This window comes from Dendropsophus ebraccatus, chromosome 10, assembly GCF_027789765.1.
Source record: "Dendropsophus ebraccatus isolate aDenEbr1 chromosome 10, aDenEbr1.pat, whole genome shotgun sequence".
In the NCBI taxonomy this organism is placed as follows: domain Eukaryota; kingdom Metazoa; phylum Chordata; class Amphibia; order Anura; family Hylidae; genus Dendropsophus; species Dendropsophus ebraccatus.
Window position 1 is genome coordinate 8,243,239 of NC_091463.1, and position 72,089 is coordinate 8,315,327.

Sequence of the window (72,089 nt, forward strand, 5' to 3'; positions counted from 1 at the left end):
GTATATACTGACAGCAGCTCCCTGTGTACTCACTGTATATACTGATAGCAGCTCCCTGTGTACTCACTGTATATACTGATAGCAGCTCCTGTGTACCTCATAGAGCTAAAATCTGCCTCCCCTCCTCCAGGCTGTGCTGCCCTGCTCTGTGGTGTTTCTATCCATAAGATGGCAGACATGGAGGAGCATGTGACTATGCTTCGTCCCCAAAAAGTTTTAATGTATCTAAAAGCCATCAAATAAAATAAGAGATATATAAGTTGCCTATCGCTCTAATCTTACTGACTTGAGGAACATGGATAACATGTCAGTTTTAGCATAGAGCAAATGGCATAAACACGACCCCCCCCCCCCCAACCCCCTGGAAATTCGGAAACTATGATTCGCCCCCCCCCCCCCCATTTCACTGCGCAAATATTTTTTTTCCCGCTAATGCAGCCTATTTTATGCAAAAATTCATTCTGTCATTGCAAAGTACAATTTGTTATGCAAAAATAAGGGCTCCTGTGGGTCTGTAGGTGAAAAAGTGCAAGTGCTATGGGCCTATAAACACCAGGAGGAAAAAAACCAAAGCGCTAAAACGAAATATAGCCTGGTCATCGAAGGGTTAACCTCTGTGGCAGTTTTGCCTCATGAAGAGAGAGAGTTGCTTATGATGTCACAGGTTACTATATTTACCACTTAGTATACATACAGCAGAGCACTCGTTCCTATATATCTGGCCTCACTCCCTGCATACGCCCTGCATACACCCCCGCAATATCGCTCAGTTTATTTTGGAAGGAAAGCACTTTGTTTAGCGTTGGCCATTCGTCTCGCGTTGTATCCTCTGGACGTTATCTCCCATCTGTTCCGGTAGGTCGGTATGTCTGGTGGACTATATATAACCTGTGATGGACGGATGACGCCACGGCCTTATCAACACGGGAAAGTTAATTGTTATTTAGTTTGAAGGTTTAAGATTTAATCAGGAAACTCTATAGACCAACGAAACCATGTGACTGTTAACTGGTTCCTGACCAGTATCATCTGAAAGAAAGAGATATTGCTGATACAGTGGATAATTTAATCCCTGGCGGTCTAGACTATGTTCACACACAGCATTTAATGCAGGTTTAATTAGCGTTAATTAGCGAAAACTTATGGATAAAATATTGGGGGGGGGGGGGGGGTGTTTCCACAATTTCATCAAAATTGTGGCATAAATATTGATATTTTAAAGCAAAAGTAAATAGCATTAAATACCTATGTATCATATCCTTTCCAGTCTAATAGGTAAGTATGTCCTATCATATTCTTTGCAGTCCTTATAGGTAAGTATGTCCCATCATATCCTTACAAGTCTAATAGGCAAGTATGTCCCAATGGGGTGTCCCACCACAGGTGTTGCTATTAGCTGCACCCTTCGTAAAAGCCTGTACTTTTTGGAGGAAGTGGTAATGTAGTAGTATTAAAGTTTCACCACAAGATGTCACGATCATAAGTATGTGTATACCATATTGTACAGCTGTAGTATTGAAAGGGTTATTGTTTGTTTATATGTCACATGGATCTGTAAACCAATGAGAGTACTTTCCTCTTCTATCCTATCATTTCTCTCTTTACTTCTCACATATGCACTCTTCACCCATTCACAGCACAGCTTATAGGGCCTGTAGATAGGAAGTCACATGGGTAGAGAAAGTGTAAGGTCTTTTGTCGCTAGACTCCGTAGAGACAACATGCAACCAATAGTTTCTTCTCCAGTAACTCCACTCAACACTATGCAGTGTTAAACCCTTCACTAGAGAGGACAAGTCAGAGATCCTCTCAACCCATGCCGTGGACAAGGAGAGTCACAGTGCTGGACAGTATCCATAAGAAAAAGTAAAGGAACTCATCCAGATAGAGAAAAGTTGCTAGCAGCGCAGGTGTAAAGGAAACCCTCAGCATTCTGCTCATCCCAGGTAACAAGGTCTGGGGCTTGTGCCACCCACTAGGACGGGTCCCCCGACACTGGTAGGGCAATAGGTGGTGCAAGGACCAAAAGAGTGAAAACACGGGCACAAGTACTCTCTCTCTCTCCTCAAGTATTCTTCTATTTCTACCTCCGACATCCCGGCAGAGCGCAGTACTACTTGGGTTGGGTCTTTCACGACATCATCCTCTCTACTCTTCTGATTCTTCTTTATTCTTCTTAGCACACAACCCAGTCAGCACGACTCTCTATACCAGGGGTGGGGAACCTCTGGCCCGCCGGCCGCATCCGGCCTCTGAGACTTCCGGATGCAGCCCTCGGCCCGCAGCTCCCCTGTGATGCGCGCCGCTCTGGAGGAGGAAGGAGCCGACGCACACAGCATCCTCCTGTGTCTGTGACAGCTGGCGGACACAGGAGGATGCTGTCTGTGCCTGCTCCTTCCCCAGCAGAGCGGCGCGTGTCTTCTGTCTCCTGCAGGCCACGCGCGATGACGTCATTTCATCGCGCGCCGCCTGCAGGGGAAGACCGCCACAGAGGACCTGGGACAGAAGAGGACCTGGACAGCGTGGGAGCGGAGGTAAGGTGAGTGGGATGTTTATTTTTTTTTATTTGGGGGTTAAATAGGCTACCAGGGACATGCCTGATGGGGGTTAACTAGGCTACCAGGGACATGCCTGATGGGGGTTAACTAGGCTACCAGGGACATGCCTGATGGGGGTTAACTAGGCTACCAGGGACATGCCTGATGGGGGTTAACTAGGCTACCAGGGACATGCCTGATGGGGGTTAACTAGGCTACCAGGGACATGCCTGATGGGGGTTAACTAGGCCACCAGGGACATGCCTGATGGGGGTTAACTAGGCCACCAGGGACATGCCTGATGGGGGTTAACTAGGCTACCAGGGACATGACTGATGGGGGGTTAACTAATCCACCAGGGATATGACTGATGGGGGTTAACTAGGCTACCAGGGACATGACTTGGGGGTTAACTAGACTACAAGGGACATCACTAGGGGTTACCTACAATAGCAGGGGCATCGATGGGGGTTAACTACAATAGCAGGGGCACTAGGGGAACAATACTTTGCCTTGCCCTGGGTGCTTCAAACCCCCGCTACTAACTGCCGCGCACGGTATGCGGCCCTCGAATGATTTTATTAATGCCCGACCGGCCCTTGACATGGAAAAGGTTCCCCACCCCTGCTCTATACTCTGAATACAGATTTGGATCCTAAGCTATCAAGTGTTTTATCAAGTATAAAGTGTTCTATCAATGCAAAGCTGTATGATCTGCTGCATACAAGTATCTTCAGAGTAAAACAGATTTTATTTATGATAAAGAGACTTTGTGATTCCTTGTCAAGCACCAACACAGTACACACACACTCCTTGGGTTATCTCCCTTTTCTGTGCGTAGCAGTGCCGATTGTCCGGATGGGTCACTACTCCACTTCGGACCACCATGAAGACATCCCAAGGGACTCCGCAACAACCCTGCAGGTCACTGTCCACAGGGGAACAAGGTACAACTGGCCCTTTAAACTAAAAGCAGGTGTGCCACCATACCTGTGTGCCCAACAGACACTGGCGTCACAACATAATAACGTCTCGGCCAACCCCCACAGAAGTGGCGTCACACTTCACCACCTTGCAAGTGACCGGCCGCACCTCCTCCACACCACTGGAGGAGTACACCACACCATCATATTCTTACCAGTCTAATAGGTAAGTATGTCCCATCATATTCTCACAAGTCTAATAGGTAAGTATGTCCCCAGTGATCCAGTGGTTAGTATAATTCCTGATGGTCTAGTGCACACATGGGGAACCTTCGGCCCTCCAGTTGTTGCAAAGCTACCATTCCCATCATACCTGGACAGCCAAAGCTTTAGCTCCAGGCATGATGGGAATTGCAGTTTTGCAACAGCTGGAGGGCCAGGGTCTAGTGGGTTATAGAGCATAATTACTAGTCTAACAGTAACAGCACGATAACGATCGAATTCGAACGATAATCGTACGTGTAAACGCAGCGAACGATCAAGTGACGAGCGAGAAATCGTTCATTTTCCTCATTGAACATGTTCTCAAATCGTCGTTGGTCGTTCGCAAAAAATTCGCAGATCGTTCTATGTAAACAGTCGTTCACCGATTTTACCTATGTACGAGATAGGCTTAAGCGATCGCAAAACGATTTTTCCGTACGATATATCGTTCCGTCTAAACGCTGATCGTTTAAAAAAAAAAAATCGTTACTTCGAAAGCGTTCATCATACGATCGGGCGAATTATCGCTCTGTGTAAACGCAGCATTAAAGGTATCACACTCACGTACTAGGTAGGGTGTGACCAGGGAAGGAATGAGGAAAGACACAGGGCACCCAAGCCTGGTCCCACCAGCTGACCCTGCCTCAACAGTCCTAGGTGACAAGCACGGAGATGGTCTCTTCCTGAAGTTACTATAACAACACAGAACAAAGACAAGACGGACTCACATATGGGGGGTGGTCAGTGGGCCGGTGGTCAAAACCAGACGAACAGTGAAGCACAAAATCAGGATGCAATAGAATAGTCAGGTCAGGTGTAACAATACAGGGAATATCAAAACAAGGAGCGCTAGGTATCCTTAAAGGGGTACTCTTGCAAAAATCTTTTTTTTTTTCTTTTTTTTTTCAAATCAAGTGGTTTCAGAAATGTAGAATACACCACTTCCTGCAGGACATACAGCAGCTGATAAGTACTGGAAGACTTGAGACTTTTTAATAGAAGTAAATGACAAATCTATATAACTTTCTGAAACCAGTTGATTTGAAAGAAAATTATTTTTTTGTCAGAGTACCCCTTTATGATAAGACTTCTAGCCAGCATGGAGTACAGGGCTGTGAGACACAGTATAGGCAGAGACCCGGTACAGGATGTGATCTGACTGGCCGCCTGACCCCGTCCAACGCTGGAGCGCAGATACGGAAGGACCTTACACATCCTTTATATACACTAAAACCTCATATCTCAATATTGCATTTTTTTCCTCTGCATTTCTGGATGAACAGGTCTGAATCGGTGTCACATATAAATAGAATCAGCTCCCAGGCTGGAACCTACAGAATATAATATTACAGACTGATTTAGGTGATGTTAAAGGAGTACTCCGGCGAAAAAAAAAATTATTTCAAATAAACTGGTGGCAGAAAGTTATATATATCTGTAAAATGACTTCTAGTTAAAAATCTCTAGTAATTATCAGCTTCTGTATGTCCTGCAGGAAGTGGTGTATTCTCTCCAGTGTGACACAGTGCTCTCTGCTGCCACCTCTGTCCATGTCAGGAACTGTCCAAAGCAGCAGCAAATCCCCATAGGAAACCTCTTCTGACACGGACAGAGGTGGCAGCAGAGAGCACTGTGTCAGACTGGAGAGAATACACCACTTCCCACAGGACATACAGCAGCTGATATGTACTGGAAGATTGGACATTTTTAAACAGAGGTAAATTACAAATCTATATAACTTTCTAGAATCAGCTGATTAGAATTTTTTTGGCTGGAGTTCCCCTTTCAATTAATGAATCATGCAAGTGGTTGGTATCAATTATCCGATAGGTAAGGGTCCATTTACACAGAAAGATTATCTGACAGATTATCTGCCAAAGATTTGAAGCCAAAGCCAGGAATGGATTTGAAAAGAGGAGAAATCTCAGGCTTTCCTTTATGACCAGTTCTCTGTTTATAGTCTGTTCCTGGCTTTGGCTTCACATCTTTGGCAGATAATCTTTCTGTGTAAATGGACCCTACCCTGCGGCTCTTTAACTCCAAAAACTCCAACCCCAACGAGCCAACCCTCGTAGCCAAAGGCCGTTTGTAGACCCTAGCAACACTCTTGGTTATGGTACTTAGCCTGAAGCAAGGGTCGTGCCTTAAAGGGGGTGAAGATAAACAAGTAGAACAAGAAATCAGTAAAGGTTTCAGTTGCCGGATGACACATGTGGATTCCATAGAGACTTTAAAAAAAAAAAACAATAATAAAAATTCCTGATTCTACGTTCCTTTATTCCCTGTTTATTGCTATCTTCCCTTCTCACAGTTCCTATACACTTAGATTGTATTCCCACGTTCTGTGTTCCTCACGAAAAACGGACGTGGAATGCCTGTAACGGACTCCCCCCGCCTGGGCAGCATCTGTAATAAGATGCTGGGAGCGGGGGAACTGTACTCATATGCGCCGCGTTGTAATGACAGAGCCGCGCGGCTGATTCATTACAGCGCAGAGCATATCTGTACAGTTCCCCCGCTCCCAGCATCTTATCACAGATTCTGCCCGGGCGGGGGGGGGGGGGGTATCGGGGGGAGTCCGTTACAGGCATTCCACGTCTGTTTTTCGCGAGGAACACAGAATGTGGGAATACAACCATATAATAATCTGCATATACTGCTGGAATATCCATTATATATATATATATATATGTACACTGGTGTCTTGAATTAGGAGCATAATTTGTTCCGGGACGGCGCTTGTCATCCAAATAAGCTCTTAAACCAAAGCAAATTTTCTCATAAGAAATCACTGATATGCAGACAATTGGTTCCACACCCTGAATATAATGATTTATTATTCTGAATAACATGTAAAATAGATTAAACAAAAATTCAGAAACAGCAGAATCTGTGATATTATAAGTTACTGTACAGTAATGGAGAGGATGGGAAACACAAGGGCGGACAGAGACTGCAGGGAGCATGAAGGAATGATCAGGGCAGATGTGGGCACATACATGCAGCGCTCTCTGTCCGGGGAGAGAGGGGTTACAGCTATGGAGAGATTACCTCCACAGTCCTGTCCTCTGATGTGAGCCCCAGCCTGAAGTGGATCTGCTATGATTTGGAAGGTGAGGGAGACTTCCTGGGTCAGAGTACAGTGCTGTAGACCCCACTATGCAGACCATGCCCCTCCCCCACTCCCCCTCCCACCCAGTACAGGGAGCTCTTACACCAAAGCAATGCTCTTACACCAAGTCAAAATTTTGAAAAACTGTGAGCTCTTCAACCAAAACGCTCTTAAGCCAAGTAACTCTGAAACCAAGATACAACTGTGTGTGTATATATATATATATATATATATATATATATATATATATACACATACATATATACACATATACACACACACACCCCGGGGGAGATTTATCTTTATCAAACATGGTGTAAAGTGAAACTGTCTGAGTTGCCCCTAGCAACCAATCAGATTCCACCTTTGGAGATGGGAAACCTTCCAAGGAAAGCCCTGGGGGCAGATTTATCACTGACTACAGTAGGAATGTCTAGTGTTGCAGAAAACAACCAATCACTGCGCAACTTTAAAATATTCATGAGCTCCGGTGAAGTGAAAGCTGAGCTGTGATTGGTTGCTATGTGTTGTTGGTGGCAACTCTGGTGTAAGGTTGCTTGTTGAATCTCCTTTGTGCTCAGGTGAGCCGGGCTGTGTACATCCACGTCCAGGGAGCGACGGCCATCGGATATTATCGGATATAGGGTTACAGCTGTGCGAGGAGCAGCACGGGATCTGGAGCCGTAATAACTGCGGCACAATGTTATTCTTGGCTTTAGTAAAGGGATTTATCAGAGCTTGTGTATAACGTATCCCGGAGGAAACCCATCTGTATACACAGGACCCAGCGGAATAACAGGTAATAGAGGGAGCGTACAGCGTAATACAGGGAGAGAGGCGGTATACAGAGGGAGAGAGGCGGTATATAGATAGAGGCAGTATACAGAGGGAGAGAGGCGGTATACAGAGGGAGAGAGGCGGTATATAGATAGAGGCGGTATACAGAGGGAGAGAGGCGGTATATAGATAGAGGCAGTATACAGAGGGAGAGAGGCGGTATATAGATAGAGGCAGTATACAGAGGGAGAGAGGCAGTATACAGAGGGAGAGAGGCAGTATACAGAGGCGGTATATAGAGGGAGAGAGGCGGTATATAGAGGGAGAGAGGCGGTATATAGAGGGAGAGAGGCGGTATATAGATAGAGGCAGTGTACAGAGGCGGTATAAAGATAGAGGCAATATACAAATGGAGAGAGGCAGTATACAGAGGGAGAGAGGCGGTATATAGATAGAGGCAGTATATAGAGGGAGAGAGGCAGTATACAGAGGGAGAGAGGCGGTATATAGATAGAGGCAGTGTACAGAGGCGGTATATAGATAGAGGCAATATACAAATGGAGAGAGGCAGTATACAGAGGGAGAGAGGCGGTATATAGATAGAGGCAGTATATAGAGGGAGAGAGGCAGTATACAGAGGGAGAGAGGCGGTATATAGATAAAGGCAATATACAAATGGAGAGAGGCGGTATAGAGGGAGAGAGGCAGTATATAGATAGAGGCAGTATACAGAGGGAGAGAGGCAGTATACAGTGTAATAGAGGGGTAGGGGCTGTATATGGCGGTAAAGAGGCAGTATACCGTGTAATACAGTATATAGTGTAATAAGAGGGAGAGAGCTGTATATAGATTGATTTGCCATTAAATTACGGCCATCTACTCAATTTCAGCAGTGTGTGAACATAGCCTTTCTGTGTTTTCAATCCATTCCTGGTAGTATACGGGAGGTAAAAGAGGGATAGAGGCAGTATACAGAGGTATAGATACAGTATACGGTGGGATAGAGGCAGTATACAGAGGTATAGATACAGTATACGGTGGGATAGAGGCAGTATACAGAGGTATAGAGGCAGTATACAGGGTAATGAGGCAGTATACAGAGGTATAGATACAGTATACGGTGGGATAGAGGCAGTATACAGAGGTATAGATACAGTATACGGTGGGATAGAGGCAGTATACAGAGGTATAGATACAGTATACGGTGGGATAGAGGCAGTATACAGAGGGATAGAGGCAGTATACAGGGTAATGAGGCTTACTCATCATCCAGCAGGTGCAGCGTTACTTTCCATATGAAACAGGAGACACAGGCAGCACCACGCCTGACCAGTGTATGAGTGCATGCTCCCAGGACGCAGCAGCAGATCCCTGAGCCTCTCCGCTCCGCAGCATGCAGCCAGAGAAGCGTAAGTACCTCTATATAGCATGGGGGAGTGTGGGGGGTCCACAGATGGAGCCGAGTCACTGGCCACAACTCCTGCTGATATCATTGACTATTTTTAGGATTGCAGCTAGGACTGATAGTAAATCCGCCATATGCTACAAATGCAAAATCCTCACCGTGCAAAGACTACGAGTGGCTTCAGCTCTGCTAAACCTGTATAAAACAAACCCCAGAGCGCTAAAAAAACCAACAGCAGATCCCCTTGGAGATATGTGTGCTCTGTCATGCCTGTTTCGACAAGCTCCTGGGGGGTGGAGGGGGTTTACGAGATGTATCATCGGCCCAGGAACTTTCCCGTCGTTCAGATATAAGGAATAGATCACATAGGAGACCCCTGATGGCGGCTGCTAGCTGTATATTCCCGGCTATCTTTTTTATTTATTAATTGATTATTTAATTCATTTAAAAAAAACAAAAACTATTCAGTGTTTATAAATATGCAACAACAAAACAAAAAAAATAAATAAACAAAAGGACCCGTATAGGAATGGCCCCCTATAGAGATGGACCCGTATAGGAATGGCCCCCTATAGAGATGGACCCATATAGGAATGGCCCCCTAAAAAGATGGACCCATATTGGAATGGCCCCCAATAGAGTTGGACCCCTAGTATATTAATTCTTTTTTAAAGCATCCCTGCTTCCAGAGCGCTGTATAAGTTATAAGGTGTAACGTACAGAACACTACAAAAAAAACCATACACATTACATGAATAAAGTTAATGGCAGACAGGCACATAGGAAGCGAGGACCCTGCCCGGCAGGGCTCTACAAGGTGAGGGGGTGGGGGCAGCCAGTCATTGTAGTTTTCTCCTGAAGATGGTCGAGAGCCGGCAGTGAATAGTATATAAATATACACATATACGCTATGCTCACACACAGGATTTCCGTCAGTCTTTCTTCAACCAAGTCCAGGAGTGGAACTGATAGAATTATAATGGAAAGATCTGCACCGCTTCTGGGTTTTCAACCCCCTCCGGGTTTTGGTTGAAAATAAAAATACTGAACAAAATCCTGTGTGTGAACATGGCCATAAATGCACACACCTAAATATAAAAGGAAATCCAGCCAAAGACGTGAATACGTCTACAGGCAACCGGTACAGTCAGGATGTAATTCAAATAATATTGCTTAAAAGAAATATAATCGCTACTCTTATGTCTACATAATATCCGATGTCTAGTATACATACAATATATCTATTAGAAACCAAAAACAAATACCAAAAGACAGGGAGATATATATATATACCACAGATATATTTATATATAGTGCTACATTGTTGTTGTGTGCTTTTTTTTTTTTTTTTTTTTTTTTTTACTCCTGTTGGATTTTTCGGGGGCCACAAGGTGGTGGAAATAGTTTATTACAGTGAATTTGCAAATACCATTAAACCTGAAACCGTCACTGTGCAGGAGTAACGTATTCCGTGGAGAGTATAACGTACGTGGAGTCCTATGGAGGTGTCACAATTATTACTGTATGAAACGTAGTCACTTCTAGGTCCTAAAGGGGCCGGAAACCATTGACCAGTAGCCGGTTGTGCCTGATTTGTGTTCATTTGCCGTCGTCGTGTTGAAGTCTATGGGGGCTTTCACCTGTGTCGTTTTTGAAGCCTAAACTAGAAGTGGATGGAAGTAATTTGAGGTGGAGTCTTCCCTGTATTGTCACTCCGCTTTAGCTTCCATAGTAACATAAAAGACCACCTGGTCCGGCCAGCCCCCCTCAGGCTATGCTCACACACAGGGAAATTATACCAAAAGACGGACAGAATTGTCAGTAAAATAAAACAGGTGAGAAAAAAACCCCATTAAAAATAATGAGAACGTTCAGGATATTTCCCGCGGATGTTTTTTTTTTACTGTGTGGGAAGTGCTAGGTCTGACTGCATCTCCACCGCCTCGGGGGACTGACGGTTGCATTAGTATTGTACATTATCTACTGACCTCTCACCCCAGAGATGGCGGCTCTATAGATAGTAATAGACAATACTAATGCAGTAGTAACAAAACAGAAAAAAAAATCTGCAGATTTCGTGGCCACACCCCAAACAAAAACACAAAAACACTGGTCACATGGCAGGCTTCCGATGAAGCAATCAGGAAGAACAAGAGAAACCTGTAGGATGCTTTTCGGCAGCATAAACTATGTAGAAACGCGACAATATCTAGAATTTTTTTTTTTCTTCCTGGAAATACACTGCATAGTGTAGGAAACAAAAGGTTATTCAAGTCCCTAAAGCTTTATCTGTAATATCACAGATCTCTATAGCCCTTGGTGCACTACACGGCCCTGCTGATTCCTCTAGAACAGGGGGTCAAACTTGCAGCCCTCCAGCTGTTGCAAACGTCCAATGCCCATCATGCCCGGACAGCCAAAGATTTGACTCCTGAGTGATTACAGGGATTTCCTTAGTGGTCTGGTTGGTTTACTACTAAAGGGGTTGTCCAATGAAAATCTTTTATTTCAAATCAACTGGTGTCAGAAAAGTTATATAGTTTTGTAATTTACTTCTATGTAAAAATCTCCAGTCTTCCCGTACATATTAGCTGCTGCATGTCCTGCAGGAAGTGGTGTATTCTTTCTAGTCTGCCACTCTGCTGCCAACTTTTTTGGGGTAGTCTCATCTCAGATAACCTAGTTCAACTTACACGACTTGTCAAGTTATAATTTTTGCAAATACAATCATTTAGAAAACGTGTCTCCTTCTCCTGATAGGCTGCTCTTTTCCTCCTACTGTTAACATCCTGTTCTCTAGGTTACCGACCACCACTATAAAAGCAGTGGTCTGGCTGATGTGTATATATACAGTGGTGCCTTGGATTAGGAGCATAATTCGTTCCGGGACGGCACTTGTGATCCAAATCCATTCTTAAACCTAAGCAAATTTTCAATAAGAAATCACTGATATGCAGACAATTGGTTCCACACCCCAAAAATAAGGATTTTTTTTTTAATTCTGAATAACATGTAAAACCGATGAAACAAACATTTAGAAACAGCTGAATCTGTCACATTATAGCAGTATAGCAATCAGCATGTGGTGTATAATGTATAGTAACTGTATAACCCTGATAACACAGCAGCTGGATATGTGATATATAAGTTACTGTACAGTATAGCAGCATGTGGTATATAATGTATAGTAACTGTATAACCCTGATAACACAGCAGCAGCTGGATATGTGATATATAAGTTACTGTACAGTATAGCAATCAGCATGTGGTGAATAATGTATAGTAACTGTATAACCCTGATAACACAGCAGCTGGATATGTGATATATAAGTTACTGTACAGTATAGCAGCATGTGGTATATAATGTATAGTAACTGTATAACCCTGATAACACAGCAACAGCTGGATATGTGATATATAAGTTACTGTACAGTATAGCAATCAGCATGTGGTGCATAATGTATAGTAACTGTATAACCCTGATAACACAGCAGCTGGATATGTGATATATAAGTTACTGTACAGTATAGCAATCAGCATGTGGTGTATAATGTATAGTAACTGTATAACCCTGATAACACAGCAGCTGGATATGTGATATATAAGTTACTGTACAGTATAGCAGCATGTGGTGTATAATGTATAGTAACTGTATAACCCTGATAACACAGCAGCTGGATATGTGATATAAGTTACTGTACAGTATAGCAGCATGTGGTGTATAATGTATAGTAACTGTATAACCCTGATAACACAGCAGCTGGATATGTGATATAAGTTACTGTACAGTATAGCAGCATGTGGTGTATAATGTATAGTAACTGTATAACCCTGATAACACAGCAGCTGGATATGTGATATATAAGTTACTGTACAGTATAGCAATCAGCATGTGGTATATAATGTATAGTAACTGTATAACCCTGATAACACAGCAGCTGGATATGTGATATATAAGTTACTGTACAGTATAGCAGCATGTGGTGTATAATGTATAGTAACTGTATAACCCTGATAACACAGCAGCTGGATATGTGATATATAAGTTACTGTACAGTATAGCAATCAGCATGTGGTGTATAATGTATAGTAACTGTATAACCCTGATAACACAGCAGCTGGATATGTGATATAAGTTACTGTACAGTATAGCAGCATGTGGTATATACCGTATTTTTCGCTTTATAGGACGCACCTTTTGATAAGACGCACCCCTGATTTTAGGGGAGAAAAATAGAAAAAAAAATATTTTGCTCATTGTCACAGTTTGGAGATAGCATATAGTGCCCACATAGTAGCCAATCCCCCATAAAGTGCCCCACATAGTAGCCAGTGCCCCCCATAGTAGCCAGTGCCCCCCATAGTAGCCAGTGCCCCTCATAGTAGCCAGTGCCCCTCATAGTAGCCAATCCCCCCATAGTAGCCAATCCCCCCATAGTAGCCAGTGACCCCCATAGTAGCCAATCCCCCCATAGTAGCCAGTGCCCCTCATAGTAGCCAGTGCCCCTCATAGTAGCCAGTGCCCCTCATAGTAGCCAATCCCCCCATAGTAGCCAGTGACCCCCATAGTAGCCAGTGACCCCCATAGTAGCCAGTGACCCCCATAGTAGCCAGTGACCCCCATAGTAGCCAGTGCCCCCCTTAGTACCCTGTGCCCCCCATAGTAGCCAGTGACCCCCATAGTAGACAGTGCCCCCATAGTAGCCAGTGACCCCCTTAGTACCCTGTGCCCCCCATAGCAGCCATTTCCCCCCTAAAACAACAAACCAGTAACTCACCTGTCCGGCGGCCCCAGCAGCTCCTGTCTCCCGTCGGCCGCGCGCACTTCCGACATCCTCCGGGCACAGGCAGCGGGGTACAGAGACGCTGCCTGTGCCGGAAGTGTCCTGCAACCTCTATCATGAATGATAGAGGCTGCAGAACACATCCAGGACACAGGCAGTCTCTGTACCCCGCTGCCTGTGCCCGGAGGATGTCGGAAGTGCGCGCGGCCGACGGGAGACAGGAGCTGCTGGGGCCGCCGGACAGGTGAGTTCCGGGACCACCTCCGCCCGCTCGCTCAGCTGACAGCCGATCAGGAGCCCAGGAAAGTGCTGCTCATTGCACTTTCCCGGGCTTCTGATCAGCTCAGCTGAGCGGCGATGGAGGGGCAGGCTGGGCGTCTTCGCTTTATAAGACGCACTTAGATTTTCCTCCCACTTTGGGAGGAAAAAAAGTGCGTCTTATAAAGCGAAAAATACGGTAATGTATAGTAACTGTAAAACCCTAATAAGACTGCAGCTGGATATGTGATACATACGTTACTGTACAGTATAGCAGAATGTGGTATACAATGTATAGTAACTGTATAACCCTGATAACACAGCAGCAGCTGGATATGTTATATATAAGTTACTGTACAGTATAGCAGCATGTGGTGTATAATGTATAGTAACTGTATAACCCTGATAACACTGCAGCAGCTGGATATGTGATATATGTTACTGTACAGTATAGCAGCATGTGGTGTATAATGTATAGTAACTGTATAACACTGATAACACAGCAGCTGGATATGTGATATATAAGTTACTGTACAGTATAGCAGCATGTGGTGTATAATGTATAGTAACTGTATAACCCTGATAACACAGTAGCAGCTGGATATGTTATATATAAGTTACTGTACAGTATAGCAGCATGTGGTGTATAATGTATAGTAACTGTATAACCCTGATAACACAGCAGCTGGATATGTGATATATAAGTTACTGTACAGTATAGCAGCATGTGGTATATAATGTATAGTAACTGTATAACCCTGATAACACAGCAGCTGGATATGTGATATATAAGTTACTGTACAGTATAGCAATCAGCATGTGGTGTATAATGTATAGTAACTGTATAACCCTGATAACACATCAGCAGCTGGATATGTGATATATAAGATACTGTACAGTATAGCAGCATGTGGTATATAATGTATAGTAACTGTATAACCCTGATAATAGAGCAGCAGCTGGATATGTGATATATAAGTTACTATACAGTATAGCAGCATGTGGTGTATAATGTATAGTAACTGTATAAGCCTGATAACACAGCAGCTGGATATGTGATATATAAGTTACTGTACAGTATAGCAGCATGTGGTGTATAATGTATAGTAACTGTATAACCCTAATAACACTGCAGCTGGATATGTGATACATAAGTTACTGTACAGTATAGCAGCATGTGGTGTATAATGTATAGTAACTGTATAACCCTGATAACACAGCAGCTTGTAGATACAGGATGGAGCTGCAGATCCCCATTATTCAGTAGTGTAGTACAACAGGCTAGAATAGAGAAGCAGGGCTGTGCAGGAGGACAGTGACAGAAACCTTACACTTCGCCATTCACACTGCTGTATATAAGGGGCCTATTCCACGGGAGCGATAATCGGCCGAATCGACCCGATTCGGACGATTATCGCTCGGTGGAATAGAGAAAATGATCAGCCGATGATCGTGTCATCGGCTGATAGTTTGTTTCACTGTTCTCCCTGAGTTCAGTGATTGTTGTGTTTTGTAGTTTGTTTAGGGCCAGACCTAAAATCATCAGTCCCCCATCGCGCATCGCTACGGTGGAATAGCGGTGCACGGCGGGCGACCGACGATTTGAGCAGCACCATACATTACCTGTCCGGGCTTCTCCTCCGCTCCATCTTCCTCCCCGGGTCCTGAGGCGCAGCAGTAGCAGCTCCGGAGCAGCCTGACTGAGCTGTCAGACGCTCAGCCAATCACTGGCTGGGACCACCGCGGGACAGCCACTGTCTGACAGCTCAGTCAGGCCGCATCGAAGCTGATGCTACGACACGGGACCCGCGGAGGAAGACGGAGCGCAGGAGAAACCCGGACAGGTAATGTGGGCTGCAAGGACATCGTTAATGACATGCTTAACGATCGTCGGGGCTGTGGAATAGGCCCAGTAAACGAGCGCCGATCTAGCAGATCGGTGCTCGTTTACATCGTTGCTTGGTCCGTGGAATAGGGCCCTTAGCGCAGGCGCATTATAGCAGTAGCGTGTATAGCTGAGTGTAAGCGCAGGCACATTATAGCAGAAGTGCGTATAGCTGAGTGTAAGTGCAGGTACATTCTGAACAAGTGCTAAAGAGAAAATGAAGCCGCGGCAACTCACCAGTCTGCAGAAAAACTTTTCTTCTTTATTGTAGGTACATAATAGTACAAGAAGACATCACAGAGGGGGGGGGGGATGGTGGGAGGACGGTCACACAGGCATGTGTAAGGTAGCGACAATCGTTTCGTGTGAGCTAGTCACACTTCATCTGGCTAACATGATGAAGTGTGACTAGCTCACACGAAAGATCATCGCTACCTTACACATGCCTGTGTGACCGTCCTCCCACCATCCCCCCCCCCCCCCCCCCCCCCCGTGATGTTTTCTTGTACTAATATGTACCTACAATAAAGAAGAAACGTTTTTCTGCAGACTGGTGAGTTGCCGCGGCTTCATTTTCTCTTTAGTACTTGTTCAGATTGTTTTGCTTTGCTTAGCTGCCACATGTGCACCACCCACTGCTGATTGCTCACACAGCTGACTATCTCTGGACTTTTTACTGGTGCAAAGCAAAGTAAGTGCCGACTGCCTGTTTTTCTTTTTTATAGCAGCAGTGTGTATAGCTGAGTGTGAGTGCAGGCACAGTATAGCAGCAGTGTGTATAGCTGAGTGTGAGTGCAGGCACAGTATAGCAGCAGTGTGTATAGCTGAGTGTATGTGCAGGTACATTATAGCAGCAGTGTGTATAACTGAGTGTGAGTGCAGGCACATTATAGCAGCAGTGCGTATAGCTGAGTGTGAGTGCAGGCACATTATAGCAGCAGTGTGTATAGCTGAGTGTGAGTGCAGGCACAGTATAGCAGCAGTGTGTATAGCTGAGTGTGAGTGCAGGCACATTATAGCAGCAGTGCGTATAGCTGAGTGTGAGTGCAGGCACATTATAGCAGGAATTGAGAGGATGGGAAACACAATGACTGACAGAGACTGCAGAGTGGAATGAGCAGGGCAGATGTGGGCACAGTATAGCAGCACTCTGTCTAGCAGAGAGGGGTTACAGCTATGGAGAGATTACCTCCACAGTCCTGTCCCCAGATGTAAGCCCCAGCCTGAAGTGGATCTGCTATGATTTGGAAGGTTAGGGAGACTTCCTGGGTCAGAGTACAGGGCTGTAGACCCCACTATGCAGACCATGCCCCTCCCCCACTCCCCTTCCCACCCAGTACAGGGAGCTCTTACACCAAAGCAATGCTCTTACACCAAGTTACAATTTTGAAAAACTGTGAGCTCTTTATCTATCTATCTATCTCCTATCTATCTATCTATCTATCTATCTATCTATCTATCTATCTATCTATCTATCCCAACCAGACCACTGCTTTTAGAGCAAAGTGGTGGTCGGTAACCTAGACAATGAGCTGTCAACAATAGGAGGGAGAGAGCAGCATATCAGGAGGAGGTGACATGTTTGCTAAATGAATATATTTGCAAAAATGTTGAATGTGAGGATTCCTGGGAAATAAACTATTTTGGTGGAGATGGAAATGCCCCTGTCACGTAACCAGGAATCTAGTGGGTTATAAAATATCCTTACTGGTCTGATAGGTAATGGTGTCCCTGGTGAGCCAATGGGTAATCTAACTTCCAGTAAGCTGGTGGGTTATATGATACCATCACTAGTGTAATGGGTATGTCCCTGGTGATCCTATAGTTAAAAGAAAGCGTACCTATTGTTTCCAAAGCCTGTCTGGTATTGTTAGATTAACCCTTGAGAGTGGTGGTTAGTGATGTCACTGCTGTTATTGAGCCTCTTCTATGGTGCACAGTGAATTCTTTTTCTGTATATTTCAGGGGTAGGACCAGAGCTGTTCTATCTATCTATCTATCTATCTGTAGTGCACGCACAGGAATCCCTCTCTTACATCTCTGGCCAATACAGCACTGCACTTACTCCTCTCTGCTATGCCACAAAATGGTGCTGGTAAAAGTGCACTAGATCAACAGGCTGCCCTGTACTGAGCGAGTTACAGCCCGCTACTATAGATGACATGTGGAGGCAGAAGGGGGGTTATCAATACACTAGGTTTGTAAGGTGCTATGTGAGCAGAAAGAGAAAAACAGTTAAGATGAGAAGGAAGCTTTGATTGACCTTTCATGGACAGCAGAGCGGCAACACTGCAAGAAAGGGGTTACACTAAGCACTAACCAGCTAGGATAACTTTTCATGTAAACTTCTGCTCATTCTGGGAATAGGAGTCAAGTGGGCGGTCCTACGACTGCCCACTCTTTATGCACATTAATAACTGTACTGGATAACTGAAGAAGACCGCCCACTTGACTAAATAAGCCAGAAAAAGCAGAGATTTCCATGAATAAATGACAAGTGATGCTGGAACTCTGCTCCTCCTCCAGCCTGAGAGGGTGATGTGTGCCATAGGGATCCATCCACCAGTGACAGCTGTACCCCACTCTCTCCACATGGTGCACGGTATAACAGATTTGCTTGGAGTGTCCCTTTAAGGTTATATTAATGTTTATATATAAGCACCTTTATGTTTGTGAGTCACTCATTGTTTGTTATAATAGCCTGAACTCGCAGCGACCTGCGCTATTCTTCTACAATCCAAGATGGAGATCACGTTACACATAAATTATATAACCGCTCAGTGTAAAGCCAGAGGGATACCAGGCCCTGTTTAGACTCGCTTTCCCCAGACGCTCACATTCCAGTTAGAGAGTCGCCTACCTGACGTTCATCCTCGGCTTCGCCTTTGTTATTGTGATCTTGAATTACAGGAAATGTTCTTCTCCATTCACCTCTAAATCACGTTCAGAATTCTGCAGGTTTTCTGTTACTGGAGAGCCGTACATTGTAGAAAATGTGGAAAATATATACACGCATAAAAATATATATATATACAAAAAATATACACTCTAAATTTACATAAAAAATATATATATACATAGATTAAAAATAATGCATGCAATGGTATCCCAGAATGTTGGATTTTTGCTCTGTACTTCCTATCAAAAATATACATATATAAATAGCTAAAAAAATACATAAATAAAAAAAATATAAAATATATACACAGCGGTGCCTTGGATTAGGAGCATAATTCGTTCTGGGACGGCGCTTGTAATCCAAATCCACTCTTATACCAAAGCAAATTTTCCCATAAGAAATCATAGAAATGCAGACAATTGGTTCCACACCCCAAATATAATGATTTATTATTCTGAATAAGATGTAAAACAGATGAAACATTCAGAAACAGCAGAATCTGTGATATTATAAGTTACTGTACAGTAATGGAGAGGATGGGAAACACAAGGGCGGACAGAGACTGCAGGGAGCAGGAAGGAATGAGCAGGACAGATGTGGGCACATACATGCAGCACTCTCTGTCCGGGGAGAGAGGGGTTACAGCTATGGAGAGATTACCCCCCCCCCCCCACAGTCCTGTCCCCTGATGTAATCCCCAGCCTGAAGTGGATCTGCTATGATTTGGAAGGTGAAGGAGACTTCCTGGGTCAGAGTACAGGGCTGTAGACCCCGCTATACAGACCATGCCCCTCCTCCACTCCCCCTCCCACCCAGTACAGGGAGCTCTTACACCAAAGCAATGCTTTTACACCAAGTCACTATTTTGAAAAACTGTGAGCTCTTAAACCAAAACGCTCTTAATCCAAGTTACTCTTAAACCAAGGTACCACTGTATATAAACATATACATGAATACAAAAATAGCAACATAAATACATGAAATACATGAGAGAAAAAAATATATATAAATATATAAGACATGTCCCTATAGGGCACAGGGCGCTGACAATAAAGTTACATTTCTTATCTTGATCCTCAGTGCCATTTTGGGGAAATCTGCAGGTTATTTCATATGTTAATAAGGTGTCATGGTGCACTGGGGGCGGGGCTATCACCCCCAGTACACCAGTCCACCCCAGGCTGGCCTGCCCCTCCTGGGGGGGGGGGGGGGAATTGTTGCACTGAGGGTGATAGCCCCGCCCCCAGTGCACAATAATACCTTATAATGGTGCATTTACACGAAACAATAATTGGCCTGATCGTACGATTAACGATGTCGGAGTAACGATTTTTTTTCTGAACGATCAGCGTTTATACGTATATATCGTACGGAAAATTCGTTTTGCGATCGCTTAAGCCTATCTCACACATTGGTTAAATCGGCGAACGACTGTTCACACGTAACGATCTGCGAATTTTTTGCGAACAATTTAATAAAAAGAAGAAAGATCAAAATGAACGATTTCTCGTCCGTCGTTTGATCGTTCGCTGCGTTTACACGTACGATTATCATTCGAATTCGATCGTTATCGCGCACCTTTAGCATATACAATAACCTGCAAACTTCCCAAAAATATCACTGAGGATCAAGGTGAGAAACTTCCCTTCAACTTCAGCTCCCCGTGCTCTATAGGACATATCAGCAGGTTACATGCTTCATCCTCAGCTCCCCGTGCTCTATATGTCATATCAGCAGGTTACATGCTTCATCCTCAGCTCCCCGTGCTCTATAGGACATATCAGAAGGTTACATGCTTCATCCTCAGCTCCCCGTGCTCTATAGGATATATCAGCAGGTTACATGCTTCATCCTCAGCTCCCCGTGCTCTATAGGACATATCAGCAGGATACATGCTTCATCCTCAGATCCCCGTGCTGTATAGGACATATCAGCAGGTTACATGCTTCATCTTCAGCTCCCCGTGCTCTATAGGACATATCAGCAGGTTACATGCTTCATCCTCAGCCCCCCTCTCTATAGGACATATCAGCAGGATACATGCTTCATCCTCAGCTCCCCGTGCTCTATACGTCATATCAGCAGGTTACATGCTTTATCCTCAGCTCCCCCCCCTATAGGACATATCAGCAGGATACATACTTCATCCTCAGCCCCCCGTGCTCTATAGGACATATCAGCAGGTTACATGCTTTATCCTCAGCTCCCCCCCCCTCTATAGGACATATCAGCAGGTTACATGCTTCATCCTCAGCTCCCCGTGCTCTATAGGACATATCAGCAGGTTACATGCTTCATCCTCAGCTCCCCGTGCTCTATAGGAGATATCAGCAGGTTACATGCTTCATCCTCAGCTCCCCGTGCTCTATAGGACATATCAGCAGGATATATGCTTCATCCTCAGCTCCCCGTGCTCTATACGTCATATCAGCAGGTTACATGCTTTATCCTCAGCTCCCCCCCCTATAGGACATATCAGCAGGATACATACTTCATCCTCAGCCCCCCGTGCTCTATAGGACATATCAGCAGGTTACATGCTTCATCCTCAGCTCCCCGTGCTCTATAGGACATATCAGCAGGTTACATGCTTCATCCTCAGCTCCCCTCTCTATAGGACATATCAGCAGGTTACATGCTTTATCCTCAGCTCCCCCCCCCCCTCTATAGGACATATCAGCAGGTTACATGCTTCATCCTCAGCCCCCCCCGTCTATAGGACATATCAGCAGGTTACATGCTTCATCCTCAGCCCCCCCCCTCTATAGGACATATCAGCAGGTTACATGCTTCATCCTCAGCTCCCCTCTCTATAGGACATATCAGCAGGTTACATGCTTTATCCTCAGCTCCCCCCCCCCTCTATAGGACATATCAGCAGGTTACATGCTTCATCCTCAGCCCCCCCCGTCTATAGGACATATCAGCAGGTTACATGCTTCATCCTCAGCTCCCCGTGCTCTATAGGACATATCAGCAGGTTACATGCTTCATCCTCAGCTCCCCCCCCCTATAGGACATATCAGCAGGTTACATGCTTCATCCTCAGCTCCCCCCCCTCTATAGGACATATCAGCAGGTTACATGCTTCATCCTCAGCTCCCCTCTCTATAGGACATATCAGCAGGTTACATGCTTCATCCTCAGCTCCCCCCCCCCCCCTCTATAGGACATATCAGCAGGTTACATGCTTCATCCTCAGCTCCCCCCCCTCTATAGGACATATCAGCAGGTTACATGCTTCATCCTCAGCTCCCCCCCCCTATAGGACATATCAGCAGGTTACATGCTTCATCCTCAGCTCCCCCCCCCCCCTATAGGACATATCAGCAGGTTACATGCTTCATCCTCAGCTCCCCCCCCCCCCTATAGGACATATCAGCAGGATAGATGCTTTACCGATAGACAGTAACAATCGTTATCCGTGTTTTCCGGCAGTATAAATGATGGTTTCTAGTGAAAGCTCCGACATTGATCACCGCGATGGGCGCTCGATTACAGATGGGATCGGGTCCCTAATATCAAGACTCCAAAGTTAATGGCTTGGGCAGAGGGTGGTGGGAACAGCCACTGCTCACTGTCACCCTCTGGTCTCCTGTTGGCTCAAACATACATCTAAATAGAAACAGATTGGCTGAGTGCACTAGGGTGCTTATAGCGGGTGTAAGAGGCTTAAAGGGGTTGTGTGCAAGCGTGGTGAATTGTATACTGGCTCACATACATCATACCACCTGCTGAGCCAGAGTTGTCCTGACCCGGCACTGACTGCCTAAGGGCCCTATTACACCGGACGATTATCGTGCAAAAAATTGTTATATTGTTCAAATTTAAACGATAATCGTTCTGTATAATAGCACATTGTCCATTGTTTTGCTGAGATCAAAAGGAATAAACGATCGCAATAACGATCGTATCTAACGACCTGTTTAATATGGTGAATGATTTCAGGTTAATGATAAACAATCTAGTTTGCGATAGTTTATCGTTAGTCGTTTATCGTTAAAAATCTCTTCGTGTAATAGGATCCTAAGCGATGTCACAGGGTTGGGAACTACAGGAAGCTGGTGTGGGACCATGAGCAGTGGTGCATGGGGACGAATAAGTATCCTTTGTTCCCCCCACCCCCTGCCCTCTGTTTTTTTGTGGGTTTTTTTTGCCCTGAGTACCCCTTTTAAAGGAATTATCCAGCAAAAATCCCTTTCTTTCAAATCCTCTGGTTTCAGAAAGTCATATAGATTTGTGATTTACTTCTATTTAAAAATCTCTAGTCTTCCAGTACTTATCAGCTGCTGTATGTGCTGCAGGAAGTGGTGTATTCTCTCCAGTCTGACACAGTGCTCTCTGCTGCCACCTCTGTCCATGTCAGGAACTGTCCAGAGCAGCAGCAAATCCCCATAGAAAACCTCTCCTGCTCTAGACAGTTCCTGACATGGACAGAGGTGGCAGCAGAGAGCACTGTGTCAGACTGGAGAGACTACACCACTTCCTGTAGGACATACAGCAGCTGATAAGTACTGGAAGACTGGACATTTTTAATAGAAGCAAATTACAAATCTATATAACTTTCTGCTACCAGTTGATTTGAAAAACTTTTTTTTATTCACTGGAGTACCCCTTTAAGGCGTTCTGTACGGTGGATATGACTGTGTAAATGAAGAGCAGTTTATGTGCTTGCAGGTCTCGTCCCCGACTCCCATCATCCTCTCCTGTCTTTTTGTTTCCTTCCAGAAGAAAAGAGCATCGGGGGGAAGTATTTTTACATTCTCATCTATTTGATGATCCTGATTGTGGTGTCTTTTTGCTGGTGAGTTTATAAGATCTCTCGAAGCCGAGCTATGATTGGTGCCCTGAGTATGAAGGGGCGGAGCATGAGTCAGGAATAAAAATCAATCGGTTATGCTCCGCCCCTTCATACTCATATCGACTATTCTACTATTTCTCACTGCTTTAAGCTATCTCAGACTGTAGGACAGGGGAACTCACAGGTTATTACTCTCTGGTATCAGCCATGTCAGGCTGGGGGGGGAGGTGACTGTAGGACAGGTATATACAATCTATTACTCTCTGGTATCAGCCATGTCAGGCTGGGGGGGGGGACGGGACTGTAGGACAGGTATATACAATCTATTACTCTCTGGTATCAGCCATGTCAGGCTGGGGGGGGGGGGGGTGGAGGTGACTGTAGGACAGGTATATACAATCTGTTACTCTCTGGTATCAGCCATGTCAGGCTGGGGGGGGTGGAGGTGACTGTAGGACAGGTATATACAATCTGTTACTCTCTGGTATCAGCCATGTCAGGCTGGGGAGGTGACTGTAGGACAGGTATATACAATCTATTACTCTCTGGTATCAGCCATGTCAGGCTGGGGGGGGGGACGGGACTGTAGGACAGGTATATACAATCTATTACTCTCTGGTATCAGCCATGTCAGGCTGGGGGGGTGACTGTAGGACAGGTATATACAATCTATTACTCTCTGGTATCAGCCATGTCAGGCTGGGGGGGGTGGAGGTGACTGTAGGACAGGTATATACAATCTGTTACTCTCTGGTATCAGCCATGTCAGGCTGGGGAGGTGACTGTAGGACAGGTATATACAATCTATTACTCTCTGGTATCAGCCATGTCAGGCTGGGGGGGGGGGACGGGACTGTAGGACAGGTATATACAATCTATTACTCTCTGGTATCAGCCATGTCAGGCTGGGGGGGGGTGACTGTAGGACAGGTATATACAATCTATTACTCTCTGGTATCAGCCATGTCAGGCTGGGGGGGGGGGGGACTGTAGGACAGGTATATACAATCTATTACTCTTTGGTATCAGCCATGTCAGGCTGGGGGGGGTGACGGGACTGTAGGACAGGTATATACAATCTATTACTCTCTGGTATCAGCCATGTCAGGCTGGGGGGGGGGGGTGTAGGACAGGTATATACAATCTATTACTCTCTGGTATCAGCCATGTCAGGCTGGGGGGGGGTGACTGTAGGACAGGTATATACAATCTATTACTCTCTGGTATCAGCCATGTCAGGCTGGGGGGGGGGGGGACTGTAGGACAGGTATATACAATCTATTACTCTTTGGTATCAGCCATGTCAGGCTGGGGGGGGTGACGGGACTGTAGGACAGGTATATACAATCTATTACTCTCTGGTATCAGCCATGTCAGGCTGGGAGGTGACTGTAGGACAGGTATATACAATCTATTACTCTCTGGTATCAGCCATGTCAGGCTGGGAGGTGACTGTAGGACAGGTATATACAATCTATTACTCTCTGGTATCAGCCATGTCAGTCATAAGATTTTTGTTTCAGGTTTAACATGAAAGACGAGAAGTTTTATTCTGATCTCCCCATTATGTGCTATCCGCAGTGAGTATCTGGCAGCAAAGGTATAATTCTATATTGAACTATGAAAAACATATATGTCTCCTCTAACTCCCCTCAGACCCCTCTTACATGTTCAGCTCCATCTTTAATCTTTTTTTTTTCCCCCACACAGGATTAAAACCAGAACCATCATCAACACCACAAAGCTGAATCTCCAACCAGACGTTTCACTACAAAAGTAAGAGAAAAAAAAAGACAGCGTACTGTTATATTAAAAGTGCTCTGGGGAAATTCGTTTTTTTCCCCCAATCAACCGGTGTCAGAAAGTTATATAGTTATATTTTTATTTTGCTTCATCACATTTGAAATTTCTCTCCAGTCTGACACAGTGCTCCCTGCTGCCACCTCTGTCCATGTCAGGAACTGTCCAGAGCAGGAGAGGTTTTCTATGGGGATTTGCTGCTGCTCTGGACAGTTCCTGACATGGACAGAGGTGGCAGCAGAGAGCACTGTGTCAGACTGGAAAGAATACACCACTTCCTGCAGGGCATACAGCAGCTGATATGTACTGGAAAACTGGAGATTTTTACATAGAAGTACCCCTTTATTGTAAGCATTGTCCCCTATAACAGCGTCAGTGTTCATCCACTTCCTTACCCTTTTGGAGTAGTATAAATGTACATGTAGTCACCTCCTCCAGTGATCTTTCAGGGCAGTTGCTGTTCTCTCAGGAATTTGGACTATTTCCTGTATTTCAGAAGCTATTACACATCTAGGGGAGAACGTCCTGTTCATTAGTCAAATTCTTTGTTGCATATGAATTCTTTTATTCTTCTTTCCTAATTTTCCTAGAATGCTGTATGAAAAGCCCAACGTACTGAAGCCTCCGTAAGTTTTATTTATTGTACTTCTCCATCACTACATTCTGTATGATACTCCAGAGCTGCACTCACTATTATGCTGATGGGGTCACTGTGTACATACATTACCGATCCTGAGTTACATCCTGTATTATACTCCAGAGCAGCGCTCACTATTCTGCTGGTGAGGTCACTATGTACATACATTATATTACTGATCCTGAGATACATCCTATATTATACCCCAGAGCTGCACTCACTATTCTGCTGTAGAGGTCACTGTGTACACACATTACTGATCCTGAGCTACATCCTGTATTATACTCCAGAGCTGCAGTCACTATTCTACCTGCCTCTAAAGCAAATACAGACCAAAGAGGAGACCCCCTATATACAGTAAATACAGACCCTGGCATATCAACTCCCAAAATGAAGATGGACCCCAGAAATAATTACAGACCCCATATTGGGCCCCTTAAATAACTGTATAAAGTTGTTCCTGTGTAGTGCTTGCGGGGTTAGATATTCTGAAGTGTAATGGGACGTCTCAGGAGTTTCCCTAGCGGAGCCATTGTGTGTAGACCAAGTCAATGAGCTGATTCCTTTAAATACTTAATAAGCACTTGAGAGAACGTCTTCCACAAAGGGTCCATTCAGCAAGTGCTTCACCCCGATGAAGATATATATATATATATATATATATATATATATATATATATATATATATATATTTTCACCAAAAAAGAAGAATGCTGAACTTGCGTAGCAAGAAAATTTTATCTTTTATTAAGTACATATATTTAAAACAATTCATAAAAAGAGAGAAAACCTAACATTAAAAAGAACGGTGGCTATCCCGGAGGTGGTTTTTAATTTATTTTGCTCATACTATTTGCTGCAATCCCTGACCCACAACACAAGTCGTCTTACAGATGGATAAAGTGCAATACACAATAAATAATGCTAAAAAACGTTATATTACAATGCCAAAGTGCTAGTGCATATAATTCATTAAGTTAGCGTATGTCGTAACATTAATCCTATAGTCCACCTATTTGTTATTGTTATTTCCCCACAAATTCTGGGGATCCAGCAAGTAAACTACCTTAGAGGTCCGTTTGTTATGTAACTCCTCCGGGACGCCACCACCACTCCTGAAGGTGGAGGACAAGACTGAGGTAGAACAGGAAGTCACATGATACTCCTGGCCAAAGCTCGACGGCCATTGGAGGAACCATGGTTACAGGGCATGGTCACGTGATCCTCAGCCTTTGCATACCACTGCACAGAGTTAAACACATATACAATATACATAGGGACTACATAGTCACAGTTGCAGTGCAAATAGTTTCCAGAACAGGCATGGCTGCAATAGCAAAAATAAACTGACAGTGAGAAACAGACAGAGTGTTCTGGGACACTGCATATATATATATATAATATTAATATCGGAGGGCTGGGATGAGGGGTGGACAGTTTGGGCATGTCATGGCTGGCTGCAGCCTGACCCCCGCTCTATCATGGGTGTGACATGTCAGTAAAGCATACTCCACAAAGTATCCCACCGTAATAAAGGCTGTGGTGTCTATCAACGGGGAAGATGGAGAGGGGGGATAACAGGTTCAGCCCACTCAGGTGGAGAATAAGTCCCCATTCACACCACACTTCTACCCTCCATCAGGATTATAGGTTAGAAGGGTTCCGTAACAGTGATACTCTCAGGACTCCGTATTCCATCATCATCCTGATGATGTAACTGTCCGTATATGGACAATTACCATATATGGAAAGTTGCCTTATAAGGACAGCTACCATATATGGACAGTTGCATCATTGGAGCTTCCCAGGAAAGCCATTCATTCTTTTTCTCCTCCTCCTCCTCCTCCTCCTCCTCTCTAAGGATCCTATTACATGGAGTGATTTTTAATGATTAACGACTAATGATAAACGATCGCAAACGAGATTGTTTATCGATAACCTGAAATCGTTCACCATATTACACAGAGCGATTGTCGTTAGTTCTGATCGTTACTATGATTGTGATTGTTACTATGATCGTTTACTCCATCTGATCCCAGCAAAACAATGGGCAATGTGCTATTACACTGAACGATTAGTGAAAAAATGCGGAACTTGAGTGAACGAATGCAGAATTACAGCGAACAATAAGCGATAATTTTAGGTTCAGATCTAAATCAACGATGAACGATTTTTTAATCGTTGCCTGCAATTACACAGAACAATTATCGTTTAAATTCGAACGATATAACGATTTTTTTGCACTATAATTGTCCTGTATAATAAGGCTCTAAGGTTATGTTCACACTTAGCAAATGGGGCGGAAAATGTTTATTTTCCTGCTATTTCTGATACCATTCCAAATAGCCGGACTATTCTTGGGATCTTTGTTCATTGTCTATGCTCACCCCCATTTTCAGTAGCCACTGCTTTGTGTAGCACGATGTTATGCCCAAGCATTCATATCTGGCTTGTTTTTTGCGGGGATCAGTTATAATTCTCAGTTGGTTTATTGACGTCCATTTTCCAGTGTAAAAAAACCCCTCAATCCTGTCAATGTATTTATTGTTTTTTCACTAATAAGAGCAGGGCCTTTTGTATACAAAGAATGGGGTCTGGGGATGGTCACTGGGTCAGTGCCCATGGGGCTCGCTGTAAAGCATGTCACTAAATGCCGTTAAAAGCAGCTCAGAAAAAGATGGCCGCCCCCATTATAATGTACAAAAATAAAATAATAGAAAATTACATCTGGAAAAGAGAAACGGATTGGAGACAAAGGACACGTTTGTGTGTTTAGATCTAATCAGTCAAAAAAATCTGGGCAAGAAGTTCACTTTAAAGTCTTGAAGTCAGATCTAATCCAGCCGAATTGTTTGCATGGCTTCTGTGACCTGTAAATAATTCAAGAACAAGCAGATTGTACTGCAGATACAGCACAGGAAATGGGCCAGGGCCGCCTTTCAAAAAATGGCCTTAAAGTGGACCTGTCCTTTCAAAAAACTTTTGACATGTAATAGAGAAATCATAGAGGAGTGCCAATAGTTGTGATGGCTGTTCAGACCTGTACCGTTCAGGAGAATCACTGTGGAGAGGACCGCAGCTGCAGCACGTCCTCTTTCTGCTCTATAGAGCTCCATTATAAGTCTGACTTTTTTTTTTTTTTTTTTTTCTTCTAACATAGAGCAGGGAGAGGACGTGCTGCAGGATGTTCCTGTCCCAGCTCGTTCTCCTGAATGGTACGGGTCCAATCAAAACTTTTAACACGTCTCTGTGACATGTCAAAAGTTTTTTGAACCAGGTACACTTTAAGACCAGGTTCACACCACGTAAAAACAACAGCTGTATTTCAGAACAGCGGACGTTGTTATGAAAAATGGCTGTTTTTATATAATGTGAACCTGGCCCGAGGCTATGTTTCCTATTTTTGCTCATTATTTTGGTCGGTATCGTTCAACCAAAACCAGGAGTGGATTGAAAACAGAGACTATGCTCACACACTGCTGAAATCGGGTGGATGGCCGTCATTTCATGGCAAATAACGGTGGTCGTTTTAAAATAACGGCCATTAAATGGCGACTATCCACTAAATTTCAACAGTGTGTGATTTCAATCCACTCCTGGTTGAAAAATCCTGAGCTTCTCGACAGACGATATTCCAGGTTCCTCCCCATCGTGACCTTTTGAGTCAATAACTGTTTACAATAGCACAGCAAGCCTATACATCTCCTTATTGAGAGACCCCTCACCCTGCCTTTGTCTATAGACCTCTATAGGCCTCCTGCTCTGTCTATAGACAGATCCACATAGCGTATACTGTCTGGGCACTTCTAATAACATTTGTCTTAGGTGAGGTCTTTTCTCTATCACTGGAGCAGAACAATAAAAGTAATGGCGGTGCTACATACCTGGCATGCCTGACACTAACAGTGCCTGACAGACTCACTGACGGTTAGCAGCACTGCGCAGTTTTCTCCTGGACTTATACTCCCTACTACTTTCTCGAAAGTTCCAGAACGATCCATCTTACACTGTGCTCGTATGTGAGACTTTTCCTCAGGCCAGATTGAACCATTTTTGGTGGGTTCTTCGTGCCCCTAAAGATGTCCATACTCTTTGTACTAAAGTTGACGGAACCTGTGGACACTGGGTTTGGTCGATTCCTAAGGTGCTTATTACAGATGAGCACAATTCGAGCATGCTGATCGTTGGCCATTTAAATATCGGTGGCTGAAGAAGATGGATGCAGCCCTAGAGAGTCTTAGAAAACATAGATCCATAGGCCACAGGCTGTATCCAACTTCCTCAGCCACTGATATTCAAGTGGTGAACAATCAAACTCAAGCATTCTTGAGTTGCGCTCATCTCTAGTGCCTACACACCTTCAAAAACTGAACAACAGTTATCTTCCCCTGCTCTGGCAACAGCTTATCTCTCTGAGAACAAAGGGGATGGCTAGTGAAAATCCATCACACCCGTCCCCTATCTCCACCAATATCATCTGTTAGTGGAGACTCTGGAGGCCCCAAGTGCACCTTATACTGGTGGGTTTGACTGATTTTTCTGACTTAGGGTATGAGGAAAACATGCGGAGGACTTGTGGTGGATTCCGCCGCTCGTCCCCTGGCGCTCCTACTTCACTGTGCGCCTGTGCCATAGACTCCATTCTGTGGCCAGGCCGATTCTGCCATCCACCTGAAGAATGAAGCAGAAAGTCCTCCGCGTGTTTTCCTCAGTGTGCACATACCCTTAGGCTATGTTCACATTTTATAAGAGACTGGCCGGGTCACGGAACGGTCGGTCTCTGCTAAGATCATCCCGGCCGGATGATCTTTAGGGCCGTAGCGTTCTGATGCGGGCACATCAGCGCGCGCCTGCATCAGAACTCCCCATAGGACACAATGAAGTAAGCGGCCGGAGCCGCTCACTTCATTGTGTGAACTGACAGGGTTTCACTGAATTGCGGCCGCAGAAAACTGACATGTGAATTCTTTGCAGCCCGGCATGGGATCCCGGCCGGAGCGTATACGATGTGTATACGCTCCAGCCGGGATCCCATAGAGGAATAGGCAATGTTCCTCGCTGCATAAAGTACGGCCGTTGCTGCCGATGGCAACAACGGCCGTACTTTTACGTAGTGTGAACATAGTGTATGGTACCCTTCTCCCCTCAAAATTTGAATATGCAAAAAAGGGGTCCGTGGAACCTCAGTTACGAGTCTCAAAACACGGGAATAGCCAGATATCCCTCTCTCCACTAGGAGGCACCCTTGGCAATGGGCTTCCTTCTCTGGAGAGAGGGATATCTGGCTATTCCCGTGTTTTGAGACTCGTAACTGAGGTTCCACGGACCCCTTTTTTGCATACTCAAATTTTGTAGGGGACAATCAATAGAGACTCGTAATTGAGTACTCCATTGGAATTTTTCACTGTTCTCCCTTAGTTCAGTGATTGTTGTGTTTTGTTGGTCTATTTATCATTGCCCCAGTAGCCAGAATCCTGCTCCACACTGACGAGGGGCAAATACCCCGAAACTGCAGTCTGTGGATGGATGCCTAGCCTTGGTAACCCTTGTCTTATGTCGTTATACTCGCCACAGAGTTAGACTTTGACTTACAGGGGCCACCCTGGTGTTTCCCTATTTAGGTCCCAAAGCTCGCAACAGAGTGAGGACCTGAGGGACTACGTATCAGCAGGGCCGTATTTACCACTAGGCACCTGTGGTCCGATGCCTAGGGCAGCACCTTGCAGGGGGGCAGCACCAGGGAGCAGGGGGACGGAAAAAAATAATTTTTATGTTTTTATTTTTTTAGTTTCCCTCCTCCCGTTCAGACTTGCCAGTAAACCTTTTCCAGGGGGGTGGGGGGTATGGTGGTATTGGTCAGGTCTGGTATCGCCAATAGGTGCGTGAAGATGGGGCGTCTTCAGGTTTAGTGCCTAGGGCAGCAGCAGCTGTTAATACAGCCCTGCGTATCAGGGTGGTTTGGTGCTCTCCCCACTAGGAGGCACCCTTGGCACTGGGCTTCCTTCTCTGGAGAGAGGGATATCTGGCTATTCCCGTGTTTTGAGACTCGTAACTGAGGCTCCACGGACCCCTTTTTTGCATATTCATATTTTGTAGGGGACAATCAATGGAGACTCGTAAATGAGTACTCCATTGGAATTGGAGTTCAGTGATTGTTGTGTTTTGTTGGCCTTCTCCACTCCCCACTGACAGATGATGTCCCTCCCTATTGTTCTCTGGAGTGGCGCCAGTGTACATAGGAAACACTTGGACGTTCAGCCAAATGTTCGTAAGTATTCCGAGATATGCGATGGCCAAACAAATGTCCAGCCAATGGATACTGATAGTGTATGGCCAGCGTTACCTCAGGTCCTAGTACACCAACCCAGGAAGACCCATCCGTACACCAACCCCAAATCCTATTACCCTCCTGTCCACATACATTGGGGGGGTCCGTACACCAACCCCAAATCCTATTACCCTCCTGTCCACATACATTGGGGGGGGATTGGCAAATGACCATCAGACCTTTATAGCAATGTAGGTCGTCTAGAAACTGACATTCCTATTCAGTCCTGATATGTGGAACAACAACTGACTGGCTCCACACCAATTCACATCCATTGGTCGATTTCCTTGCTATGTTTGGGTATGACCATGTGTCCAGTACCTTCTCTCCACCCCAGTCCCACACTTTTTCCCACCATGCCGGGACTCCATCTAAACCATGACCTTCTCCTTCTGGTGTTACAATAGCCTACCTGTATAGTGTGATTCATGGAGGGACACAGCCCTTTCCTTCCTGTTATTGTGTGATAATCCTTCAATAAAAATGGTGTTACCGAGGATCGTGACATCTGGGACTTATGGGGAGTTATGTTTTATAGAAGGTTTTTTTCTCCTCCTATATGATGCACATTCACCATCACTAGTTGTACAGCGCCTTCTGCTTTATTCCAACACAGCTGCATCCATGTATTTCATTTCTGGAACTGGGTTATGTTATCATCAGCCTGACCCATAGAAAATCACAGTGTTTAATGTGACTCCTTCCATTACCTAAATACAAGGAGTATACAACTATATAGGCAAAAATAAATCCTCAAAAAGACAGTTCATATATATATATTTTTTTTTTTCAAATCAACTGGTGCCAGAGATGTGTAATTTACTTCTTCTATTTAAAAATCTCTAGTCTTCCAGTGCTTATCAGCTGCTGTATGTCCTGCAGGAAGTGGTGTATTTTCTCCAGTCTGACACAGTGCTCTCTGCTGCCACCTCTGTCCATGTCAGGAACTGTCCAGAGCAGGAGAGGTTTTCTATGGGGATTTGCTGCTGCTCTGGACAGTTCCTGACATGGACAGAGGTGGCAGCAGAGAGCACTGTGTCAGACTGGAGAGAATTAGATATGAGCGAACCTCCAACATGCTCGAGTCGATCCGAACCCGAACTTTCGGCATTTGATTAGCGGTGGCTGCTGAAGTTGGATAAAGCCCTAAGGCTATGTGGAAATCATGAATATAGTCATTGGCTGTATCCATGTTTTCCAGACAACCTTAGAGCTTTATCCAAGTTCAGCAGCCCCAGCTAATCAAATACCGAATGTTCGGGTTCGGATCGACTCAAATCCGAACCCGGTTCGCTAATCTCTAGAGAGAATACATCACTTCCTGCAGGACATACAGCAGCTGATAAGTACTGGAAGACTGGAGATTTTTAATAGAAGTAAATTACACATCTCTGGCACCAGTTGATTTGAAAGATATATGTATATATTATTTTGCTGAACTACCCCTTTAATACAATGGATTAGAAGTAGGTAGATAACTGGACTGGCATCAGCACCACCAGGTAATCCCGGGGACATGCCATGAGCAGGAGGACTTGTGATGGTTATGGGAGGCCGGCCACACATGCTCCATGCTTGTCACCTCCAGGCTTATCTACAAACCAGTATGACTGGGTTAGTCATGTTCCCACGTGCACCTGAAGCGGCCGTGCCCGTGCCCTATAGTTATGGATTTTACGGGCAGCAGAGCTGGCATTCGCGCATCCCACGTGCATTGTGGTTTGGGAACGATATGAACACAGCCTGAAAGTTTACATTGCCATAGGAAACCCATCAACAAGCTAATAAATATAACTGAAGGATGACAGACCCATCACAGCAGCTTGCTGACAGTTTCCATGTATTGGCTCCTTTTCTCTACAGCTACAAAATACCCACTTACTGTTTGTTTTTATATATTTTTAAGGAGAACTGATGTCCTGGTGATGACCCCTTGGTTTGCGCCAATTGTATGGGAAGGCATCTACAATATCGACATACTCAACGCTCAGTTTCACCTGAGACATGTCCGCATCGGCCTCACTCTGTTCGCCATCAAAAAGTAAGTTTTTGGAATAATACGTCTTTCCGGTATTCGGTGGTATTCTCCTCCTCTCTGAGAAGACCACCTCCTTATCCAGACCCCATTCTGTGGGGTGGGTTTTTCAGTCTGTACAGCCAGTCAGCGGCTGATCCCGCTATGGCTGCTGACTGGTTGTACAGGCCTATCACGTCCCAGGTCCCCTCTCTTACCAGAAAGTGATCCAGGGACTAGAACTGCGGGATACCGGCATCAGCACTGGAGCAGGGGAGGTGAGAGCTTTGCTGTGTAGATTGGGATAAGATGAGCAGAGTCATCTCAATGTACACCTGAAAGGTTTATAGGACTGTTACAATGATGTCCATCAAGATAGGAAAGTCCCCTTAAAGGGGTACTCCAGCAAATTAGTTTTTCTTTTGGATCAACTGGCGTCAGTAAGTTATGTAGATTTCTATTTTACTTCTATTTAAAAAAACTAACAAAAAAAACAGTCTTTCAGTACTTATCAGCTGCTGTATGTCCTGCAGGAAGTGGTGCATTCTCTCCAGTCTGACACAGTGCTTTCTACTGCCACCTCTGTCCATGTCAGGAACTGTCTAGAGCAGGAGAGGTTTTCTATGGGGATTTGCTGCTGCTCTGGACAGTTCCTGACATAGACAGAGGTGGCAGCAGAGAGCACTGTGTCAGACTGGAGAGAATACACCACTTCCTGCAGGACATACAGCAGCCGAAAACAGGAGATTTAAAAAAAATAAATAAATAAATAATATATAATTATATATATATATATATATATATATATATATATATATATATATATATATATATATATATATGTAAATTAGAAATCTATATAACTTTCTGAGGCCAGTTGATCTGCAGGCGTACCCCTTTAATTTGCTCAGCCCCTTTAATCCATTACTTCCTGTAATAATCTAGGACCTTTGTCTATGAATAATCCTCCACTTATTTCAGCCGCCATGAAACACAAACACAGAATACAGGAAGGATATGTGTTCCTCATTCTTGGCTGCCCTCGAGAACGGAATACACCCCCCATTGTATTGTACAGTCTAATAAACATTACAAAAATAATCCCCTTTAAGTAGTTTTTAGATGTGACCAGAAATAGGACAAACCCAAAGCCGAATAAAAGAGGGAGGTATTTACAAAGTCAACATTAAGTAAATGGTAAAAAAGGTCTCACACCCAGATTCAAGAGCAGTTACTCAATAAAGAGACTCGTCCTGATTGTTATCATCCGTTTCAGGTACACAGTCTTCCTGCAGACGATACTGAAAACTGCCGAAAATTTCTTCATGAAGGGACATAAGGTGAACTACTACATCTTCACAGACCGCCCCAAAGAAATCCCCAACGTCACCCTGGCCGAGGGCAGAAAAGTGGTGATCTTAGAAGTGCCCAGCTACAAAAGGTGGCAGGACGTGTCCATGAGGCGCATGGAGATGATCCGGGACTATTGTCCCAAAAGATTTTTTGATGAGGTGGATTACTTGGTGTGTACAGATGTGGACATGAAGTTCAGCGATGACGTCGGGGTGGAGAGCCTCGGTGACGTTTTTGGGGCCTTGCATCCTGGGTTCTATGGAGCGGGCCGCGATGGCTTCACATATGAGCGAAGGAAAGAGTCTACTGCCTACATCCCTGACGATGAAGGAGATTTCTATTACGCGGGGGGATATTTTGGCGGCACAGTAGAAGAAGTCTACAAGTTGACCAATTTTTGCCACACGGCGATGATGAAGGACAAGGAGAACGGTATCGAGGCCGTGTGGCACGATGAGAGTTACCTCAACAAATATTTTGTGTATCACAAGCCCACCAAAATTCTGTCTCCCGAATACCTCTGGGTCAGTGCGTACGGGGGGCCGTCGTATCTTAAAAGGAAAAGATTTATCGCACTCGAAAAAAATCACAACGCAATCCGAAACAAGCGAGCTTTACGGCGAGTCAGGCGACAACTTCAGACAGTTGTATAGAAGCAGTTTTCAAAAAATTGTAAAATCAGAAATGCTAACTTATTGACTGCTAGGGGCCAGCGATTTGGTTCTTCATATTTCATTATCTGTGTTTGTAAAGTTGAAAGTTTTCGTGGCAAAGAAGGTTACCGAAAAATCTAGGTTTTTTTTTTTTTATTTATTTATGTTAGTACTACTGTGAGAAGGCTTGGTATCCTTCCAGTAATCTGCTGCTCTAAGGACTGTAGTCGCCTCTCTGATGATCTCCATATAGGATGTCCATAGGTTCTAATTGGTCATATGATCGGACAACCCCTTTAAATGAGGCATTGAACATGCTCAGATCCTGTGACCGGCTATACGTGGTCATACGCCTTTTCTGCCAGTTGAACAGTCATTCTTCCGACAGTCATCTCTCATGCAGACAACTCTAGCACTGGCTTATCCCTCCAAGTTCAAAAGGGTTGAGCAGTTAAAATCCATCCTGCCCGGGGCTTTGTTCAACAGACAATGTGAGTGGAGATGTGGTGGATTCAGACAAGTATGGAACCTTAAGAAGGATCTACAAGCCTAGTGTCAGAGCTCCTATATACAGTGCTCGACAGAGAGTGCTCACATTCTGATAGAGAGGACACCCTCCCAATATACATATTAGCATGATCCAGTATAGTGCCAGGCAGTGCCAAACTAAGATTACCCCTAATACACAATGCCAGACAGAAATCATTCCTTATAAACAGTGCCTGATAGCATTCCAATGAACTATGCCACCCATCCATAGTGCCAGACAGAGATTATCCGCCCATCCACTGTGCCGGACAGAGATCCCACAGCCATACACGGTGCCGGACAGAGACCATCCGCCCATACACTGTGCCGGACAGAGATCATCTGCCCATACACGGTGCCGGACAGAGATCATCCGCCCATACACTGTGCCGGACAGAGATCATCTGCCCATACACTGGGCCGGACAGAGATCATCCGCCCATACACTGCGCCGGACACAGATCATTCGCCCATACACTGTGCCGGACAGAGATCATCTGCCCATACACTGTGCCGGACACAGATCATTCGCCCATACACTGTGCCGGACAGAGATCATCCGCCCATACACTGTGCCGGACAGAGATCATCTGCCCATACACTGTGCCGGACACAGATCATTCGCCCATACACTGTGCCGGACAGAGATCATCTGCCCATACACTGTGCCGGACAGATATCATCTGCCCATACACTGTGCCGGACACAGATCATTCGCCCATACACTGTGCCGGACAGAGATCATCTGCCCATACACTGTGCCGGACAGATATCATCCGCCCATTCACGGTGCCGGACACAGATCATTCGCCCATACACTGTGCCGGACAGAGATCCCACAGCCATACACGGTACCAGACAGAGATCCCACAGCCATACAGGGTGCCAGACAGAGATCATCCGCCCATACACTGTGCCAGACAGAGATCATCCGCCCATACACGGTGCCAGACAGAGATCATCCGCCCATACACTGTGCCGGACAGAGATCCCACAGCCATACACGGTGCCAGACAGAGATCATCTGCCCATACACTGTGCCGGACAGAGATCATCCGCCCATACACGGTGCCAGACAGAAATCATCCGCCCATACACGGTACCGGACAGAGATCATCCGCCCATACACTGTGCCGGACAGAGATCATCCGCCCATACACTGCCGGACAGAGATCATCCGCCCATACACTGTGCCGGACAGAGATCCCACAGCCATACACGGTGCCAGACAGAGATCATCCGCCCATACACTGTGCCGGACAGAGATCATCCGCCCATACACAGTGCCGGACAGAGATCATCCGCCCATACACTGTGCCGGACAGAGATCATCTGCCCATACACTGTGCCGGACAGATATCATCCGCCCATTCACGGCGCCGGACACAGATCATTCGCCCATACACTGTGCCGGACAGAGATCATCCGCCCATACATAGTGCTGGACAGAGATCCCACAGCCATACAGGGTGCTAGACAGAGATCATCCGCCCATACACTGTGCCGGACAGATATCATCTGCCCTTACACTGTGCCGGACACAGATCATCCGCCCATACACAGTGCCGGACAGAGATCATCCGCCCATACACTGTGCCGGACAGAGATCATCTGCCCATACACTGTGCCGGACAGACATCATCCGCCCATTCACGGTGCCGGACAGAGATCATCCGCCCATACATAGTGCTGGACAGAGATCCCACAGCCATACAGGGTGCTAGACAGAGATCATCCGCCCATACACTGTGCCGGAAAGATATCATCTGCCCTTACACTGTGCCGGACACAGATCATTCGCCCATATACTGTGCCGGACAGAGATCATCTGCCCATACACTGTGCTGGACAGATATCATCCTCCCATTCACGGTGCCGGACACAGATCATTCGCCCATACACTGTGCCGGACAGAGATCATCCGCCCATACATAGTGCTGGACAGAGATCCCACAGCCATACAGGGTGCTAGACAGAGATCATCCGCCCATACACTGTGCCAGACAGAGATCCCACAGCCATACAGGGTGCTAGACAGAGATCATCCGCCCATACACTGTGCCAGACAGAGATCATCCGCCCATACACGGTGCCAGACAGAGATCATCCGCCCATACACTGTGCCGGACAGAGATCCCACAGCCATACACGGTGCCAGACAGAGATCATCTGCCCATACACTGTGCCGGAAAGAGATCATCCGCCCATACACGGTGCCAGACAGAGATCATCCGCCCATACACGGTACCGGACAGAGATCATCCGCCCATACACGGTACCGGACAGAGATCATCCGCCCATACACGGTGCCGGACAGAGATCCCACAGCCATACACGGTGCCGGACAGAGATCATCCGCCATACACTGTGCCGGACAGAGATCCCACAGCCATACACGGTGCCGGACAAAGATCATCCGCCCATACACTGTGCCGGACAGAGATCATCTGCCCATACACTGTGCCGGACAGAGATCATCCGCCCATTCACGGTGCCGGACAAAGATCATCCGCCCATACACTGTGCCGGACAGAGATCATCTGCCCATACACTGTGCCGGACAGAGATCATCCGCCCATACACGGTACCGGACAGAGATCATCTGCCCATACACTGTGCCGGACAGATATCATCCGCCCATTCACGGTGCCGGCCACAGATCATTCGCCCATACACTGTGCCGGACAGAGATCATCCGCCCATACATAGTGCTGGACAGAGATCCCACAGCCATACAGGGTACTAGACAGAGATCATCCGCCCATACACTGTGCCAGACAGAGATCATCCGCCCATACACGGTGCCAGACAGAGATCATCCGCCCATACACTGTGACGGACAGAGATCCCACAGCCATACACGGTGCCAGACAGAGATCATCCGCCCATACACGGTGCCGGACAGAGATCATCCGCCCATACACTGTGCCGGACAGAGATCCCACAGCCATACACGGTGCCGGACAGAGATCATCCGCCATACACTGTGCCGGACAGAGATCCCACAGCCATACACGGTGCCGGACAAAGATCATCCGCCCATACACTGTGCCGGACAGAGATCATCTTCCCATACACTGTGCCGGATAGATATCATCCGCCCATTCACGGTGCCGGACACAGATCATTTGCTTATACACTGTGCCGGACAGAGATCATCTGCCCATACACTGTGCCGGACAGAGATCATCCGCCCATACACGGTGCCAGACAGAGATCATCCACCCATACACGGTACCGGACAGAGATCATCCGCCCATACACGGTACCGGACAGAGATCATCCGCCCATACACGGTACCGGACAGAGATCATCCGCCCATACACTGTGCCGGACAGAGATCATCTGCCCATACACTGTGCCGGACAGATATCATCCGCCCATTCACGGTGCCGGACACAGATCATTCGCCCATACACTGTGCCGGACAGAGATCCCACAGCCATACACGGTGCCAGACAGAGATCATCTGCCCATACACTGTGCCGGACAGAGATCATCCGCCCATACACGGTGCCAGACAGAGATCATCCGCCCATACACGGTACCGGACAGAGATCATCCGCCCATACACGGTACCGGACAGAGATCATCCGCCCATACACGGTACCGGACAGAGATCATCCGCCCATACACGGTGCCGGACAGAGATCATCCACCCATACACGGTACCGGACAGAGATCATCCGCCCATACACGGTACCGGACAGAGATCATCCGCCTATACACGGTACCGGACAGAGATCATCCGCCCATACACGGTGTCGGACAGAGATCATCCACCCATACACTGTGCCGGACAGAGATCCCACAGCCATACACGGTGCCGGACAGAGATCATCCGCCATACAGTGTGCCGGACAGAGATCCCACAGCCATACACGGTGCCGGACAAAGATCATCCGCCCATACACTGTGCCGGACAGAGATCATCTGCCCATACACTGTGCCGGACAGATATCATCCGCCCATTCACGGTGCCGGACACAGATCATTCGCCGATACACTGTGCCGGACAGAGATCATCCGCCCATACACGGTACCGGACAGAGATCATCCGCCCATACACGGTACCGGACAGAGATCATCCGCCCATACACGGTGCCGGACAGAGATCATCCACCCATACACTGTGCCGGACAGAGATCCCACAGCCATACACGGTGCCGGACAGAGATCATCCGCCATACACTGTGCCGGACAGAGATCCCACAGCCATACACGGTGTCGGACAAAGATCATCCGCCCATACACGGTGCCGGACAGAGATCATGTACCCATACACTGTGCCGGACAGATATCATCCGCCCATTCACGGTGCCGGACACAGATCATTCGCCCATACACGGTGCCGGACAGAGATCATCCGCCCATACACTGTGCCGGACAGAGATCATCTGCCCATACACGGTGCCGGACAGAGATCATCCGCCATACACTGTGCCGGACAGAGATCATCCGCCCATACACTGTGCCGGACAGAGATCATCCGCCCATACACGTGCCAGACAGAGATCATCCGCCCATACACTGTGCCGGACAGAGATCATCCGCCCATACACTGTGCCGGACAGAGATCATCCGCCCATACACTGTGCCGGACAGAGATCATCCGCCCATACACTGTGCCGGACAGAGATCATCCGCCCATACACTGTGCCGGACAGAGATCATCCGCCCATACACTGTGCCGGACAGAGATCATCCGCCCATACACTGCCGGACAGAGATCATCCGCCCATACACTGTGCCGGACAGAGATCATCCGCCCATACACTGTGCCGGACAGAGATCTAGGTCTATAGTGATGCATTATGTTAAATAAAACCTATTTGGCTCACTAATATCCACTCACCAATCCCCCATGTGCTGCTTAGTTTGGGAACCCGTTGCCCTTGGTTATGGCCCACCCGGCATCCGTCGCCTTGTGTCGCTCATGCTCAGTTCAGTGCCGGCCTCCTGATCTGTCCTATTAGTACCGGCAGTAGGTTTTCACTTCACATGCGGCAAGGGGGATTGTGGGAAACTGTCTGCACTGTCGCCTGGCAACCACTGGGTCACAGGTCAGAGAGAAAACCTGGAAGTGATCAGATGCATAGGAAAGAGCATGGTGCAGGGATGTAAGCTACTTTACTAATAACACATTTCTTCTCCTGTACATATATGTATTTGGTCCACATCTGATTCTTCCTTCTTTGCCCCTTTAAGTCCGACTTAAACTGGACAATCATGTTGGGACGTATGTGCTGCCACGGCACATGCAATGACAGGATGGGTGGCGGGCGCTCTCTATGGCCCTCCAGGCACTGGGCACTTTACAGTAATGGTAGAATAGTTTCATAGAGTTTGCGTATTGTTTTATGTTGTATTTTGTGGTGAAATATGAGACGCTCTGCAGGGCGGAGATGTCCCGACCAATGACGTTCCATGTAAATTGCTGGGTCTGTCTCACCAGAACACTGTTACACGCATTTGCTTCTCGATTTACTATGTTCCTAAATATAACATGGGGTAATTCTTGTTCCTTTCTGTCTGTTATGTATACACGGCGATGTAAAAGGGGCGCTCAGGTACAATAATATAATAAATATCCGAGCTGATATAAGCAGAGCTCTGATTATATCTAAAAAAGAACAGCAGGCTTAAAAAAATTAAAGGGAATCTTTCGCCGCCTGACCACCACTGGATCGATATTAATAAAAGGATTCATAATATACCTCTGGTGCCTGTGTCTTTCTTATTTATTTTTTTAAATTTTTTAAAATAAAAAAAACACCTTTATTTGGGCTGTAGTGTCAAAGAGGCGGAGCCTATCATATCTTGGGCCCTAGCACTGCTACACCTCGCTGTTCTGTATGCCCTTCCCTTACATAATCAACGTCATATACTATACATACAGCACAATGAGGTGTAGTCGTGCTAGGGGCGAGGGAACAATTGACTCCGCCTCTTTGGCACTATTCACAAAAAAAATATGCAAATAAAAACTCAAGCAGCAGATTTATGTTCTGAATCTTTCCATTAATATCTATCCAACGGTGCCACTCGCTTGATAAGCAGTTTTCATTGATGGAGATGAGCACAAGTTGGATCCGTCTGCGTTTGAATACTGGTTGCTGGCAAAGTTTGATTTAGCCCCAAGTGCAGTGTCCTGGAACCAATTTGTCATTACTGGGCTCTAGTATCTTCCATTCTGCACAGCCACCACTGAGTGTTATCTTTGCCCAACGCATTGAAAGTAATAGGGATTAAAGGAGAAGTCTGGCGATTTCTAAAATATGGCAGGGGCGGGGGGAAATGAGTACAAGATAGAACTTACCTCTCCACATTATCCCCCCGAGTTGTGATGACGTTAGGTCTTGGGGAGGGAGGCCTGTCCCAGCTGATGGACTGGCCGCTCGGGCAAAGAGTGACTGAATCGGCCAGTCCATCAGCCAGGTTGTGACGTGCCAGTGCCGGAGATCCCGGAGCCCAGCGGGGGTTCCAAGGCCGGTCCCATCCCTCATCGCAGACATAGGGAGAGGTAAGTTCCTACTTGTAATCAATTTCCCCCTGCCAGCTGCCGCATTTTAGAGATTGCCGGACTTCTTTAATACACTGGTTATACTGTATGATGTTTTACATGTACAAGAGTGTGACTGCCTGTCAAGTTGCCAATCCCCAGCCTATCACAACCTGATTCTAAAAAGTTCTCACCAATGGGATGTTGGGATGTCACCCCACAGTTCCTCCACCTGTGGGGGATTGACCCAGTTTTAGCCCTTATTTAGAGGGTTGTGTTTAGTCAGAGTAGTGCCGTGTGTATCCTGATGGCGTTCCTCACTAGACTGCACCAGAGAGAGTTCACCTCAGGGCCTGGCCCTGTGGCCAGGCCACTGCTTACTCCTGCCAGAGACTCTTCCTTTTTTTACAAATGTCTTCCTACAGCAGGGACGGGGAACTTTTGCAACAGCTGGAGGGCCGAAAGTTCCCCATCCCTGGCCTACAGCATTATGCCATGTTACCACTCTAAGGGGCAACTACCTGTCTATGACCGGGGTGACCAAGTGATATCTGCCCGAATTATTGCTCAGTGTAATGGGGCCCTTACAGATAATGGTTCCTGGGAAAAGATATATAAATGGTCTCTCCTCTAAGGGGAAGAAAACCTCTCATTCTAGCGTTATCTATAGGTAGCTGCCCTGTAAATTACCATCAGCCACATTAAAGCACTTTGACTCTGCATATTAGTCAAACACTTTCTCCCAGAGAGGAGGTCATTTGCATCTGTTATTGACTAACAAAGTGGCTGCGTTACAAGACTGCTATATGGGATTGTGGGGGAAGGGACCTCAGGAGGTCCATGGCGTGATCAGTGCTAAGAAGACCATTGTCCTGGTTAGTTCTATCTACTTGGTTATTAGATGGTACCGACCTGTTCAAAGCGTTATCATTAGACTGCGGGGAGCCGCCAGAATCCCACCCAATAAGCCCACGTACGGTAAGTATGACGACCTAATAATAAACACACCTTTTGTGTTGGGCGGAGGTTGGCCACAGCTTTAATTATTTTGTATATGAATAACTTCTTTATTATAAGGAGAGAAATATCTGTAACAAACAGGAGGCGTCCAACAAGGGCTATACCAGCCACTGACCTCCGGAGGGCACCACCGACTTCAGCTCCTCCAATTGAAGATTAAAGGAGGAGTCCGGATGTTTTTAAAATCTTTTAAGAACTTACCTCTCCAAGTGCCTATAGTGAGCGGTGGGACCGGCCTCAGGACCCCTACCGGAAGCCATTTTCCCCCAAATTGTGATGACGTCACAATGCCTGTCCCGGCTAATGGACTGGACACTCAGCCAATCAGTGACTGGATCGGAGTCCTGCCCCAGTCACTGACAGGCTGAGCAGCCAGTCCATCAGCCGGGTCATGATGTGTCAGCTCTGGAGATCCCGAAGCCTGTCTGGGGTCCTGAGACAAGTCCCATCACTCAACTTGGGCACGGGGAGAGGTAGGTTCATATTCCTGATCAAATCTACCCCCCCTGCCGGCTGGCAGATTTGAAAAACAGTCGAACTTCTCCTTTAATACACCACCCACCAGCTGTGACTTGTTTTGTGGTATCTACAACGAGATCACATGTAAGACAATGCCAACAGGAACATAAACATTGTAAAACTGTCAGGACACGGCACGGCCCTATTACATGAAAAGATAATGTGTCGAATCGCTCTATGTAATAAAGACAGCGATCAGCCAATGAGAAAGATCATAAAAATTATCAGCTGCTGGTCGTGCATCGCTATGTATAATAGCGATGCACGGCCATAGGTGATGCTAGGGTTAAAAAGAAAAAAAAAAGGTTTATACTTACCTTTCCAGGCTCCGCTGGGGTCCTGCTACCTTGCTTCTGTGTTCTCTGCTCACTGCAATCTCCTACAGCTTTTCTGAACTCATCTCTGAAGTGACAGGCCGCTCAGACAGTCTCTGGCTGTTGAGTTGGAATCAGAAGTCCCCAAAGTGGCTGCAGGGAACACAGGAACAAGGCTGGAGGTCACCAGGGGAGCCTGAACAGGTAAGTACATCTCTTTATTATTTTTACACCAAAGCAAGGGCTGCACAGACATCGCTTACAATCAGTGATTGATTTCCACACATTCTATGCGCAACGGCTGCTGCTCCCCCAACGGCCGTGCAGACTGACATGTCGTTGTTCCCGCTTTGTCCACACAATGTATGCCCCATCTGACGGCAGTACATGGCATGGACAGCAATGGTTATTTGGATTGCATGCACACCCAAATGTGCCCACAAAACAAATAAAATGATGCAATGAGGTATATCGTCCGCAGGAACATGGCAAACAGCTGCTGTTGTTTATACACTGTGTGAACATAGCTTTATAGTGGTCTGCACTTCATTACTTTATATTGATAAGCGCTATGCAATTTTCTACGTATCTACTTATGCAGTCCTAAGGGTTGGTTCACATTGAGGAATCCACGCAGAGGAGTTCCGTTGCTTGCCACTGCTCACGGCTGCACGCATCAGGTTTACTCTTTGGACGGACAGCGGAATCTGTCCGACCATAGAATGGAGTCTATGGCACGGCGGAGAAGTGCACAGCAGTGAGCGGGGACAAATGACGGGATCCACCGGTACGTCTCTGCGCGGATTCCTCAGTCTGAACATACCCTGGTAACGCGCACAGCTTTATTTTTGGGAACACTGTCAGTGCAGTTTTTGTGCCAAAACCAGAAGTGGATCCAACAGAAAAGAGACGTACTGGTCCTCCCTTTATATTTTCCATCCCTTTTGAATCCACTTCTGGTTTTTGCAGGAAAACTTCCGTGTGTGATTTCAGCCTAATACTTAGTATCCATAAGCAGTATAACCCGATGACATATCACCTATCTACATACAGAAATGCTGGACAACAACACTAAATATAATAAACTTTATTGAATCAGTCAAATATAACACACGATAAAATACACAATGAATTAAATGCAACAAGAAGGACTGAACAGACCACCTGAGGGGGGAAACCAAGATGTCTATATATTTATAGTACAATACTGAGATAGAAAGATATAGATATATATATATATATATATATATATATACACAGTGGTGCCTTGGATTATGAGTTCCGGGTACAGTAATATAAGTTACTGTACAGTATAGCAGCATGTGGTGTATAATGTATAGTAACTGTATAACCCTGATAACACAGCAGCTGGATATGTGATATATAAGTTACTGTACAGTATAGCAGCATGTGGTGTATAATGTATAGTAACTGTATAACCCTGATAACACAGCAGCTGGATATGTGATATATAAGTTACTGTACAGTATAGCAATCAGCATGTGGTGTATAATGTATAGTAACTGTATAACCCTGGTAACACAGCAGCTGGATATGTGATATATAAGTTACTGTACAGTATAGCAGCATGTGGTGTATAATGTATAGTAACTGTATAACCCTGATAACACAGCAGCTGGATATGTGATATATAAGTTACTGTACAGTATAGCAGCATGTGGTGTATAATGTATAGTAACTGTATAACCCTGATAACACAGCAGCTGGATATGTGATATATAAGTTACTGTACAGTATAGCAATCAGCATGTGGTGTATAATGTATAGTAACTGTATAACCCTGGAAACACAGCAGCTGGATATGTGATATATAAGTTACTGTACAGTATAGCAGCATGTGGTGTATAATGTATAGTAACTGTATAACCCTGATAACACAGCAGCTGGATATGTGATATATAAGTTACTGTACAGTATAGCAATCAGCATGTGGTGTATAATGTATAGTAACTGTATAACCCTGGTAACACAGCAGCTGGATATGTGATATATAAGTTACTGTACAGTATAGCAGCATGTGGTGTATAATGTATAGTAACTGTATAACCCTGATAACACAGCAGCTGGATATGTTATATATAAGTTACTGTACAGTATAGCAGCATGTGGTATATAATGTATAGTAACTGTATAACCCTGATAACACAGCAGCAGTTTGTAGATATAGGACGGAACTAAAGATCCCCAAATTGCAGTAGTTTAGTTCAACAGGCTAGAATAGAGAATGCTGTCAGAGGTCTATGTGGTCACATGACAGCAATGGGGGAGGGCTGTGTGTTCAGCATGGACCAATCAGGAAGTGATAATCACAGAGCTGTGCTGGAGGACAGCGACAGAAACTTTATATACAGCAGTGTGTATAGCTGAGTGTAAGTGCAGCCACATTAGAGCGGCAGTATGTATAGCTGAGTGTAAGTGCAAGCATATTATAGCAGCAGTGTGTAAAGCTGAGTGTAAGTGCAGGCAGATTATGGCAGCAGTGTGTATAGCTGAGTGTGAGTGCAGGGACATTATATCAGTGGAGTGTATAGCTGAGTGTAAGTGCAGGCACATTAAAGCAGGAATAGAGAGGATGGGAAACACAAGGGCTGAAAGAGACTGCAGGGAGTATGAAGAAATGAGCAGGGCAGATGTGGGCACATAAATGTAGTGCTCTCTGTCCAGGATAAAAAGCGGTTACAGATTACCTCCACAGTCCTGTCCCCTGATGTAAGCCCCAGCCTGAAGTGGATCTGCTATGATTTGGAAGGTGAGGGAGACTTCCTGGGTCAGAGTACAGGGCTGTAGACCCCGCTATGCAGACCATGCCCCTCCCCCACTCCCCCTCCCATCCAGTACAGGGAGCTCTTACACCAAAGCAATGCTCTTACACCAAGTTACAATTTTGAAAAACTGTGAGCTCTTCTTGCAAAACGCTCTCAATCCAAGTTACTCTTATACCAAGGTACCACTGTATATATAAAAAATAATCATACAAATATGTAAACAATTATATAAATATTCACACACCTATATACTGGGCACTGGGCTGATCCTCGACTAGTATATATACTGTACTGACACAGAAAATGGAATAATATATTATGCAACCACGCTATTCCTGCCGCCACATGCCCTAATGTTCCAGTCCTAGGTAGACATGAATATAATATATGGTATACAGTATATCAGTACCCAGATGTTATCATACCCATACAGTCAACAACATAGTTAACTCATAGTTACTGCTCCACCCCAGCTCACACCCCATGCCTGTTTCACGTGCTGCATATGAATTCCTTGGGCATTTTATCTTGTGTTATATTTGATTGATTCAATAAGGTTTATTACATTTTGTATTTTTGTCCAGCATTTCTTATGTAGGTAGGTGATATGGCAATGTGCTATGGGTCAGATCAGCACTAGTAGAGTCTGCCTTAGGCTATTGTTCACACACAGTATTTTGTTCAGTATTTTGCAACCAAAACCATCTTTTGTGCAGGCTTGAAAATGTATCGTAATCGTCCGCAGATCTTTCTGTTTAAACAGGAGATGCAGAGTTGATACCAGACCACATATAAATATGAATATATCCGTGCTGTCAGTCTCTAGGTCACACAAGCAATGTATCCAGTACATAGCGTGCTGCTGTGTGATCCGGCATCCCACTCTCCTGTCCTGATATGTGAGTGGACCCTTAGTCTGATAGGGAGAAGCAGTGTGTGTATTATGGCAAAGAGCGATGTTGCTACAAAATACAAAAACCTCATTCAGTGACTCACAGGTGACGTCTTCTTTGATGAGTTTGTCTTTTTCTCTCCATCTGGCCCGGGCCTCCATGATGATTTCTTGCAGCTACAATTCGTCTCTTCAAAACCTGCCAGACAAACAATGTAGACTCCGCACTTACCCAGCAACTTTCTTCATCTTTATCTTCCTATAGGCTCCCATACAGTAATAATTCAGCTGTTTGGTGTCAAAGTGAGTAGGTGTGTGGGTTGCCCCTTGTATGTAGGTTTTCCTAGGGGCCGGCATCAGCACAGGGGCCCACAGAACCTCTAGGGACCCAGAGAGGGATAGGGGCCTGTGTTCTGATGTTCAGCCTGGTCACTGTAGTGATGGGTGAGTGCTGAACTTCAGAAAAGAGAGAAAGAGCAGGGCCTGTGAGTCTCCTGCAGAGAGAGAGAGAGAGAGAGAGAGAGAGAGAGAGAGAGAGAGAGAGAGAGAGAGAGAGATGGATAAAGGACCTGATCACATGACCCGCAGGTCCTCAATACTACAGTGTGAAGATCGGCTGGCAGAGAGGAAGAGGGAGAAGACTGAGCTGTAATTGCTGTGTGTCTGTCAGACAGTAATGTGTGTGTGTCAGTCAGTATTCTGTGTGTGTGTCAGTAAGTGTATGTGTGTGTGTGTGTGTGTGTGTGTGTCAGTCAGTAAGTGTGTGTCGGTCAGTAAGCTGTGTGTGTGTCAGTAAGTGTATGTGTGTGTGTGTGTGTCAGTCAGTAAGTGTGTGTCGGTCAGTAAGCTGTGTGTGTGTCAGTGTGTATGTGTGTCATTTAGTAATGTGTGAGTCAGTCAGTAATGAGTTAGTGTGTTAGTCAGTAGTGTATGTGCCAGTAATGTGTGTGTGTGTGTGTGTCAGTAAGTGTGTATTTGTGTATGTTAGTGGTGTCTCAAGTTATTGTGTACAGTGGATGGATAGACAAGGGGCCGGATGAGATGCCCGCTGAGGCTCTGTTGCCCACAAAAACCTAGAGCCAGCCCTGAATCTACTGCTGTGCCCCTATATAGTAATAATGCCTCCTGCTGTGCCCTCCATATAGTAACAATGTTTCCTCCTGTGCCCCCATATACGGTAGTAATAATGCCCCCTACTGTGCCCCCATATAGTAATAACGGCCGCTTTGGGCGACACAATCTTTGTCGATCAGGTATACCTGGTCAACAAAGGGCGTGTTGCCTGAAACGGTCGTCCAAGTTTGTGTCTTGAACCTGTAGTTCGTCCGTCCCTGCATCATGTGGTGCGTGGAATAAACAGAGCTGTTCTACATACATGAGTATTATAATCCTGTATACAAGGATATAACTACTATAATACTGCTCCTATATACAGGAATATAACTACTATAATACTGCCCCTTTATACAGGAATATAACTACTATAATACTGCTCCTATATACAAGAATATAACTACTATAATACTGCTCCTATATACAGGAATATAACTACTATAATACTGCTCCTATATACAGGAATATAACTACTATAATACTGCTCCTATATACAAGTATATAACTACTATAATACTGCCCCTATATACAGGAATATAACTACTATAATAAACATTGTGGAGAGAAAGAGGAACACACTCACCGTATCGGCTATGAAACTTGATCCTTTATTGCATGAATTGTAAGGTGCTCATGGGGGAGGGAGGAAAGTGCAGGTCTGGCGTCCTAGCTTCTTCCGGCTGTAGACATCATCATGTGGGAGGGAATGGCTTAAATAGCCTAATTAGTGCAAGTGCATACAATGTGAACATAAAATTTAAAAACAACCAACCATAAATAATTGCAAGGTTATTACAAGCAAATGATCATATAAATGGGCCAAAGTAATTTCTTTCATTTAGACCACTGGGTCCTGTGGCGTTAAGCTTACTGATCCAAATGGTCTCTTTGCGGAGTAGAGACTTGTGTCTATGGCCTCCTCCCTCCGGTGTAAGCACCCTTTCAAGTCCAAGAAAACGTAGCCCTTTTGTTTCCCCTCCGTGAACGTCCCGCATATGTGCTATTAGTCTAGGCACACCCTTGCCTGACCGGACAGAGTAGCAGTGTTCCTTGAAACGTATGCACATAGCGCGTTTGGTTTTTCCAATATAAAACAACCCGCACGGGCACATAACCGCATAGATGACAAAACAGGTCTTACAGGTAATCAGTTTCACGCACTTGGCATCCCACACCATTAAGGGAAATAAACGATACGGAGTAACTGAGAGCAATGCGTACACTGGCCGCATCGTTTGTTTCCAGTAAGCGTAGTGTTGGTTAACCAATTACTTTGCTGACTACTTGCTGCTGCTTTGGGTGCATGTTTAATTGTGTCTCCCAGTGTGGTATTCTTTCTGTGTGTAATAAGAGCTCTCATGCTAGCTGTCTCACTGAGATCACTATCTTCCTGAATGTAGTGCCAATGTCTATAGATACAGTTACGAACATAAGAATTCATGGCAGTATTTTGAAAACAGAAAGTAAATCTTGTTGCATTATTATCCCTTCTCCTTCTAGACTTTTGTAGGGTATTAGATCTGTTCACCTGTAACACTCTTGTCCTAGCCTGATTGATGACCTCTTGGGGATATTCTCTCTCACGCAGCCTGTCACTTAATTCATCAATTTGCTGATGAAAAATGTGCTCAGTGTTGTTTATTCTCCTCACTCTAAGCATTTGGCTGTACGGGATAGACTCCTTCATATGCTGTGGGTGGGAACTTGTAAAATGGAACAAAGAGTTAGTAGATTGGAGTTTACGGTATAAAGATGTCACAATGTGTCCGTCACTGATATCAATAGAGACGTCTAGAAAATCCAACTTATTGCCACCATAAAGGCTAGTAAAGGCCATGTTGACCTGGTTGCTACTGTTGAGATAGGCAATGAATTCGGCAAACTGCGTACTGTCGCCCTCCCATACCACAAAGACGTCATCGACATATCTCCAGTAGTACGAGATGAATTTGATACATGGGTTCTTAGAGGAAAAAACAACATTGGCTTCCATTTTGGATAAAAATAAATTTGCATAGGTGCATGATACGGGCGTACCCATAGCGGTACCGATGTTCTGCCCGTACCATGCACCCTGGAACTGAAAAAAATCATTCTGTAAAATAAAAAGGAGGGCTTCTCTCACAAAAGCACGAAAGGCAGGGGACTTATCAGTATGACCCAAGAAATAGTCGATCGCCTCTACACCCCCATCATGTGGGATGCGGAGATGCAGAGGTGGGGGACAGGTGCACCGATTCCAGGGCTAACAAAAACTCATTTGTGTCCTTAAGATAGACAGGGGTACTGTCTAGAAGTGGTCTCAGAGCCCAATCCAGGAACTGGGAGAGACCTTCTGAGACCGACCCAATAGCCGATACTATGGGGCGGCCCGGTGGTTGCCCCAGGTCCTTATGGATTTTGGGAAGGTGGTACCACTTCGGAGCCCTAGGCGTCTCAACTAACAGCTTCTCAGCTAGTTTTTCAGTGATCGCCCCTGTACGGACATGTTTAGTCAAAAGGGATCTGAGTTTGTCAACTGTCTTTCTAAGGGGGTCATGGGTGAGTTTGGAATACACCATAGAATTACCCAATTGTCTGTGGGCCTCCCCAATTTAGTATTTCGTAGTCATGATAACCGTGGCCCCTCTTTTGTCTGCCTTAGTCACAGTGAGGTCAGGTCTCCCTCTAAGCCACTTCACCGCTCGCCTCTCTCTAGGTGTCAGGTTGTCAGGTGTGGTGGGATATCTCAGTGCCCGCATGTCATTCATGACCGCTTTCTGAAAGCAGTCCACGGCCCCCCCTGGGGCAATAGGTGGATTGAAACTAGACTTGTTCCCCCCCATGAAGGTCTCAACCTGGTCACATGTCTCTGGAGGGACAGCAGCGTCACTGAGTAATTGGATACACTGTCTTTCTTGTGTAGTGAGCTCACTAGCAATAATGAAACCCAGGGGTCCAATTCTACATCTCTGGTCAGACAGGCTAGACTGTTGTTTCATATTTTTATTTGTGGCAAAAAAAGGAAATCTATCTCAAATTTAGTTAGGGAAAATTGTTCAGACACACCATAATTCAAACCCTTCGCCAGTAGCTCAGTACATTCAGGTGGAACGACTTCACCTGAGATGTTAACCACACTAGTACTTAGTCTTTCCAAGTGACCTGCTTCGCCTTCTTCTTGCCTTTCCAATTTCCCTTTCCTTTTCCTGCCCCCCCGGCGAGTTCATCTTCTCCTAAAGGGACTATTTCTTGGGTCATACCGATAAGTCCCCTGCCTTTCGTGCTTTTGTGAGAGAAGCCCTCCTTTTTATTTTACAGAATAATTTTTTTTTAGTTCCAGGGTGCATGGTACGGGCAGAACATCGGTACCGCTATGGGTACGCCCGTATCATGCACCTATGCAAATTTGTTTTTATCCAAAATGGAAGCCGATGTTGTTTTTTCCTCTAAGAACCCATGTATCAAATTCATCTCCCACTACTGGAGATATGTCGATGACGTCTTCGTGGTATGGGAGGGCGACAGTACGCAGTTTGCCGAATTCATTGCCTATCTCAACAGTAGCAACCAGGTCAACATGGCCTTTACTAGCCTTTATGGTGGCAATAAGTTGGATTTTCTAGACGTCTCTATTGATATCAGTGACGGACACATTGTGACATCTTTATACCGTAAACCCCAATCTACTAACTCTTTGTTCCATTTTACAAGTTCCCACCCACAGCATATGAAGGAGTCTATCCCATACAGCCAAATGCTTAGAGTGAGGAGAATAAACAACACTGAGCACATTTTTCATCGGCAAATTGATGAATTAAGTGACAGGCTGCGTGAGAGAGAATATCCCCAAGAGGTCATCAATCAGGCTAGGACAAGAGTGTTACAGGTGAACAGATCTAATACCCTACGAAAGTCTAGAAGGAGAAGGGATAATAATGCAACAAGATTTACTTTCTGTTTTCAAAATACTGCCATGAATTCTTATGTTCGTAACTGTATCTATAGACATTGGCACTACATTCAGGAAGATAGTGATCTCAGTGAGACAGCTAGCATGAGAGCTCTTATTACACACAGAAAGAATACCACACTGGGAGACACAATTAAACATGCACCCAAAGCAGCAGCAAGTAGTCAGCAAAGTAATTGGTTAACCAACACTACGCTTACTGGAAACAAACGATGCGGCCAGTGTACGCCTTGCTCTCAGTTACTCCCGGTATCGTTTATTTCCCTTAATGGTGTGGGATGCCAAGTGCGTGAAACTGATTACCTGTAAGACCTGTTTTGTCATCTATGCGGTTATGTGCCCGTGCGGGTTGTTTTATACTGGAAAAACCAAACGCGCTATGTGCATACGTTTCAAGGAACACTGCTACTCTGTCCGGTCAGGCAAGGGTGTGCCTAGACTAATAGCACATATGCGGGAAGTTCACGGAGGGAAAACAAAAGGGCTACGTTTTCTTGGACTTGAAAGGGTGAAAGAGACCATTTGGATCAGTAAGCTTAAGGCCACAGGACCCAGTGGTCTAAATGAAAGAAATGACTTTGGCCCATTTATATGATCATTTGCTTGTAATAACCTTGCGATTATTTATGGTTGGTTGTTTTTAAATTTTATGTTCACATTATATGCACTTGCACTAATTAGGCTATTTAAGCCATTCCCTCCCACATGATGACGTCTACAGCCGGAAGAAGCGTCTTGTGACGCGAAAACGTTTGCTGCTAGGACGCCAGACCTGCACTTTCCTCCCTCCCCCATGAGCACCTTACAATTCATGCAATAAAGGATCAAGTTTCATAGCCGATACGGTGAGTGAGTTCCTCTTTCTCTCCACGTTGCTTGTTACAAGTGACTTTTGCTGGCACACGCACCCCGTGGCTATTGGTGTATCCGACCAGCTGGATTGTCCTTACATATACTGCTCGCTTGTTAGTGCTCTCTGCGGAGAGACGCTAGGTGGTGCCGACCCTTTTCCCCTGTGTGTTGCATAACTACTATAATACTGCCCCCTATATACAAGAATATACCTACTATAATACTGCTCCTATATACAGGAATATAACTACTATAATACTGCCCCCTATATACAGGAATATAACTACTATAATACTGCTCCTATATACAGGAATATAACTACTATAATACTGCTCCTATATACAGGAATATAACTACTATAATACTGCCCCCTATATAAAGGAATATAACTACTATAATACTGCTCCTATATACAGTAATATACCTACTATAATACTGCTCCTATATACAGGAATATAACTACTATAATACTGCCCCCTATATACAGGAATATAACTACTATAATACTGCTCCTATATACAGGAATATAACTACTATAATACTGCTCCTATATACAGGAATATAACTACTATAATACTGCCCCCTATATAAAGGAATATAACTACTATAATACTGCTCCTATATACAGGAATATAACTACTATAATACTGCTACTATATACAGGGATATAACTACTATAATACTGCCTCCTATATACAGGAATATAACTACTATAATACTGCTCATATGTACAAGAATATAACTACTATAATACTGCTCCTATATACAGGGATATAACTACTATAATACTGCTCCTATATACAAGAATATAACTACTATAATATAACTACTACTGTTTTTGGGTCTGGTCCTGTGGCATGGGGGTCGCAGGGCCGTCCCATGGCCCCCGTTCCCTAGCTGTGCACGCCTGCGGGGTTGGTGGCCACTGACTGGCACGGTGTGGACTTAGTGTAGGGACCCATGTGTATCAGATACCGGCACGATGGTACATGGGGCAGTATGGCTTGATCAATTCATACACAAAATTCTGATGTGTTTTTTATTTAGCCTAGGGGCACTAGTATCAGCCATAGGTGTGAGGTGCAGCACTCTTGTTTCTTCCCTGAACCGCATAACTACTATAATACTGCTCCTATATACAGGAATATAACTACTATAATACTGCTCCTATATACAGGGATATAACTACTATAATACTGCTCCCTATATACGGGAATATAACTACTATAATACTGCTCCTATATACAGGAATATAACTACTATAATACTGCTCCTATATACAGGAATATAACTACTATAATACTGCTCCTATATACAGGAATATAACTACTATAATACTGCTCCTATATACAGGGATATAACTACTATAATACTGCTCCTATATACAGGGATATAACTACTATAATACTGCTCCCTATATACAGGAATATAACTACTATAATACTGCTCCTATATACAGGGATATAACTACTATAATACTGCTCCCTATATACAGGAATATAACTACTATAATACTGCCCCCTATATACAAGAATATACCTACTATAATACTGCTCCTATATACAGGAATATAACTACTATAATACTGCTCCTATATACAGGGATATAACTACTATAATACTGCTCCCTATATACAGGAATATAACTACTATAATACTGCTCCTATATACAGGGATATAACTACTATAATACTGCCCCCTATATACAGGAATATACTACTATAATACTGCCCCCTATATACAGGAATATAACTACTATAATACTGCTCCTATATACAAGAATATACTACTATAATACTGCCCCCTATATACAAGAATATACTACTATAATACTGCTCCTATATACAGGAATATAACTACTATAATACTGCCCCCTATATACAAGAATATACTACTATAATACTGCTCCTATATACAGGAATATAACTACTATAATACTGCTCCCTATATACAGGAATATAACTACTATAATGCGGTTCAGGGAAGAAACAGAGTGCTGCACCTCACACCTATGGCTGATACTAGTGCCGCTTGGCTAAATAAAAAACACATCAGAATTTTGTGTATGAATTGATCAAGCCATACTGCCCCATGTACCTCGTGCCGGTATCTGATACACATGGGTCCCTACACTAAATCCACACCGTGCCAGTCAGTGGCCACCAACCCCGCAGGCACGCACAGCCAGGGAACGGGGGCCATGGGACGGCCCTGCGACCCCCATGCCACAGGACCAGACCCAAAAACACCACACCAGAACCCGGCCAGCACCGCCGGCGGAGAATGTCGCCCCCAAGCAGCACAAGTCTGGATAAGGAATTACACTCACCATAGCTGCAGCAAACAGAATGGGAAAAAACAGGAGGGATTAAAACCATGTGCACTCAGGTGTCTCCTGCTAATTGCGGTCATGTGGGTCTCACTATAACTACTATAATGCTGCCCCTATATACAGGGATATAACTACTATAATACTGCTCCTATATACAAGAATATAACTACTATAATACGGTTCAGGGAAGAAACAGAGTGCTGCACCTCACACCTATGGCTGATACCAGTGCCGCTAGGCTAATACTAACACATCAGAATTTTGTGTATGAATTGATCAAGCCATACTGCCCCATGTACCATCGTGCAGGTATCTGATACACATGGGTCCCTACACTAAGTCCACACTGTGCCGGTCAGTGACCACCACCCCCGCAGGCGTGCACAGTCAGGGAATGGGGGCCATGGGACCCCCATGCCACAGGACCAGACCCAACAAACACCACACCAGAACCCGGCCAGTACCGCCGGCGGAGAAGGTCGCCCCCAAACAGCACAAGTCTGGATGAGGTATTGCGCTCACCATAGCTGCTGCAAACAGAATGGGAAAAAAACAGGAGGGATTAAAACCATGTGCACTCAGGTGTCTCCTGCTAATTGCGGTCATGTGGGTCTCACCAGGAGGAGTGCAAAACACGGAGAAAGGCCGGCAGGGCCTGTGTGGGGCATTTTGGGTTTGGTCCTGCGACATGGGGGTTGCATGGCCATTCCATGGCCTCACTTCCCAGCATGTGCACACCTTGCGGGGGAGGCAGTCACTGACTGACACGGTACAGTTAGCGTAGGGACCCGTGTGAACCAGGATACCTGCACGGGGTACACGGGGCGGTATGGTTTGATCAAATTGTATATCACATTCATAACACTAATATAATACTTTTAGTCACACAAAGTAAACTTTACCAAGCAGTACTTACACAGTAGTGTAGAAATGAATGGTTGCGGCACTAAATAGATAGATGTGAGTGAAAGATCAGGTCACAGAATACAAAGCTTGACCTGGTTATAACAAATCATATCTGTCAGGAGTGCTGCAATCATTCATTTCTAACTTGTTGAATGAGTATGATGTGTGCAGCGCTATAAGACTGTCGCAATGATCAGAACATGAGACCTGAATCTATACAGGGAGTGCACTCATATACGGTGTAGGGACACACTATGAGTCTCCCCACACAGTATCTGCCTCCTTTATTGTCCCACACACAGTATAATGCCATTATAGTGCCCCCACACATTATCAAGTGCCCCAATACACACATTATTATCTTATAAATATGACCACCATACAGTGATTACATATTACCGCTATACTGCTACTGAACAAGACAGAAATATATCACCAATGATACCATTGGTCCCCCTATAGTAAAGTCCCCTCTGTAAAGTAGCCACATATAGTTAAGTCCCCTCTGTACAGCATCCACATATAGTATAGCCACACTGTATAGCACCCACATATAATATAGGCCCCCTGTAAGCACCCACATATGGTATAGGCCCCCCTGTACAGACTCCTTATATAGTAAAGTCCCCTCTGTACAGAATCCACATATATTATAGCCACCCCGTATAGCATCCACATATAGTATAGGCCCCCCGTGTACAGAACCCACATATAGTATAGGCCCCCCTGTCCAGACTCCCCATATAGTAAAGTTTCCTCTGTACAGCATCCACATATAGTATAGCCACATTGTATAGCACCCACATATAATATAGGCCCCCTGTACAGCACCCACATATAGTATAGGCCCCCCTGTACAGACTCCTTATATAGTAAAGTCCCTTCTGTACAGAATCCACATATATTATAGCCACCCCGTATAGCATCCACATATAGTATAGGCCCCCCGTGTACAGAACCCACATATAGTATAGGCCCCCCTGTCCAGACTCCCCATATAGTAAAGTTTCCTCTGTACAGAATCCACATCTAGTTAAGTCCCCTTTGTACAGCATCCATATATAGTATAGCCGCCCCATATAGCACCCACATATAGTATAGGCTCTCCTGTATAGCACCCACATATAGTATAGGCCCCCCTGTACAGACTCCCCATAAAGTAAAGTTTCCTCTGTACAGAATCCACATATAGTTAAGTCCCCTTTGTACAGCATCCACATATAGTAAAGGCCCCCCTGTACAGCATCCACATATAGTATAGCCCCCCCGTACAGTATCCACATATAGGACTTTACAGTAAAGCTGTTCTATTTTTACAACACTGGGACAGACACATCTTGTGCAAACACCTTGGGGTATTTTCCCCCTTTCTGTGGGTGGCGGTACCAATACTCCGGGTGGGTCTGTTGCCATTTAGGACTACCTTGAAAAAAGCCCAAGGGACCCATCACAGCCTGGCAGGTCACCAACCATTAGGGAGTACAGCCAGCCACATAAACAAAGCAGGTACCAACATCACAACTGTGTGCTGGACAAGCACTAAACCTAAACCACCTATAGGTCATACCACAGTAACTGCCCCCTCTCTACAGCATCCCCCATATAGTAACATCTCTACAGCATCCCCCATATAGTAATCTCTCTACAGCCTCCCTCCGTAACGGGAAACCTCGGAAGCTTAACTTCACCCAGATAACCAAGGCTGGGGCTTGTATCACCCTATTAGGACAAGTCCCTCAACACTGTAGGGCAGAATGTGGTCAGACTATAGTCTATACACGTATACAGGTAAACTTTTTACTCTGAAGTATCTCTTCAAGTTCCGGCAGAGCACAGTACTACATTGGGTTAGGACTCCTTTCCTCTACACTGCTCTACTCTGTTTCCAACTCTTCAAGCACCGCTACAACTACCTCTACTCTCCGCTATTTCTGCAAGCATCTCCTCAGAAGAGCCAAGTTCAAGCAGCAAAGTCTGCACAAAGATTTATCTATTTGCTGCCAAAGTGTTTTGTACTATTAAGAGACTGTACAGTAAAACTGTTCTATTTTTTCATCAATGGGACTCAGTTCTCTTTTCCTTCGCACCAGCACCTATCAGTGGCGGATTATAATGTGGGCGGTTTAGGCGGCCGCCCGGGGCCCGAGGCTCCGGGGGGGGGCCCATGCCACGCCGCCCACATTATAATGCCGCCCGGGAGGCCCCCTTCCCCCCGCCACTGCACTCTTTTGACCGCAAGCATTGTTTCACTAGTGGTCACAAGAGTCCCCGGCTGCCTCCGGCTGATGCGCGGCTGGCGGGGGTGTCCCGTCCTCTCCCTGGCAGCGCGCGCATCACACAGCTCCCTGTACGCCCGGTGCCCTGACTTCCGGTACTGGGAGCGCACGTTAGAGACACTCTGTGTACCTGAAGTCAGGGCCCAGGCGGCACTAGGAGCTGTGTGATGCGCGCGCTGCCGGGGAGAGGGCGGGACACCCCCGCCAGCCGCGCATCAGCCGGAGGCTGCAGAAGGAGAGAGGATCGACGGGGGAACGCAGGGTAGGTGAGTTGTATTTTGTTATTTTTGTGTTATTTACTGACTGGGGGGACAATCTATAAAGGGGAGAAGAGGGGGACCGTCTATAAAGGGGAGAAGAGGGGGACCATCTATAAGGGGGGAAAGAGGGGGACCATCTATAAGGGAGGGGGGGGAGGGGGACTATCTATAAGGGAGGGGGAGAGGGGGACCATCTATAAAGGGGGGAAAGAGGGGGACCATCTATAAGGGAGGGGGAGAGGGGGACCATCTATAAAGGGGGGAAAGAGGGGGACCATCTATAAGGGAGGGGGGAGAGGGGGACTATCTATAAGGGAGGGGGAGAGGGGGACCATCTATAAAGGGGGGAAAGAGGGGGACCATCTATAAGGGGGGGGGAGAGGGGGACCATCTATAAGGGGGGAAAGAGGGGGACCATCTATAAGGGAGGGGTAGAGGGGGACCATCTATAAAGGGGGGAAAGAGGGGGACCATCTATAAGGGAGGGGGAGAGGGGGACCATCTATAAAGGGGGGAAAGAGAGGGACCATCTATAAGGGAGGGGGACCATCTATAAGGGGGGGGAAGAGGGGGACCATCTATAAAGGGGGAAAGAGGGGGACCATCTATAAAGGGGGGAAAGAGAGGGACCATCTATAAGGGAGGGGGAGAGGGGGACCATCTATAAAGGGGGGAAGAGGGGGACCATCTATAAGGGGGGAAAGAGGGGGGCCATCTATAAGGGGGGAAAAGAGGGGGACCATCTATAAAGGGGGGAAAAGGGGGACCATCTATAAAGGGGGGAAGAGGGGGACCATCTATAAGGGGGGAAAGAGGGGGGCCATCTATAAGGGGGGAAAAGAGGGGGACCATCTATAAAGGGGGGAAAGAGGGGGACCATCTATAAAGGAGGGGGAGGCGGGACCATCTATAAAGGGGGGAAAGAGGGGGACCATCTATAAGGGGGGAAAGAGGGGGACCATCTATAAAGGGGGAAAGAGGGGGACCATCTATAAGGGGGGAAAGAGGGGGACCATCTATAAAGGGGGAAAGAGGGGGGCCATCTATAAGGGGGGAAAGAGGGGGACCATCTATAAGGGGGGGGCAGAGGGGGACCATCTATAAGGGGGGGGGGCAGAGGGGGACCATCTATAAAGGGGTAAAGAGGGGGACCATCTATAAGGGGGGAAGAGGGGGACCATCTAAAAAGGGGGAAAGAGGGGGACCATCTATAAAGGGGGAAAGAGAGGGACCATCTATAAAGGGGGACCATCTCATATAGGATTGGCAGCCTCCTCTCCTGACATCCTCTGTGCTGCTGTGACCTGGGGGGGGGGGGGGGCAACATCAGGGACCAGGTGAGGTGGCAATATGTTTATTGGGGGCAGTGGAGGTGGGGTGGGCAATGCTTACTGGGGGTAGCAGCAAGGGACCGAACATTATGTTTATTGGGGCCAGCAGGGAGGGGAGGCAGGCAGTGTTTATTGGGGACAGCGTGGGGGGGGGGGGGGCAGTAGCGGATTATAATGTGGGCGAATTGACGGGGGGGGCCAGGTTGGGTGGACAGCCCAGGGCCCAGGGTACATTTAATCCGCCACTGGCACCTACACACACTAGCCATACACTTTGGGTTATTTTTCCCCTTTCTGTGGGTGGCGGTACTGATAGTCCAGGTGGGTAACCATGTGACAGCTGCAGGATTATTAATATAAAAAAAGAATAATCAAACAAAAACTACATGAAAATATTTATAATGTGTAAAAATGTGCACAAAAAACATATAGATAAAGTGTGCCAGAAATAACTATACATAGGCAATGTGACAATAATTGGAACCTACACTCTAAAGGTAAAGTGCCAAAAAGAAGTTACTAAAAGAATCAGTGTAATGTACTGGTGTCATGAGATTAATTACTAAAAATACTCAACAAATATAAATTCATGATCATAAAGTGCTAACCTACACAACAACAACAAAAAACGCATATAAAAGTCCTTGACGGATAACATCACAACACTCGCTGATGATTCGCTCACAGAGTTTCACATTTTCCACAACATAAGGTAACCTATGATACAAAGCAAATAATTATCAATTTGGAGAAGATTGTGGATAGATGAAGGCGCCCAATTTCAGAAGTCCCTGATGGTCGTAGAACCAACGATACCAACCTTCTACCTATTGCCAAAGTCCATAAGGACGTCACCACACCACCAGGTAGGCCCCATAGTCTTGGGATGTGGGTCCTAGACTGGTGGAGAAATTCATTCACTATAAACTGAAGCCAATGGTAGCCAATGGTTTACCTTCTTATATACGTGGCACAGCAGATTTAATGAAAAAAATCGACGGTGTCCAATTGGAGGATGATATGGGAATAGTCACTTGTGACGTAGATTTGTTGCATACAAACATAAAGCATTAGGATAGACGGGAGGCTACTTTTTTTCCCTTAAAAGTAGCAATATGGATTTAGGGATGGTAAATTTCATTGTTGAAATGTTATCTTTTACACTTACCCAATTTATTTTGTTTTTAAGGATCCTTCTACCTGCAACTCCAGGGCACAGCGATGGTTGCGTTGTGCGCCCTCAAATGCTAATCTGTTCCTGGGGTTGTGGACAGGGATCTATCTCTGTCAGATCAGGATGTCTCGATGGACCGGGTCCTCATGTGGGCCTAATACATTGATGTCATATTTCTGATCTAGCAGGGATCAGCAAAGGATTTACGTTTGTTTATGGACAAACTAAACCCAAATAAAGGTAATATACATCTGACTTACAAATATTATACGGAAAAAAATAGATTTCCTTGATATCCTGATTAAAAGGAACTTCTCTGTTTTTTTGCACACAGATATATACAGAAAACCTTCCGCTGTAAATTCTGTTCTCCATCATGTACATGTAATCATGTATAGACTCTAGTCTGACCGCCTTCTGCCACCTACTTGCGGGCTACCCGTCCTAGGTGGGTAGTATGAGCCCCAGACCTATTAACTGGGCTAAGCAGACTCCCAAGACTTCCCAGTCGTCCTGCACTGTGCGGTGGAATACGTAGACTTTCCGTACCTTTGTTCCACTGAAGTCAGTTCCTGTGACTCCTGAGGTAACTGCCCTGCACTTTTAGGTTCCTAGCGTGAACAAGGTGTGGCTTCTCCCCTCCTGTAGAGTTCTAGCACTGCATAGCGATTCTGTTGCTCATCAGAAAAGAACTGTGTCCTGCTTGCTTAGTTGTGTCCCTGTCAGAGAACCTGGCCAAAGCCAGGCCCTGGCTTGGCTTCTGCAGAGACCTGTCTGTCGTGCTCCCTTTCACACTGAATCCAGACTACAGACTGACTACTCCTCTCACCGGAAACTAAGGTCTACCCACAAGGGTCCGTCTAACTCTTCCTGTGATTGGTGGGCTGTGCGTGTGCAGAGAGAAAGAGAGCGGAAGAAAGGCTAGAAAAAGGAGGGAAAGCACCTGCACCTGTGAGTGGGCAAAAGACACCATGTGACATACAATAGTTAACCCTTGGAAGACTTCAGCTGTGCATATCATTAACATCTAGAGGGAAAAAATGCTAACTGCAGTGGATACCTCATCTCACTTGTGTAAACCCAAGGAAGTTACCTTACTCAGGAACAATAAAGGTTTAGGGGCCCATACCAGGTCACAACAGACATATTTGTTCCTCGGACAGGGATTCCAAAGGAAGGTCGGCCGAGTGAAATTTTTAAATAGGGGATACAGTAAGAAGATGGTCAACGGAACATATAGAAGAGCCAAATCTACTGATTGCCAAAAATGAGTCCATGGCAATATTACAAGACATTCGGATTTATTCCAAATTGGCACATTGGCCGGTTTTGTTGGCAGATCCGATTTTAACCAAATACTTACCTGAAACCCCATCAGCTAGAAGATAAAGATATAAAAGATGTGCTGGTTAGAAGCCATTATTTGGAACAACGGGCAAATGTATTTGGTACGAGAAGTCCAAAATGGGGATGGGTACGCCCTGTGGCAGGTGTGTGTCGTGCTCTAATATCAAGCAAGCCATGGAATTTAGAATGCCACAGGACAACGGACATACACAACCACACAGACTATGAGTTGCACATCTACAAATGTAATATATCTGCCCATGCCCAAGGTCTTTGTAGGCCTTACCTGCCGTGAATTGAAAGTTCAAGCCTGCAAGAATATGCAAGATATTGTGGCGGCGAGGAGGAAAATTATGTTGCAAAATTGAAACCTATAGGCGAGGCACTTCAAAAAATATCACAGCTGCAATGGCAGTTAAAAGGCTGTGACTTGATTGATCCCGGTATCTGAGGAGAAGACGCGTCAGAAACATCAGCCCGCCGCGAAACAGCACGGAACTGGAGTTTAAAAACCATGAATCCAGGTGGGCTCAAAGTTCCCCTAATGGGTGTTCATTAGAGATGAGCGAACCAGTTCTGCCGGTATGGGATCCGGTTCGTATTTTTCCAAAAATCAGAGTCCGATCGGATTCAGATTTTTGGAAATCCGCTCCGATTTTTTTTGTCTTGCTTTCTAAAATGGCAGCCGCCATTCTAGAAAACAGGAAGTGTTCCGGGCGGGAAAAGCGTTTTCCCATGATGCCCGGAACACATCCAATCAGCAGGGATCTTGCACTAGCCCACCCACTGTGTGACGTCGGTATTGCTTTAAGAGGAGCGCACCACGCAGTCTGCACAGAGAGGGGGGAGGAGGTTGTTACTGGCTGCAGTGCACACAGCTCGTGATTATCATAACGCTGCTGCTGTTGTTGTGTACTACAGACTACTGAGAAGCCATTGTAGCAAAGGAAAGATTAGGAAAGCGGAGAGGAGAAACATCGAGTGATTGAGAGAGAAATATAGAGAGGGCGAAAGGGTGCACGGAACAAAAACGTGCAATACAGATATACAGGTCCTATACTTCAGTGTGTATACCACATCCATCTTATCCTGAGAGACAAAAATACCTGGTGCAGGTGTATAGCATAAAAGTCTTTTTCCTGCATAGACCCAGAAATGGTGAGTTTCCTGCATAGACCCTGTAATGGTGAGTTTCCTGCATAGACCCTGTAATGGTGAGTTTCCTGCATAGACCCTGTAATGGTGAATATTGAAGTCTAAAAAAAAAAAAAATTAACTTTGAGATATCGAAAAGATAATGATGTTACTGACATGTAGAGCCCTAAATTCAACCAAATACACTACCCCCGTATCATATAGATGCTTCAAATTATGAAATCCGAAATTCAGTCGAACCAAACTTTCCGAAAAAATCCGAAAGTCTGGTCGGAATGAACTTTTGAAAAGTTTGCTCATCTCTAGTGTTCATGTGCAGGTGTACAGGTGTAGTGGGTTCATGTGTAGGTGTAGTGGGTTCATGTGCAGGTGTACAGGTGTAGTGGGTTCATGTGTAGGTGTAGTGGGTTCATGTGCAGGTGTACAGGTGTAGTGGGTTCATGTGTAGGTGTAGTGGGTTCATGTGCAGGTGTACAGGTGTAGTGGGTTCATGTGTAGGTGTAGTGGGTTCATGTGCAGGTGTACAGGTATAGTGGGTTAATATGCAGGTGTACAGGTGTAGTGGGTTCATGTGCAGGTGTACAGGTGTAGTTGGTTCATGTGCAGGTGTACAGGTGTAGTGGGTTCATGTGCAGGTGTACAGGTGTAGTGGGTTCATGTGCAGGTGTACAGGTGTAGTGGGTTCATGTGCAGGTGTACAGGTGCAGTGGGTTCATGTGCAGGTGTACAGGTGCAGTGGGTTCATGTGTAGGTGAAGTGGGTTCATGTGTAGGTGTACAGGTGCAGTGGGTTCATGTGTAGGTGTACAGGTGCAGTGGGTTCATGTGTAGGTGAAGTGGGTTCATGTGTAGGTGTACAGGTGTAGTGGGTTCATGTGCAGGTGTAGTGAATTCATGTGCAGGTATACAGGTATAGTGGGTTCATATACAGGTGTACAGGTGTAGTAGGTTCATGGACAGGTGTACAGGTGTAGTGGGTTTATGTGCAGGTGTAGTGGGTTTATGTGCAGGTGTCGTGGGTTCATGTGCAGGTGTACAGGTGTAGTGGGTTAATGTGCAGGTGTAGTGGGTTTATGTGCAGGTGTACAGGTGTAGTGGGTTTATGTGCAGGTGTACAGGTGTAGTGGGTTTATGTGCAGGTGTAGTGGGTTCATGTGCAGGTGTAGTGGGTTCATGTGCAGGTGTACAGGTGTAGAAGGGTTTATGTACAGGTGTAGTGGGTTCATGTGTAGTTGTACAGGTGTAGTGGGTTTATGTACAGGTGTAGTGGGTTAATGTTCAGTTGTACAGGTGTAGGGGGTTCATGTGCAGGTGTAGTGGGTTTATGTACAGGTGTAGTGGGTTCATGTGCAGGTGTACAGGTGTAGTGGGTTTATGTGCAGGTGTTGTGGGTTCATGTGCAGGTGTACAGGTGTAGTGGGTTAATGTGCAGGTGTACAGGTGTAGTGGGTTTATGTGCAGGTGTCATGGGTTCATGTGCAGGTGTACAGGTGTAGTGGGTTAAAGGACAACTCCCGCGGGACCCCAAAAAAAAAAAAAAACACAGACACACACAGACACCATACTCACCATCTCTCCGGTGACGATCGCCACTCGATTCGCCCGCCGTCCGCCTCACCGTCGCCGCCTTCCGCCATCCAGCGATGTCTCCAACTTCCGGGTCCAGGGGATGGAAAAGGCTGCCAGCGCGCTTGCGCACCGGCAGCCTTTTCATTGGCTGGAGCGCATCACATGGCTTCCAGCAAGCTCAGCCAATCAGGGCTGAGCAAGCTGGAAGCCATGTGATGCGCTCCAGCCAATGAAAAGGCTGCTGGTGCGCATGTGCACCAGCAGCCTTTTCATCCCCATTCACTTTGCATGAAGACGCCGAGGAGGAAGAAGAACCGGACCGCCCCTCGGCTCTGACGTCGTCGTCACCAGATGCCGCCCCGGAGAAGAGCACCGTGACGATCGTAATAGGTAATGTATACATTCCTTAACTTCCGGGGTGGGGGGTCGGGGGTCCGAAAGTGGGGGAAGGGGGCCAGGCCGGGTATTTAACCACATTACAAAGTTATATAACTTTGTAATGTGTGTTAAATGAGCAAAAAAAAATTTTTGTGGGAGTTGTCCTTTAATGTGCAGGTGTAGTGGGTTCATGTGTAGGTGTACAGGTGTAGTGGGTTCATGTGCAGGTGTAGTGGGTTCATGTGCAGGTGTACAGGTATAGTGGGTTCATGTGCAGGTGTAGTGGGTTCATGTGCAGGTGTAGTGGGTTCATGTGTATGTGTACAGGTGTAGTGGGTTCATGTGTAGGTGTACAGGTGCAGTGGGTTCATGTGTAGGTGTACAGGTGTAGTGGGTTCATGTGCAGGTGTACAGGTGTAGTGGGTTCATGTGCAGGTGTAGTGGGTTCATGTGTAGGTGTACAGGTGTAGTGGGTTCCTGTGCAGGTGTACAGGTGTAGTGGGTTCATGTGCAGGTGTACAGGTGTAGTGGGTTCATGTGCAGGTGTACAGGTGTAGTGGGTTCATGTGCAGGTGTAGTGGGTTCATGTGCAGGTGTACAGGTGTAGTGGGTTCATGTGCAGGTGTAGTGGGTTCATGTGCAGGTGTAGTGGGTTCATGTGCAGGTGTACAGGTGTAGTGGGTTCATGTGCAGGTGTACAGGTGTAGTGGGTTCATGTGTAGGTGTAGTGGGTTCATGTGTAGGTGTACAGGTTTAGTGGGTTCATGTGTAGGTGTACAGGTGTAGTGGGTTCATGTGTAGGTGTAGTGGGTTCATGTGCAAGTTTGAATTAATAATTATTTTAGTCACTATTTTATATATTTGCTTTGTATTATAGGTTGCCTTATGTTGCTGGATGATGCAAATGTGAAACTCCATGAGAAGATCATCAGCGAGGGCCTGGATGTTATCCATCATATCAATCAATGACTTTTACTTTACTAAAAAAAAAAACTTTTTTTTATTTTCCCGTGTATATATGCGTGAGGATCTGTGGTGAGCCTGGATGGCCGCCATAGTATATTGCCGACGCTGAATTTCTTTGTGAGAGCTGTACTTCAGTACATATATTGTGATCAGGCCGTCTAAGGTAAGAAATAGTGGGGTGTGTTGTGCAGGGGCGTCACAGAAACACTGCATACATAGCTTGGTCCTGCATGTATAGACCTGCTGCTATATAGTAATGAAGCTGCTGGCATATGTGCCAGGACGATACAGTTAGGCCGGTAATTTGGGAGCCTTGATGCTTAGAGTTTGAGGATCACATAGATGTTGGCGGTCTGTGAGGTGTGCCGGGAGGGGAGAGGGTTCACATGCGGTATTCTGTGTCCCTTCCAGTCAGTACGTTTGTACAGTATATGCCAGACAGCCCAGGGCGGTATTCTGTAGTTACATGTCAGCAGGAAGGGCTCGTTGGCGTGCGGGGAGGTGCTCCCTGTAAATCCAATTACAGAGTGGAATCCGCATTAAATCAAACATCTGCCATGTTCAGAAATCCTGAACCTGTCAGAAGTTCAATGGAAAAGCAGGCACGCCAAGCCATCCTTACCCAATACAGGAAAACATATGCAAAGGGGTAAGTATTAGTAACTGGTTGTGTGAAAACAGAGGGTGGTCATTGATGGGACATATTCAGATTGGGTTTTAGTTACTAGTGGGGTACCACAGGGGTCAGTGTTGGGTCCACTTCTTTTTAATATTTTTTTAAATATTTTTTATTAATGATCTTGTAAAGTGGCTACAAAGTAGAATCTCCATTTTTGCAGATGATACTAAACTGGGTAGAGTAATCAGCACAGAGGAGGATAATATATTACAGAGGGATTTGGAGAAGCTAGAGGCTTGGGCAGTGAAATGGCAAATGAAGTTTAATGTGGATAAATGTAAGGTTATGCATTTGGGCTGTAGAAATAATAAGTACAGTTATGTGCTAAATAATAAAACACTGGGTAAAACTACTTCCGAAAAGGACCTGGGGGTATTGGTGGACAGTAAACTCAACTTTAATGATCAGTGCCAGGCAGCAGCTGCCAAGGCTAATAAAATAATGGGGTGCATCGAAAGAGGTATAGATGCTAAGAATGAGAATATGGTTTTGCCTCTTTATAAATCACTGGTCAGACCACACATGGTATATACTGTGTACAGTTTTGGGCACTGGTATAAAGCTTGGGGTTATTTACGCTAGAAGAGGGTCGATCTGATCACAATGTACAAATATATGAATGGACAGTACAGAGATCTTTGTAGTGATCTTTTTACTCCTAGGTCTGTAACAATGACAAGGGGGCATCCTCCACGTATAGAGGAAAGAAGATTTCACCATCAGCATCGACGCGGGTTCTTTACTGTACGAGCGGTAAGACTGTGGAACTCTCTGCCACATGATGTTGTCATGGCCGATTCATTAAATAAGTTGAAGGGAGGCCTGGATGCTTTTCTTGAAAAATATAATATTACAAGGTTTGGGCATTAGATTTCCGGTGATACGTTGGTCCAGGGATTATTCTGATCGCCATTGGAGTCAGGAAGGAGTTTTCTCCCTGTGGTGGGGCTATTGTCGTCTGCCTTATAGGGGTTTTTGCCTTCCCTGGATTAACACAGTAGGGTTTCCCTAGGTTGAACCTGATGGACTCTTGTCTTCTTTTAACCTTATTGACTATGTTACTATGTTACTATGATTGAGGATGATCCAGAGCGGCGTGACCCAGGGCACTAATATTATCAGACTGTGAGAATCAGAGAAAATGAAGAGCCGCCATCATCAGGGCTGAGACAGGGTGTCTACAAGCCTGGCACAAGAAAGCTATGGAAATGCCATATGGAATCCCATTGTGGATTGGTTGCACCTTCTACTTATAGCTGCTCATTATACCTGGGCCCAGGAGCCCCAAAGGCTCCTGGGCCCAGGAGCGCCTTCACACACACTTTTCAGGCAAATTTTGTTTTCCAGGAATTTTTAGGGCTGCATCCAACTTCCAGTAACCGGTAATCAAATGCTGAGAGTTCATGTTTGGATGAACCCAAACATACTCAAATTTCACTCATCTGTAGTGATTACAGTGCAGTTACATCCAGTGACTCACAGAGGGCGTCTTCTCTGATCTGAGCCGTTTACTTTTTCTTTTTTTCTCTGGCCACAACTCCACAGAATCTACCAGACCCATTTTTGGCTCTTAATTCCAGCATCATTATGTCTACAAACCCCCCATCTGTGTTCCTCCACACAGTACCATGCCCATTTTGTGACCTCGTGTAGTAGTTAGGCCCCTCTGTACCATCATACACTGGGAAAGCTCCTTGTTTATGCCCCCCTATAGTGGTTAAGCCCTCTCTGTGGCCCATCTAACGCTCCTGCTCTCCGCTCTAAGTGACGTCAATTGTTACCACAGTTAGTATTATGTGATGAGCTCCTCAATATATTACGGGACGCACCTTAAACACAATACAGAAACCATACGGATGCCATGCATTGAATCTGTATATCCATTATCTCTATCCCCCCTCTCCTGGATCTGGCACACGATCTGTCATTGTGAATTTCCAACCCTGTACGTTATGCCGGAGCTGGGGACTGGTTACTGTGTCTTCTTGGTCACGATGGTTGATTTGTGGCGGTATTTCTCAGGCATTGTTGTGTCATTTCACCCACGTAATTGTAATTTATAAGGACTCTGTAACACATGAAAAACAATCAGTTTTACAGGTCATGAAATGTTTGCGGGTCACTGGTATCTGAACGCCACTTTCTTTCAGTGACAATTCTCTGCGGATTAACTCCTTTGGATATGCGGTTGGGATTGTGCCCTCTTTTCTTTTATATTTTTCTTTGTTTATAGTCCTTTTTGCCATTTCTAGTGTTTTCTAGATCCTCTCTAGGTTTAGGTAACATTTATACTGCATTCCTCTTACACAATTGTAAATCCTCTGTTATCATTAGTGAGGAAAGGGAGTTCTCCGATTCAACCATACGAATATCTAAGGGGAACTCCGGCGGCTCCATTTATTTTTTGTTCTTTGCTATTACATTGCTTTGCAGCATAACGTCCTTCAGATAAATGCATAGTATCTTTATATATAAAGAAGAAGCGCGTATAGTCGCTTAAGCTGACTAGTCGCTGGAGTATGGCGGCACTTGAAAGTTCTTGAATGAGCATCGCTCGATACTGGGAACATTTATTTACAATAGAGGTTCCCCATTGGCTACACAGTTCTAGGAAATGTAACTTTTATTGGTTTTATGTTTTAAGGGTACCTTCACATCTTCACCAGATTCGCAGCGGATTTCACGCTGCAAGTTTGCGGTGAAATCCGCTGCTAATCCTGGTACTGTCACTTTAATGGAGTTACACCATATATTACCTGCTCGGCGCTGCAGCTGCATGTGAGGCTCCTGTTGGTGCCCATCAGCCAATC

At 45.6% G+C, this 72,089-nt stretch overlaps 1 protein-coding gene across 2 annotated transcripts; it reads left to right on the forward strand.

The window, feature by feature from the left end:
* The first annotated feature begins 7,387 nt into the window (after nt 1-7,387).
* On the forward strand, nt 7,388-36,570 carry LOC138766327 (histo-blood group ABO system transferase-like). 2 transcript variants are annotated; one of them, XM_069943860.1, is made up of 8 exons: nt 7,388-7,635; nt 8,887-9,022; nt 23,522-23,648; nt 25,169-25,225; nt 25,356-25,421; nt 26,036-26,071; nt 34,317-34,451; nt 35,701-36,570. In XM_069943860.1, exons 2-8 carry the CDS (start codon nt 9,007-9,009, stop codon nt 36,428-36,430), a joined length of 1,167 nt encoding a protein of 388 aa, XP_069799961.1. In that variant the 5' UTR covers nt 7,388-7,635; nt 8,887-9,006; the 3' UTR covers nt 36,431-36,570. The 2 variants fall into 2 exon arrangements, with proteins under 2 accessions (XP_069799961.1, XP_069799962.1); XM_069943861.1 differs by having other exon boundaries at nt 7,390-7,635; nt 23,573-23,648.
* Nucleotides 36,571-72,089: the final 35,519 nt, after the last annotated feature.

Excerpts from the sequence above, each read along its gene's own strand:
- LOC138766327 (XM_069943860.1), top strand. Across the intron at positions 23,649-25,168 it reads ATTGTGGTGTCTTTTTGCTG|GTTTAACATGAAAGACGAGA; the intron begins GTGAGTTTATAA and ends TTTTTGTTTCAG. Across the intron at positions 25,226-25,355 it reads CCCATTATGTGCTATCCGCA|GATTAAAACCAGAACCATCA; the intron begins GTGAGTATCTGG and ends TCCCCCACACAG.